The sequence below is a fragment of the Danio aesculapii genome, chromosome 6 (assembly GCF_903798145.1).
Source record: "Danio aesculapii chromosome 6, fDanAes4.1, whole genome shotgun sequence".
Classification (NCBI taxonomy): domain Eukaryota; kingdom Metazoa; phylum Chordata; class Actinopteri; order Cypriniformes; family Danionidae; genus Danio; species Danio aesculapii.
Window position 1 is genome coordinate 20,426,244 of NC_079440.1, and position 72,089 is coordinate 20,498,332.

The 72,089-nt window shown below is 37.6% G+C and overlaps 2 protein-coding genes across 5 annotated transcripts in view; both read right to left on the reverse strand.

The window, feature by feature from the left end:
* The window catches only part of ppp1r12c (protein phosphatase 1, regulatory subunit 12C), a 28,470-nt gene extending 27,127 nt beyond the window's left edge, over window positions 1-1,343 (reverse strand). For 2 of the 4 annotated variants that reach the window (XM_056459758.1, XM_056459755.1), the window contains exons 1-2: window positions 905-1,176; window positions 197-353 (exon numbers count right to left, since the gene is read on the reverse strand). In XM_056459758.1, coding sequence (XP_056315733.1) covers window positions 197-353; window positions 905-1,071 — 324 coding nt within the window. In that variant the 5' untranslated portion in view covers window positions 1,072-1,176. The other 2 variants (XM_056459757.1, XM_056459756.1) reach the window with 2 other exon arrangements.
* Window positions 1,344-33,898: 32,555 nt separating this feature from the next.
* Window positions 33,899-48,379, reverse strand: si:dkey-43k4.5 (potassium voltage-gated channel subfamily S member 2). Its single transcript, XM_056459023.1, has 2 exons — window positions 47,408-48,379; window positions 33,899-35,044 (listed from the first exon to the last, which is right to left on the reverse strand). Exons 1-2 carry the CDS (start codon window positions 48,371-48,373, stop codon window positions 34,547-34,549), a joined length of 1,464 nt encoding a protein of 487 aa, XP_056314998.1. The 5' UTR covers window positions 48,374-48,379; the 3' UTR covers window positions 33,899-34,546.
* Between the last annotated feature and the right edge of the window lie 23,710 nt (window positions 48,380-72,089).

Below are 72,089 nucleotides of genomic sequence, written 5' to 3' on the forward strand. Positions count from 1 at the left end.
ATTAAATGTAAAACACAAAAACTTGCAATTAAAATGTTTTTACAGTTACAATTAAAAGAGACCCTGCAAAATAAAATGTCCAGAAACCATTGTTGCAAAACAGCACTGCAGTCTGTGCCGTCAGACAAATTATATATTCATTTTAAAATGATTTCTTTCCTTTTTTTTAACGCATGAAATGCAGAAGAGTTCTTACCTGGTGTAAAGCTGTTATTCCATCTGCATTGGCACAGTTCACCACATCATCCTCTCCATTTAATAACACTTCTCTCAGCATCGCTTTGGCCTCCTCCGTGTCGCCGCTAGCACACACTGCTAGGAACTCTGCAGTTTTCTCAAATGTTACCCGCCACCTGAGAGAAGGGAGACAGACTATCTGGAAACTGTATTGGGCATCATTGTGTCACCTCAAACCATTCACAGTAACAGCCACTACACCTTTACTAACTCATACATGTAATAATACATCAAAAACAAGATATGAGTATATGACCAAAGGCTTACACTAGCCCCGTGGTCACAAATCAAGGACTGGGGTAATGTGAATTAAAATCAAAACCCTTCTCAAAAAATACTGTAATTCAGTTTACACAACTGCAACCATTAGCTTCAGCTTTTATGAGGCTTTATGAAGAATAATAATAGCTTCTTTGGTTTTCTAAAAAATGGACTAATAAGCAAAGGCGTTGAAGCAGATTGTAATCCAATGCATGACAGATGGTCCTTGACACCAGAAATAGCCAACTAAATCTGGGTATCTTAATTAAAGCGTTAAGCTCAGAAACACGGGGACTGGTTTATTCAGATATCCTCCAGAATGCTTGTTTACATCGAGGAATTATTATATGGCTAATTAGTTGTAAAACGTTCTTTTTGTTTTGGTGTTGGTGATGAATCTCCAAACCTGTTTTTTTTCTGCCGCTCATTGGTGTCTGGTCTGCCTCCATCAGGAGCTCTGGTGCTCGTCTCTCCTCTCCAGCGACTCCGCGGCACCGCCGGCTCTTTGTCCGTACTGGAGCCCGACCACCGCGTCAGCTGCTCCCGCCGCTTCGCTACCGCCGCGTCCCCCATAATCTAGCACTAAAGACACATGTTTTAAAGAGAAATCCCCATGATCACAGATTCAGGAACATATAAGAGAGACACGCCCTCCATGCGAGCTGTTTACACTTCCTCATCACACTCACAGGAAGTTAGCAAAAAACATCCAAGCAGTCGTTAACGCTTTACTTCTGTCCTACCAAAAAAATACCTGGCGATCGGAGATTTCGACGACCAGTAAATTCAAGAACCAAAGCGAGATTTTATGTAATTGCCATGACGTTTGAGGCTTTAGGTCAGAGATCAAAGCTACCGTTCCACCTCCAGGCTGCAGAGGGCACCGTAGAGCGCAAGCCAGCTTCCGGGGCTTCTAAAAATGAGGGATTTTTAAAACATATTTATCAAATCACTAATAGCCTATGTCATGTTTTAAAACCCCCCATTTAAATGATATTTTTCTGAATATGATGTTGTTAGGTGAGAGGTATGGGGCAGTGACATCCTGCTGTTTAAATAATAGAAACCATCGCAGAAGTTCTGATGGGTTTGTTGGTTATAATGGAAATTGTATTGATTTCAATAGAAACTCTATTAGTTCTGTGGGTCTCTAGTGGTAATTTTTTGCCTTTTATTGGTGTCATGTTAAGGATTAAAACCAATAAATCCTAATGGATTACTTCCCACAACACCTTTTATGTTATGGTTATTATGGTGGCTTGAAAAGCCAGCATATTGTTATCTATCTTAAACTTATTATGGTGGCTTGAAAAGCCAGCATACTGTTATCTATCTTAAACTTATTATTATTCTTCTTCTTCTTCTTCTTCTTCTTCTTCTTCTTCTTCTTCTGAGACTAATTTCTAAGTGTATCTCCTCCTAGGCCTTTCAAGCTACATACTTCAAACTTTCGTCAAACCTTCAAACTGGTCTGACTCGGGTTGCTATATCTTTTCTAACTGATCCGACCTTGGGTTATCCGAAAAACGACCCAGAAAAATCCCAAAAGTCCCATTGACTTAACATTGGGTCAAACTTTGTGAGCTCATAACTCTGCATCAGACTGTCCTACAGACTTCTAACTGGACTCATTTAACTCAGTCTAGCCAGCAGCCAATAACTGATGACTTTTTAACTTACTAGCCACTCCCTAGCAACCACTTACAGCACCCTAGCAACTGTCCCATAGACTTCCATTGTAAAAGACTCCCATTTACTTAACATTGGATCAACCTTTGTGAGCTCATAACTCTGCATCAGACTGTCCTACAGACTAGAGTCTGGCCTCATTCAACTCAGTCTAGCCAGCAGCCAATCACTGATTACCTTTAAACTTACTAGCCACTCCCTAGCAACCAATTTCAGCACCCTAGCAACTGTCCCAGAGACTGTGACTAGCTATTCTAACACACGCTAACAGTTTTAACATCCTACTGACATGCTAATCTTGCTAGAAAGGTGCTAGCAACACGATAGTGACATGCTAGTCATGCTAGTAACATGCTAATTCATGCTAGAATCATGCTAACAACATGCTAATTCATGCTAGAAACAAGCTGATTCATGCTAGAATCATGCTAGTAACATGCTAGTTACATGCTAATAAATGCTAGAATCATGCTAGTTACATGCTAATTCATGCTAGAAACATGCTAATTCATGCTAGAATCATGCTAACAATATGCTAATTCATGCTAGAAACATGCTAGTAACATGCTAATTCATGTTAGAATCATGCTAGTAACATGTTAATCCATGCTAGAATCATGCTAGTAACATGCTAATTCATGCTAGACTCATGCTAGTAACATGCTAATTCATGCTAGAATCATGCTAGTAACATGCTAATTCATGCTAGAATCATGCTAGTAACATGCTAATTCATGCTAGAATCATGCTAGTAACATGCTAATTCATGCTAGAAACATGCTAGTAACATGCTAATTCATGCTAGAATCATGCTAATAACATGCTAATTCATGCTAGAAACATGCTAATTCATGCTAGTAACATGCTAGTAACATGCTAATTCATGCTAGAATCATGCTAGTAACATGCTAATTCATGCTAGAAACATGCTAGTAACATGCTAATTCATGCTAGAATCATGCTAGTAACATGCTAATTCATGCTAGAAACATGCTAGTAACATGCTAATTCATGCTAGAATCATGCTAGTAACATGCTAATTCATGCTAGAATCATGCTAATAACATGCTAATTTATGCTAGAATCATGCTAGTAACATGCTAATTCATGCTAGAATCATGCTAGTAACATGCTAATTCATGCTAGAAACATGCTAGTAACATGCTAATTCATGCTAGAATCATGCTAGTAACATGCTAATTCATGCTAGAATCATGCTAATTCATGCTAGAATCATGCTAGTAACATGCTAATTCATGCTAGAATCATGCTAATAACATGCTAATTCATGCTAGTAACATGCTAATTCATGCTAGAATCATGCTAATAACATGCTAATTCATGCTAATAACATGCTAATTCATGCTAGAAACATGCTAATTCATGCTAGAAACATGCTAGTAACATGCTAATTCATGCTAGAATCATGCTAATTCATGCTAAAAACATGCTAGTAACATGCTAATTCATGCTAGAATCATGCTAGTTACATGCTAATTCATGCTAGAATCATGCTAGTAACATGCTAATTCATGCTAGAAACATGCTAGTAACATGCTAGTAACATGCTAGAATCATGCTAGAAACATGCTAATTCATGCTAACAACATGCTAATTCATGCTAGAAACATGCTAGTAACATGCTAATTCATGCTAGAATCATGCTAGTTACATGCTGATTCCTGCTAGAATCATGCTAATAACATGCTAATTCATGCTAGAATCATGCTAGTAACATGCTAATTCATGTTATAATCATGCCAGTAACATGTTAATTCATGCTAGAATCATGCTAATAACATGCTAATTCATGCTAGAACTATGCTAGAAACATGCTAATTCATGCTAGAATCATGCTAATATCATGCTAATTCATGCTAGAACTATGCTAGAAACATGCTAATTCATGCAAGAATCATGCTAACAACATGCTAATACATGCTAATCCATGCTATAATCATGCTAGTTACATGCAAATTCATGCTAGGATCATGCTAATTCATCCTAGAATCATGCTAGTTACATGCTAATTCATGCTAGAATCATGCTAATTCATGCTAGAATCATGCTAGTTTACACTTTAAAACGACTTCAAACTTTTAGACTCGGCTTTTCAAGCCACCATAAAGTTTGTCCTCAAACTTTAATATCTAGTTATTATTCTTCTTCTTCTTCTTCTGAGACTAATTTCTAAGTGTATCTCCTCCTAGGCCTTTCAAGCTACATACTTCAAACTTTCGTCAAACCTTCGAACTGGTCTGACTCGGGTTGCTATATCTTTTCTAACTGATCCGACCTTGGGTTTTCCGAAAAACGACCCAGAAAAATCCCAAAAGTCCCATTGACTTAACATTGGGTCAAACTTTGTGAGCTCATAACTCTGCATCAGACTGTCCTACAGACTTCTAACTGGACTCATTTAACTCAGTCTAGCCAGCAGCCAATAACTGATGACTTTTTAACTTACTAGCCACTCCCTAGCAACCACTTACAGCACCCTAGCAACTGTCCCATAGACTTCCATTGTAAAAGACTCCCATTTACTTAACATTGGATCAACCTTTGTGAGCTCATAACTCTGCATCAGACTGTCCTACAGACTAGAGTCTGGCCTCATTCAACTCAGTCTAGCCAGCAGCCAATCACTGATTACCTTTAAACTTACTAGCCACTCCCTAGCAACCAATTTCAGCACCCTAGCAACTGTCCCAGAGACTGTGACTAGCTTTTTTAACACATGCTAACAGTTTAAACTTCCTACTGACATGCTAATCTTGCTAGAAAGGTGCTAGCAACACGATAGTGACATGCTAGTCATGCTAGTAACATGCTAATTCATGCTAGAATCATGCTAACAACATGCTAATTCATGCTAGAAACAAGCTGATTCATGCTAGAATCATGCTAGTAACATGCTAGTTACATGCTAATTAATGCTAGAATCATGCTAGTTACATGCTAATTCATGCTAGAAACATGCTAGTAACATGCTAATTCATGCTAGAATCATGCTAGTAACATGCTAATCCATGCTAGAATCATGCTAGTAACATGCTAATTCATGCTAGAATCATGGTAGTAACATGCTAATCCATGCTAGAATCATGCTAGTAACATGCTAATTCATGCTAGAATGATGCTAAAAACATGCTAATTCATGCTAGAATCATGCTAACAACATAATAATTCATGCTAGAAACATGCTAGTAACATGCTAATTCATGCTAGAAACATGCTAGTTACATGCTAATTCATGCTAGAATCATGCTAGTAACATGCTAATTCATGCTAGAAACATGCTAGTAACATGCTAATTCATGCTAGAATCATGCTAGTTACATGCTAATCCATGCTAGAATCATGCTAGTAACATGCTAATTCATGCTAGAATCATGCTAGTAACATGCTAATTCATGCTAGAATCATGCTAGTAACATGCTAATTCATGCTAGAATCATGCTAATAACATGCTAATTCATGCTAGAATCATGCTAGTAACATGCTAATTCATGCTAGAAACATGCTAGTAACATGCTAGAATCATGCTAGTAACATGCTAGATCATGCTAGAAACATGCTAGTAACATGCTAATTCATGCTAGAATCATGCTAGTAATATGCTAATTCATGCTAGAATCATGCTAGTAACATGCTAATTCATGCTAGAAACATGCTAGTAACATGCTAATTCATGCTAGAATCATGCTAGTTACATGCTAATCCATGCTAGAATCATGCTAGTAACATGCTAATTCATGCTAGAATCATGCTAGTAACATGCTAATTCATGCTAGAATCATGCTAGTAACATGCTAGAATCATGCTAATAACATGCTAATTCATGCTAGAATCATGCTAGTAACATGCTAATTCATGCTAATTTATGCTAGAATCATGCTAGTAACATGCTAATTCATGCTAGAAACATGCTAGTAACATGCTAATTCATGCTAGAATCATGCTAGTAACATGCTAATTCATGCTAGAATCATGCTAATAACATGCTAATTCATGCTAGAAACATGCTAATTCATGCTAGAAGCATGCTAATAACATGCTAAATCATGCTAGAAACATGCTAGTAACATGCTAATTCATGCTAGAAACATGCTAGTAACATGCTAATTCATGCTAGAATCATGCTAGTAACATGCTAATTCATGCTAGAAACATGCTAGTAACATGCTAACTCATGCTAGAAACATGCTAGTAACATGCTAATTCATGCTAGAATCATGCTAATTCATGCTAGAAACATGCTAATTCATGCTAGAATCATGCTAGTTACATGCTAATTTATGTTAGAATCATGCTAGTTACTTGCTAATTCAGGCTAGTAACATGCTAATTCAGACTCGGCTTTTCAAGCCACCATAAAGTTTGTCCTCAAACTTTAATATCTAGTTGCATATTTTTATCAGAAACGTTCAGTTTACATCCACATTTCAGTTGCCCTAATTATGGCATTCATTCATTTTCTTGTCGGCTAAGTCCCTTATTAATCTGGGGTCGCCACAGTGGAATGAACCGCCAACTTATACAGCATATGTTTTTTACGGAGCAGATGCCCTTCCAGCTGCAACCCATCACTTGGAAACATCCATACAAACTCATTCACACACATTCCCTATGGTCAATTTTAGCATACCCAATTCACCTATAGCATGTCTTTGGACTTGCGGGGGATACCGGAGCACCTGGAGGAAACCCACACGAACACAGGGAGAACAAGCAAACTCCACACAGAAATGCCAACTGACCCAGCCGAGGCTCGACCAGCGATCTTCTTGCTGTGAGGCGATTGTGCTACCCACTGCGCCACCCTATGGAGACACAACTTAACAATTAAGAGAAAAGCCAGTCCTGTCCAGTCTAGTAAACTTAAGAGGCTCTCAAAATATAAATCTAAATGCTCTATCACTTGATATTTCCTGTAACTGATAATGAGTTAAAGGTATATGGTGTTCTATTCCACAGTAAAGCTACTTTCATTCCTCTGACTCAAATTATAAAGCAATACTGCACTCGCTATAATGCTGTTATCAGCCCACTGTCCTGATTAGAAAACCGTTCACTACTGTGATTACCTATACCTGCAGTCAGGGACAGACTTAGTGATTTGGGGGCCCAAAGCAATTCCAGGTATGGGGCCCCAGCATTGAAAGTCAAAACCCTCTGCATGTTAAAAATATATTAAGTGGAACCTTCTTAATGTAAAACTAAATACAATAAATTCACAAATAAAAAATAAGCTCACAAACTATGTACAGTTAATGAGCCATACTTGTGAGTTGTGTGGCTAAGAAAAAAAAACAGAAATGGTAACTGACCCAGCCGAGGCTCGATCCAGCGACCTTCTTGCATGCCGATTTGATTTATTTATTTTTTTTTGTCATGGACATCACAGTTACACTGGACAACCAAATGCATTTGTTTAAGTGTTTTAGCAGACTTGCTCATTCTCAACACCTGTCCACAGGAGGCTTGACAAAATGAAAATATAATAATTACATATTCACAACATATAATTCTTCACATAAAATTACTGAAGGCAAAAGCAAAGGCGACATGACCCAACAAAATAATAGTAGACTATTTGTGCAAACACTGCTGTTTTGTTTTTAACCACTTTTCAAGAACACTACTAAAAATATTTATATTACTTAACAGGTAAATCATTCCACAGTTTGGCTCCCTTTACAGAGAAAACCAATTGACCAAATGAGGTCTTACACTTTGGCACTAGACAGTCACCATTAGCAGTTGCCCGTGTGACTCTGTACGAGGTTTGATGTCTACTGATTAGATCAGAAAACAGCATTGGAACATGATTATTTAAACATTTAAAAACCAATTTAAGATGATTAAATTTAATAAAACTATCTAAACTAAAAAGGTTATGTTTACATAAAACTTCACAATGATGCCATTTCATAGGCTTTAAGTCCATAATTTTAACTGCTTTTTCATATATTGAGTCAACAGGCTTCAATGTATAGGCTTGTGACCATGATGTAATGCAATACGTCAAGTTAGAGAATATCATTGTGTGCATGTCTAATTTTGAAGTTTGATATGTTAAAAACCTACTAATAAAACGAAAACTGTTTAGTCTTGGCTTAACTTTCTTACTTATATTTTTAACATGACAATAAAATTTTAAATTAATGTCTAGAGTTATGCCAAGATAATTAGATCCATTCACTTCTATGATGTATGCAGAAATAAAGGTACAAGAGCTGTCACTGGGGTGGTACCTTTTCAAAAGATACACATTTACACTAAAAGGGCCCATAATGATACCTCAAAAGTTTTATTTGTACATAAACATTTTAAGAGGTACACTTTTGAACTTCTTGGGTACTAATATGTACCTTGATGTATTAATAGGGACCCTTTAAGTACCAATGTGTAGCTTTTAAAAAGATACCACCCCAGTGTCAGCTCTCGAACCTTTATTTCTGAGAGTGTAGTAGCCTACAGTAGTATTGCAATTATGTTTTTTTTTTTGTAATACGTTATTTAAAATGTATATATGAAGTGTGTTCTGTTGTTTGAGTTTCACAAAACCTTTTTTTTAGTCTTTTGCCATCAAATATGTCAATTTCTAATAAAATATTATTTAAAACTCACAAATAAAACAGCTGGTTGCTTATAAAGGAATTTATCCAGGTGAGATTTGTTTTTATGTACTTTTAATTCATCCTCAGTCATTTCTCTTTAAAAAAAAAACCTTTCAGAGAAGTGTCCTGTTACCATAGTTACAGTAGACCGTTTAGAATCACAATTTAGAACGCGTTCTAAGCTGTATGTAAAGCCTTGGAACACTGTAAAGCCTCAGTGGGTTTGCAGTAGTGGTTTGTAGAGGTTGTAGCAGTGTTTTTGATTGGTACTGACCAAAGATCTCCAGCTATTCACGACTTTTCAAATTAGCGGATTTTCAAGTTATTAGTGGTTTGTGGATGTCCGAGTGGCTACATACCTCGAAGTTTTTTGGCAATCCACGGTGTAAGACCGAGATTGCCACCACTATGATTGTTGACCATACATTTCCCAGTAACACACCCTCAACAATGAGTGTCCAACTGGAGGAAGACAAATCGAGGATGAAAACAATGGTGGAGAAGCCAAGCAAAAAGAGCTTCTTCAAACTGCCCTCTTTCCTCAGAGCTGACCAGAAAAATAAGCAGCTCAATCAAACACCTGAAAACTGCAATGGTGAGTGGTATAGGCCAACACTGTTAAGTGGTTTCCCTGATTTAAGATTATTTAAACCCCATTCTGCCCAGTTTGAGGATTAGTTCAGGCAAAAATTTAAATTCTGTTATTAATTACTCACCCTCATGTAGTTCCAATCCTCTGAGACCATCTTGTGGACACAAATGAATATATCTTAGATTAAATTTGAGAGGTCCTACATTCACCGTAGACCAAAAAAACGGCCAAAATATTTCATGTGTCTTTTCAACTGTAATCATACCAAGCTCAAAGAACACATTTATGCATAAAAAATTTAAACTACTTTGCTCGTTTGGATGAATAAAGGTCATACAAAGTGGTAAAGTTAGTTTGAGATTCAACATTCATTAGAAATTTGGTTTCAAACCAATTAAATTCTTTGCTTCTGTTATAGTTTGAGTCAAAACTACGTCAGATAGACATAAATATGTGCCCTTTATGGTGCACAATGCTTAATTTCTCAGTTAATAATAGTAATAATAATAATAATAATAATATGAATGAATTAAACAATTTGACCATATGAAATTATACAACAAAACCAGTACCCAAGTGTTCAAAAACACCCTGGTTATTGCACAATGCTCCAATGTTTTTGGAATTAGCACTTTATTTATTAAATATACATAAAAAAAACTTTAATACAAAAAATAGTAACCATTTGAGATAAAGAAATCTAGCCATCTGTAAAATTTTAAACAAAAATAAAATTTCAAAATAATTTTTACTGTTGATTTGATTTCTTTATCTCGAATGTTGTCAGAGTTTAAATTATTATTATTTTTAATTCAAGAAATTAAGCCTTGTGTAACATAAAGGGCACAAAATTATGTTTATTTGACATAGCATTGACTCAGTGTATGTATGTATGTATGTGTGTGTGCACGTGTGTGTAGGATTTATATATATATATATATATATATATATATATATATATATATATATATATATATATATATATATATATATATATATATATATATATATATATAATATTTAAAAGTAATAATTGTATTCGTTCATTCGTTGTTTGTTATCCACATGTCGCTGAAACGGTGCTGGTTCTCGTACCGGTGTGTCTGTGAGTGCTGAACCGGTGAAAGGCTGCTGTTCAGTGGGGAGTTGCGTGTCTCACTCCGCCCCGCACTTGTTACATATTATTATGTTACTATTACATATTATTATATTACTATTACATATTCAGGTATATGTATCTTAATAAAACAATTCAGTAAAATGAACTTGTAACTCATTTTCAGCTTTCTGGATACGGATTTAGCCTCCAATCCCTTAATAAAGTAGTACACTGAAAAAAAAAAAGTCTGCAGAAGTGTTGCAAACAATTTATATGTTTTAAATTTAAACAAACAAATAAAATTTAGTAATGTTCAACTTAATTTGTTTCTTAAAATTCACCCCATATAAATAGTTTACAACCACTTAACTTAAAATTTTTTATTAAATCCAGGGAATCGTCTTTGAATCCTCTTTTATCAGTGTATTTCCTCTCAAATGACTGTGGAAAAGTGTCAACTATCGTTTTTCTTTTAACAGATGAGGTGAAAGAGAAGAGGAAGAAAAAAAGCCGGCTGGCATCGTTTCTCAAAGCGTGCAGGAAACACCTGAAAATCTCATGCCTCACCCCCAATAAAGAGAAGATGGAGGATGAAGAGGAGGAACAAAAAGAGCTCCCAAACTCACCAGACAAAGGCACTGAAGGTAAATAAACATATTTACATCAACATATCAGTCTATAATAATATTAATAAAATGTATTCTTCACACAGACATGTTGAAAATGACAGTGTAAAATGTGTAACCACTTCATTTCTCTTCTAACAGATGACTTTCTGTGCCGCTCCAATCTTGAGAAATGTCTGGAAGTGGATTCTGCCATCATACACGAAGAATGCTGTGTGGAGGACGAGATGCATGTCAGTAAAATAGAAATCATACTGACACAAATTGATTTATCCTGCAGAGAACAAGAGGAGGAGAAGGAGGACAGGATTATGGAGGAGGAGATGAAAGACAAGAAGAAGAGAAAGAGGGGGAGAAGGAATAAAGAGGAGAAGAAGATGGAAGAGACAGAAATGGAGAAGGAGGAGGAAAAGATTAAAGAGGAGGATGGAAGGAAAGAGAGAAAGATAAAAGAGGAGAAAATAAATGAGACAATGATGGAGAAGGTGGTGGACAAGATTAAGGAGGAGGAGGAGAAAGAAGGAAGGAAAAGGAGGAGAAGGATGAAAGAGGAGAAGAAGGAGCGAAGGAGCAGGAGGAAAGAGGAGAAGGAGAGGAGCAGGATGAAAGAGGAGAAGGAAAGTGAGGAGAATGAGGAGGAGGACATTGAGATGATGGATTTGAAAGTGGAGATAAAGGAGGAAGGGGTGAAGAAGAGAAACAGAAAGAAGAAAATCAGCAGTAGGATGAGCAGAAGGATGATGAGGAGGAGAAGTAAGAGGAGGAGGATGAGAGGATGATGGAGGAAGGAGAAGGAGAAAAACAATAAAAAATGCAATAAAATTATTTTGTCTCTGTTTTGTTTGTTTAAATATCTGTTTAAAAATGAATTCTTGTGTCCGGTAGGAGTCCAGCTAGAAGAGCACTACAGTAATCCAGTCTTTAAATGACAAGATCTTGGACTAAAAGCTGTGCAGCATGATTTATTTAGGAGGGCCTGTTTTTCTGATGTTGAAAAGTGCAAACCTGCATGACAGAGCTATTTATTTATTTGCCTCATAATATTTATGTTAGTATTAATGTAATCTGTATGTCAGTGTGATCCAAAACAATTCCAAAATCCATTAAAAGATATGTGCAAAACATATGACTACATTACAGCATTTTTTCATCAGATGTTTTGTCCAATTATATCACCTCTACAGTCTCAAGCATCCTGCCCCCTGCATGATCAAAGGACACTAAAGCTCTGAATTTGGCCATTTGTTTACATCTAAAAAATGTTTTCAAAATATATTTCTTTGGACTTGTGGGGGAAACCAGTTCACCCGGGAGGAAACCCACATGAACACGGGGAGAACATGTAAACTCCACACAGAAATGTGCCAACTGACCCAGCCGAGACTCGAACCAGCGACCTTCTTGCTATAAGGCAAAAGTGCTACCCACTGCGCCACCACGCCGCCCAAGACCTCTAATAATGTCTATAGTTTTGTAAATAATTTTAATGTGCTAAGAAAATAAAACATCATAAAGGTTAGACAAGAAATTGATCCTGGTTTGATTTTGGGATTTTCTATTCATACAGTTTTGAATCGAATCCGAGCTACTTTTTTAAACAACAGATGGCGCTTTAGGCTAGTTTTTAGCAGTAGATAGCGCTTTATGCAAGTTTTTAACAGCAGATGGCACTCTAGGTATTAACCCTACACTTATAATGCTCATGAGCAATGCGTTCTGTTAAGCCATGTAAAATCACAAGATTAATGTAAACACGTACAGCTCTTGTGTTTAGCTTAAACCTTTGCTAACTTTATTAATGATTTTGGTAGGTTCAAGTGATATTTTTAAATAAGTGTATGCACGCAGAGTACAGCTGTTTGTAAAGTATATAAAGTATATATACAATCTCAGAATTTAGGCATACTCTGCTACAGCTCTAAAAAGAAATAACACTGGTATGATACATAATCAGTGTTGGGGAGGTTACTTGGAAATAGATTACAGATTACAAATTACCCTATTTAAAATGTAATAAGTAGTGTACCTGTTCAAATAACTTTACAAAAGTAAAGTAACTGATTACATCTGATTACTTTTTGATAACTTTTAAGTTTCTAATAGATATTTTCAACTAAAACATGTTCAAGCTGTGTGACCTTACCATAGCTGTTTACTGTTAGAATTTCAAAATCTTTCATCTCTTGAATTGAGATGATATTAATTTAACTTTAAAGTACAACCACCACAAAACCAGACCTTATAACAAAAAAAAAATGTTTACTGTTGTTACAAAATCTAAATTTTAGTTAGTTGTGCAGGGTGATTTTTGTGTCATTTGCAATAAAAAACATGTAAGTTATTTTTGCAATTTTCATTTTTAAATCAAAGCAACTTAAATCCAAGTCAATCACATCTTAGTGATCAATAAAACTTTCAAAGAAACATATGAGGGATAATCAGTTATTTACTGTAAATGTTATGCTGTACTACACAGAAACAAATTATAGTATATAACAGCAAAAACAAAAAATCATTTAAAATACTATATCTCTTTGGCCAGAGGAGTCTGTTGGTGCTCACAAATTTCACATATCGATAACTTTGTGAGTCATAATATATCATTCTAAATGAAGAGGTCTGTTTTTATTTCTGTACACTCATGATAACGACAAAAACATTTGCTTTTCTAAAATAAAGGAAGGCTAGGCATACCTGCAGATGCTTCCTCAGGTTCGACATTGAAATCTTTGATGTCGAAAGTATTTTAACAGTTGGCAAACTAATTTTGCACTGAACTGTTATATTTTTGCTCTTAATTTTAGGGTGAAATGATTTTTAAATTTCCAGCATCGAAATGCATTTTTATCACTCGCCATGGTGACAGCTCTCAGACTGGTTGTTGAAGTAATGCTTTCAGTGGCAGAGAGGATTAATGTAACTGTAGATGTGGTGCGTCGCAATTAAACCGGAAAACCATTAAAAAGCATCAGCATAGCACCGCTTTAATAAATGGCCTTAGCAGAAGGTAATGTGCACATCAAAAACAGGCAAAGCAACAGATTAATATTATTCAACATATTTAGATGTAACCCCATTTGTAATCTTTAACATTTTCATAAGTAACTGTAATTCAATTACACATTTTTCCTCGCTAAGAAATGACTGTTACTTTTAATTTGGAATTAAATGATGTAACGCTGCTACATGTAACTAGTTACTCCCCAACACTGAGCATAATTTACATGTTTTTCAAACTCCAAAGTAACAGGATTTTTAAAAACACTCACTTTTTTCTGTAGATGGTATTCATTTCATATTAAATCTAAAGGGATAATAAAAATGCACTCACACATTGTTATATATGGCCGCACAGGCTGACATCAGTGCATACTGCCTATTTCTGTGCTATTTAAGTTAATTTAGAAACAACCCACTTTGTGTAAATTAAGTAAGTTATCCTGTTCTGGCTTAGTGTAGAGTGTGTGCTGATGTTAACGTTGCTCAGTCCTCTAAAAAATGTTATGTTATGCTGTTATGTTAAAGGTGAGAATTGATGCAATGAAACACTAGAAGGTTTGTAGAAATGATTGATGAGCCAGTACCTCCCAAAGTTTTTGAGGGAATTAGGAACACTAATGGCATTTGGTAAATCTTTTCACCCTTTAGTTCGAATGTCATTGATCGATGGTGATTCCCAGATATTTCTATTCTTGCACTATCTTTATGAGCTGACTGCTGAAATCCGATGCCTTGATGGTAGATGGAAGATCTTTCCCTATGGCAATCAATAAGCATCTCCTTCCTCTTTGAGGAATTCAGTTTCTGGTAATTCACCCTGCACCACTCAGAGAACTTATCCAATTTAGAAGCTTTCTAAGTTTGTAAAATCAATGATGACTAGGTCATCCGCATATTTGATAGCTCACTACAGTATAGCATTTTTGGTATTCAGATTACCAGGTGAACAAGTTTATGTGGTTGCATTTTATTGCATTTTATGTTGTTGTCAGAATTTTTCTCCTAAAATTTTATCTTTTCTCAGTCTGTTATGTTTATGTTCAGCTATCTCACATAAAAAGCTATGAAAATAACATATACTTTGCCATAAAAGTGAAATGACTAAATTTGGTATATAGGAGCCTGATAAAAAATAAAAATGATAGGAGACAATTTTAGATAGCACTTGCAGGATTTTGCATCTGAATTTTTCATCTAATTAAAGCAGCAGCAAGATGTATCTTTAAAGAGCTGAAAAGAGCATGTACTATATCTTCTCATCAAATAAAGGGATGGTGTAAAACTGAATATTGTCAGTTATTCAACCTTCACTTGTCTTAAGCCAGTTTCAGTTAGTTTTTTGTTGTTGGACATACTGCATAACAAGTTGTTTTGAAAAAATGTGTTTGTTTTTCCTACTATGGAAGTCAACGATTACAGGTTTGTAACATTTATCAAAATATCTTCTTTTCTGTTCAAAAGAAAGAGCTAGTTTCTGTGGCCGAGGATCGGGTCATGGTGGCCCCTTACGGCTCCTTGTGCAAGTGGTGAGCCTGCAGGAGCATGGTGCAATACCAGGCGACATCGCAGCCCTTGATTTTACTTTGCTCATAAAGCGGCTTTGAACTGCCATTAGTCTGAGCTATGATCTTTTTGGCTTAGGAGACTCTACCAAGGGCATTTACAGCTGAGAGTTGATAGTGAAGCTGGAGGAAGTGTCTGGAAGGAGGTACAGTTGATGTCAGAATTATCAGCCCACCTTTGAATTTTTTATTTTTTTATTTTTTAAATATTCGTCTAGAATAAAAGCAGTTTTTAATTTTTAATAACCATTTTTAGGTCAAAATTATTAGCCCATTTAAGCTATATTTTTTTAGTCTACAAAACAAACCATCATTATACAATAACTCGCTAACCTGCCTAGTTAACCTAATTAACCTAGTTAAGCCTTTAAATGTCACTTTAAGCTGTATAGAAGTGTCTTGAAAAATATCTAGTCAAATATTATTTACTGTCATCATGGCAAAGATAAAATCAATCAGTTATTAGAAATGAGTTATTAAAACTTTTATGTTCAGAAAAATATTCTCTTCGTTAAACAGAAATTAGGGGAAAAATAAACAGAAGGGCTAATAAATAAGGGGGGCTAATAATTCTGACTTTAACTGAAAGTCTGGGATTATCTCCAGAGACTGCTGCCATGCAAAAATGCTTTTCTTACTTAAATTATTTTTGTCATGTTTCTTGCCTAAATATCTAAAAAGAAATTAAATCAACAAGCATTTTCTAGACAGAAAAATATATTATCTTGTTTTAGGAAATAATATGTCAACTCAGTGAGTTTTTCTTTATAACAAGCTAAATAATCTGCCAATGGGGTAAGCATAATCATCTTGTTTTTCCTTTTAATGTAAAGAAATAAGAAAAGCCTTTTTGCCCAGGCCCTGAATAACTGGCAGACATTAGATGGACATTTTTCTTTTACTTTTCCAAGCTGGCGGAATGATCTACCCACTACAACTAGTTGAGCCTATAGCCATTTTTAAGAAACATTTTTTTTTTAATTATTAACACGCTAACTGCCTAACAATAATAAATGCAGCCTTTGTGAGGAGAAGAGGCATAACTAAAAGAAATCCTAATGTCATACTGTATATCAAAGTACAGAAAAAACATAAATAAGAAAGTTTTAGTTCTAGAAGCCCATTTTATTTAAATTGATTGTTAATTAATTGTACATAAATACACTATTAAATTAAATGGAGAGTGTTAGTGGTGAGAAAAAAAATATAAACACTGTAAAACCCAACAGTCAACTTTAGCAAATGAAATGAGTGTAGTTAACTCAAAATTTACTGAAAGTTAATTCTACAAATTTGAAAAGAGTTTTGAACTTTTGTGTTGAAGGTAATAAGTTAATTAAATACCTCATTACTTCAACTTAAATGGAGTAAGTTCACAGTACTCATATAGTTTAGTTTTTTTTAACTTAAATGGTTTGAATCGGTTTCCTCAAACGGTTCGAGTTGAATTAACTTATTGAGATTTACAGTACTCAGTTTGAGTTCTCTTTATTTATTGGGTTTGACTGTGCTCAGATTGCTTCATTTAGATTAGATTCAATTTATTGTCATCACACATGTACAAGTACAAGGCTCAAATGGATTAAGTTCACAGTACTCATTAGAATCAGTTTTTGAACTTAAATGGTTTGTTGCAATCGGTTTCCTCAAATGGTTTGAGTTCCGTTAACTTTTTGGGTTTTACAGTGTATAAATAATATTTAGATCATAAAAAACAAAAAAAAAGTTAATAATATAATATTAATAAAAACAATGAAAAATAAATTTGATCATATTACTCCAGTTTGTTCATCCTTGCATTGGCTCCCTATTAAGTATTGTATAAATTAGAATTTTTTATTGACAACCTACAAAGCCCTGAACCCTCCTCAGTATTTAAGAGAGCTCCTGGGGTATTCAGCTGGGTTTCTGTTTGACTTTTATCTGTTGAAAAAAAGAAGATATTTTGAAGGAAGCTAACAACCTGCAACCATTGACTTCCATCGTATTTGTTTTTTTTCTACTATGGAAGTCAATAGTTATAGGATTTTAGCTTTCCTCAAAAATCTTCTTTAATGTTCAAAAAAATAAACAAACTCATAATGTTTTGGAACCCCTTGAGTGTGAGTCAATTTGAATTTACCTTAATGAATTAGTTCTAACAGCAAGTGGAAGGCCATGAACTCACTGCTATCCCAGAAAAATAAGAAAGAAAAAACAAGAAAGATAAAGCATTAAAAGCAATGTAGATCAACAGTAAACAGCACAGACAACAGCAATTATTGGTATTTTAAACTATTATTTGTAAAGACTACACTCAAAAAATAATGTTTGTTTAAACTACTTCAAAAATGAGCTGAAACAACACAATTCTTTTTTTAGAACAACTTGATTGTTTTATGTTCAACCCACTGAAATTTGTAAAAACTAATAAGTTAACCTAATTCTGTCATGTTATCCCAAGACAAATAGATTGTGGAATTTTTTACAGTGTAGTTTTTACTATAAAATACATTCTATGTTAGCATTTTAATTTAATAAAATAATTCAACCCAAGCATAGTTTTACTTACATATCACATCATACTGTAATTAGGTTAATTAGTCAAACCTTTTAGAAAAAAAAATCCATTTATTTTGTAGTCATGGCTCCATAACTGAAACAAATTATTCAAACAATGAGTGACCATAGAAACAAATATAAACTTAGCATACAGAATGTCACAATCACCACGAGAACATTCACTTTCACTCGGACTACAATTTTCAGGCACCACACACACAGTTGAGAGCTACTCGAGACTGATTACATGTACTATATAAACAGCACACACACTCACATTGCTGAGTCTTATTTGGTTGATACCCAGTAACATTTCAAAGGGTTCCATTGTCTTGCCTTGCCATGTTTTGCCTTGCCAACTGGACTCGAACAAACCATACATACTTGCTAGCCATGAGCTTTACTTTCATCATCTTAAATACCTATGAAATATCTAGGGTAGAAAATATCTACCCTAATTAAATAAAGACACCAGGATCCTCTCTTCCCTATATTTCTTAGCAAGAGTTTTGTTTAGAACCGTTTTTTGTAATGTCTTTCATGGAATTAGATTCAAAACTTACCACCGGTATCTTGATGGATTCTGCGAATGAAGCCAATGTTCACACCAGGAAGAAAATTTATAAAAATACACTTTATTAATAAATTAAATCCACTGAAAAAGAAGAATAAAACAAATACAAAACAAATTAAATTCCTTTACTTTATTGTCCGCTGAGAATACAGGGCCTAAGACTTATAGTATACAGAAGTCTGTTTAAGCACGTTGCTGGTTTGTATGTCCCAGCCTTTTATACAGTATTCAAGCCTTTGAATACAGGTAAGCCTTTAATGTTTTAGGTTGTATAAGTTGTTACTGCTAGGTATATCTATATCAGGATAGTTTATACAGTGCTCAGCATGTATAAGTACACCCTTTTAAATTCATATTTTTAATAGGAAGCTATACAATATTACATTTGTGCATATACATCAGTCTGTACTGAAGCCAAATCTGGAGCAAAATAACTTACGATAACGGTCCAAAAGCTAGTGCACCCAAATTTATATGTTATAGAAAAATTTTAAATACAAATTTTAAAAAGAGGATTGAAAATTCATTCATTTTCTTTTTGGCCATTATTAATCTGGTGTCCCCACAGCGTAATTAACCGCCAACATATCCAGCGGATGCCCGTTTTACACAGCGGATGCCCTTCCAGCTGCAACCCATCACTGGGAAACACCCATACACACTCATTCACACACATACACTACAGACAATTTTAGCTTACCCAATTCACCTGTACCGCATGTCTTTGGACTTGTGGGGGAAACCAGAGCACCAGGAGGAAACCCACGCGAACGCAGGGAGAACATGCACACAGAAATGCCAACTGTCCCAGCTGAGGCTCCAACCAGCGGCCTTCTTGCTGTGAGGCAACAGCCGTACTGCACCACCGCGTTGCCCCTGAGAATTGAAAAATTTAGTTGAAATTTTGTAGATTGTAATTTATTCTTTGCTATACACTGTATTTAGCTTGAAGTTAATTGTATTATCTTTTAATTTCTAAATATGTTTGGTGACTAAAATATTATTTTAATAAATATATCTGTTTAACAAATCTGTTTCATTTAAATGGACCAAAATACATTGCCTATATTCACTGAGAAATGCATGAAAATATTCATATTCAAAATGGGTTGTACTGAGTTATGCTGAGCACTGTATCTTCAAATATATAAATCAACATTTGGGCAGTTCATCAGGCTCCAAAACCATATTTTTTAGCTGGTGTAGGATATCTTCTTTTAAAGATAACTTTCCCATACTTCCAGGTTGCAATTGTAACAATTAGTTAGAACTGTCATCTGGACCATGCTGGGTTGTCTTGATTGTCCCAATGTCAGCTCGAATGTGAGTAAATTTTTTAAATTAAATTTAAATGACACTTTTTAACACAATGATTGGATTTTTCCATAGTTGAAAACAAGTAACAGCCTTAGAATACAACAAAATTCTGAGTGTTTTTAATGAAGTTTATATTGCAACTTACCTTGTTTTGACGGTTGTGTATGCTGCCACAATGCTGGTGTCATTTTGAATTTTGAGTTTTCTAAAATAAGTTTAGTTAAATCAAAAATAAGGTGACACAGTGGTGCAGTAGGTAGTGCTATCGTCTCAAAGCAAGAAGGTTGCTGGCTCGAGCCTCGGCTGGGTCACTTGGTTTCTGTGTGGAGGTTGCATGTTCTCCCTACATTTACGTGGGTTTCCTCAGGGTGCGCCGGTTTCCTCCAAAGACATGTGGTACAGGTTAATTGTGTAGGCTAAATTGTCTGTGGTGTATGTGTGTGAAGGAGTGTGTATGAATGTTTTCCAAAGATGGGTTGTAGCTGGAAAGGCATCCGCTGCATAAAACATGTGCTGGATAAGTTGGTGGTTCATTCTGCTGTGGTGACCCTGGATTAATAAAGGGTCTAAGCTGAAAAGAAAATGAATGAATGATATTAAAAATAAATGTCATAAAATATTTTGTTCCTGACACTTCTAAATGTTTAATTGAATTTTTATGATACTGCATGTCCTTAAATGGCAAAAAGCAAACATTCTTATGTTTCAGACACTAAATAAAACAAATGATCAGTCATTTCAGTAATTTTCACTGCGTAATAAGCTTTGACATTCTCATCTCTCCACACACTAGACCTTTCTCATGGATGGAACATTTGGTTTTTACATTAAGAAGAGATAACTTAAATAGTTTTAATTAGTTTTGCAGTCAATGCATTCCACATTCGAGATATATCCAGCTGCAGACCCACAGACCCACACACGTTTCAGGCACACACAATCTAGCACACATGATCTAGGCCAGGGGTTTTCAAATTGTGGGGCGCGCCAGCACCTATTAAGGGGGGCGCGAGACATTGAGGCATTGATGATTTTTATGCGTTCACTAGAGGGAATGATATGATTAACGTTAGCCCCACAGCTAACTATCAGACATCTGTAGAGTTAATGCGTTCCAGTAAAATATATACAAATAAAATGGACCGGGTGCTTTTTAAAACGAATAACGGTGAATGACAGTCAAACCAGTGAGCCGTCTGAGAAAAAAGTGCCCTTCTGAATCAAATCAGCAGGATGCCCATCTGGATCTTTCACTTACTTTGAAGACTACTGACTACGTTTACATGGACATCAGTAATAGTTATTTGTCTTAATCTAAATAAGACAATAATATAATTACGTGAAGTGCTTTTTGAATGTTGCGTCACCAGGCTATTCATGTTTCCTGTGTGAATTCACGATCGCATGTCATTTTGGGTGTTTCATCTTCAATTTCTCGACTTTAACTGCACTTCGGCAGTTTAACTTTCACTCATGAACATTTCATTCATGCCCCCGTGACAAACTGGGGTATTTGACGATAATATGAAAGACTGGTGGAAGAGTGTTCTTTGTGTGTGTGTCTGTGTGTGTGTGTGTGCATGTGCGGTCCTTTACTGACAGCCGCGTGTGTGGATCTCATCACAAAATACTGCGAAAAGTCCTACATGACAGTAATACTTTGATTGTTGTGTTTACTTCAATAATGATACTAATATATGCACATCATAATTCCATTTCTGTTTAGTTCCATTGTGACTTTAGTCAGAGTTAAGGTAATCAAAAATCACTGTTTACATGGTAGACTCTTAATCAGAGTATTGTCTTAATCAAATTAAAATCGTATTAAAGTATTGTTGCCCATGTAAACATACTCAATATTCGACTCAACCACACTGTCAGGGCTCTGTGAACTTTGCTTTGCGAAGCAGCATATTCTGTACATCAAAAGTAAATATGCTATGGCTCATGCTTGTTAAGAGTGGAAGATGATTTACGGTTAGTCGTGTTAGGAATCCGACCACAGATCAGCATGTTGTCCTCACAGAAACAATCTCAGCCATCACACTGAATCAGGTAAACTATATTTTTATGTTTCAATGTAATTACTTCTACGCACTTTAAGCGCAGCAAGTAACATGTGGATGATGTTTGCGCATGCATCATAATTTTGGCTTGAGGGAGGAGTGCCTGGGGGGTGCGAGTAAAATTGGACAAACTTGGGGGTGGGGGGTTGGTTAGGTAGGCAGTAGGCAGGGTTGACGGTGAACCGACGGATCAGTCTTCTTCTTTTTTTTTTTTTAGGAGCAGTTATCGCCACCTACTGAATTTGACAAATATGGTGATCGAGACCGTGCTACGATTGCCATTCATTGCAGCTGGATACTATTGTAGCCACATTCACTTAAATTCAACATACTGTAACAATCACTCAAATAATATGTAACAGAACTTACACTTTCGTCATTAGTCTTCTCCATGTATCTCCATTTTTTCTTTACCTTCCTAATTTAGTTAATTGTAGTGATCTTCATCACTGTCAAACATGATCATTTCAGATTGCTCAAAAAGTAATCACCAGAAATGTTTTGAGTAAATTAACCAAGTTAGTAACCAAGTTAGTCTTCATTAAATTAATCAATTCAATAAACCTAATTGCTGCAAGTTGTCAAAGCTGAGGCAATTGCTGATGAGAAATGAGCTTGACACAACCACACCATTATATCAAGCTAAATATATTTTAAAATCCTGTGTAAGGGGTGACATAGTGGCTTAGCGGTTAGCACTGTTACCTCACAGCAAGAAGGTCACTGGTTTGAGTCCCGCTTGGGTCACATTTAAAATCTTAGTTCATGCACACAGAAGATGTGGAATTTAAAAATAATTTAATTATAACAAATTAAACCGTGATTTCTCTTTTTTAGCCAAAAAGCATGATAGACTATTGTTGTGCAATGAAATATAACTTTACTAACTGACGAGGAAACACGCATGGACAGTATTTCTACATAATTCATTCATAGAAAGAACAGCCAGAAAGGGGAAATTGATTAATTTGTGCCAAATATTGGCATCACTGACCCATAACAATGTACAGTATAACTGTCAGTATGTTTGTGTGCTTTTATACAGTTTCTATTCTAATTTGCAGTTTAGTGGAAAAAATTTAATAAATTGAAAAACAAATCAAAATATAAATAGCAGAAATTTCCCTACCAGCAAATATTGATATTAATTAATTAATTAATTAATTAATTAATATTAATCTGGCACCAAATATAAAAGGTGTCTATAACACCATCACCAATGACTAAATCTCTAAAAGGCCGACGTAAACATCGGTGAATTGTAGCTCTGAAATGGACATGAGGGTTATAAATTACTGAAAAACAGCTGCGGGTGAAGTATATTGATCACAAGTGCTCAGTTTGTGATCATATCTCTGTTATGTTCTGTTGATTTATAATCCAAATATTCGTAGCTTGAAACAGATGGAAATATGACTGGATTGTGCTGCTTTTATGGCTCCTCACAGAGCTTAATCCAAGCTGGCATTTCTCCCCTTGGGTTTTAGGTTTTGGAAAGGGAAAAAAATTCCACCACCCAGTCCAAACTTTTAGGATACCAGGTATCAGATTTGCACAAACCATACAGTATGCACAACGCTTTGGCTTGTTTCCCTTACTCGATAGCTTGTCAGACCTCCTGCACATAGCTACGGTTGCTTATGGTTAGGCTTAGCGAAGGGTCAATTGGCCCAAAAGTGTATGTGTGTGAATGAGTCTGTATGGGTGTTTCCCAGTACTGGGGTGCAGCTGGAAGGGCATCCGCTGTGTAAAACATATGCTGGATAAGTTGGCGGTTCATTCCGTTGTGGCAACCCCTGATGAATAAAGTCGAAAACGAATGAATGAATCCTGTCTAAGGGTTACTAAGGGTTACTAATAAAATGCTAATTAAAAAGGGTTTATGGTTTCTTTCATCTGTTGAACACTAAAGAAAATACTATGGAAGTCAATGTTACAGGTTTCAGCTTTCTTCTTTTGTGTTAAACAGATTTGGAATATTGAAAGGGTTCTCCCAAAAAACAAATGTATTCATGACAGAATTTTGTTAACCTTTGAATTATATTCACTATTAATTCTATAAACTCACTGATTAATTTCACTGATCAGTTTTACAGTTTTTCTATTATATATTTGGTTAAAAGTCTTACTATAACCATATGTTAATCACTGAGCTCTGTTCAGGTGGTTCAGTAACACTGTTTTAAGGGTCTATCAGCCTAACCATTAAAGGGATTGTTCACCCAAAAATGAAAATTTGCTCATATTTCCACTTGTTCCAAATGTGTTTGGATTCCTATTTTCTGTTGTCTACAAAAAAACATATTTAGAAAGATATCTACAACAAAAAAAAAATACTAATAGCTACTGGTTTTCAACAATCTTCAAAATATCTTCATTTGTGTGCAACAGTGGAAAAATCTAACAGATTTGGATCAAGGTTTGGTGAAGGTTATTTTTGTAAACAAAAAAACAAAAAAAAATCACAATAAATGTAAAACTAAGCAAAACTAACAACTGAAACAAAATAAATATTTAAAAAAATAATTATGGTTTTCAGAATTTATAAGCACTCATTCTGTGATGCACAGTCAGAATTGCTGCTCTTAAAAAAGACTTGTAGATAGTGCTTTCACAGCCAAATGCATCAGTTAATTAAGCATGATTCATTCATTTATTCATTCATTCACTTTTCGGCTTAGTCCCTTTGTTAATCCAGGGTCGCCACAGCGGAATGAACCACCAACTTATCCAGCACATTTTATGCAGCGGATGCCCTTCCAGCTGCAACCCATCTCTGGGAAACATCCATTGACACTCATACATACAGACAGACAATTTAGCCTACCCAATTCACCTGTACCGCATGTCTTTGGAATGTGGGGGAAACCGGAGCACCCGAAGGAAACCCACACGAACGTAGGGAGAACATGCAAACTCCACACAGAAACACCAACCTAGGCTCGAACCAGCAACCTTCTTGCTGTGAGACGACAGTGCTACCTACTGCACCACTGCGTCACCTTAAGCATGAAAATATACAAAAATGTCTTTTCCAGAAAACTTTTCTTGATTTGCCAAAAGGTCATTCGTACAATTTAGTACAATTTGCTCATCCCCCAATGACAATTTGGTTTAGGGGTGGAGTTGGGTGCCACGCCTCTTTTTAAAATAAAAATTTCTTAAAACTGAACTCGTAGGAATTCGTAAGAATTAGCTACTTAACTGACAAAACGTACTGTAAAATAGTTATGTTTCCTCGTGTGATCAGGCTGGTTGAAACTGTTCAGTTAAATTTGCTGAACTTGAATTACTAAAACTGAAACTAAATATAAACAAACTAAATAGAATTGTTTTTACAAAATAAACAAAAATAAAATGTACAGCAAATTTAAAATAGTTTTGAAAAAAAAAAATTAAAAATGCAAAACTATAATAAACTTGGTTTGGTGAAGGCTGAGTACAGTAAATGATGACTGATTGATATTCATTTGAGGCTATTTGTTGTTTTGTCACTAGTTATCGTGGCATCAAATATTTAAAGAAAAGAATAATGCATTAATGACTTTTCTTTTACATTCACATTCTGCACATAACACATATATAAATCAGTACTATAAACAATCAAAACATGTTTGCTCTAACAAATTCGAAGGTGAAGGTCATTCCTACTGATCTAAGCCTCCTTGAAAATTTCCAGCAGCTTTTGAGAAGCATTTACGAGCATTGCTATTCATTGCAGCAGTCAATAAGGTAAAAATAGCTCCAGTTCCTTTTCTTGCTTAGGTAAAGAACCCTTTATTTAAGGAGACAGGAACAGTGATATGAGATTGTAAGATAAGTATGAGGTTGTAAGATATAGAAAGGTTTTTACAAATAGTAATATACACAATTATAAAGTACACAGTCCTTTGTTGCATCAGAGAAGCAGAATTATGTTTCATGAATATTTTTGCTCTCTAGACTGCAGCGGTTTCTACCAGTATCATTAATAATTCAAATAGTGTTTAGATTTAGCTTTTGTTTTTTTTCACAGGGGTTATATTTCTCATCTGTCTGCACCTTAGCTGTTCAAGGTCACAGCAATAATTCTTTTTTACTTCAAGAAGAATAAACTGCAAATTAGAATATAAGAGATAAACTGAGTACCATTTTCACAGCATACATTTATGCACCATATTTATATTTTACTTTGCTATATCCATATTTAAAAATGCTTGAAAGTTTCATTGTTTAAAGTCAACATGGAATCAAAATGTACTTTTCATATTTTTATATGTACACTGTAAAAAATGCTAGGTTCTAATTCCTTTGTGTCGTCCCAACACAAATTAAGTTAAATTAATTGTTTTACAAATTAATAAGGGGATTAACATTAAACAATTAAGTTGTCCACCTAAAAACCTCAAGAATTGTGTTTTTTCGGCTCATTTTAAATATATAGTTTGAACAAGCAGCAAAAATCATTTTTGAGTGTATATAGTAGTTCTTGTTATGAAGGATGTATCTATGCACTTTCAACAATCCAGTCAGTTCTCAGAGAACAAAATCATGCACCACCCTACATATTTTTCTCCTTTCAGAAAGCATTTCAATTGAATGCATGTTACAATAGTGGAAAAAGGAACAAACTTAATGTCTAGGGCAGCACTGTGGCTAAGTGGTTAGCATGATTGCCTCACAGCTAGAGTGTCACTGGGGCAAGTCCTGGCTAGACCAAGAGACCATTCTGTGTGAAGTTTGCATGTTTGCACCAAGTCTGTGTGGGTTTCCTTTGGGTGCTCCAGTTTCCCCCACTGGCCAAACACTGGCAACATCTGATAAAGCAGGGAATAAGCTGAATGAAATCGAGTGTGTGACTTAACTTTTGTTTCATGCTGACTTTAATGGTGCACTAAGTGTAACCCCGCTGGTTGTATACCACCCAAACTGCTTCGAGCTGGGATCAAACTAACTGCCTTCCGGCATGGGAGTCGGTTGCTCTACCAATGAGGCTAAAGACCATGGCCTCTAGCGTCTGTCGCTAGAGCACCTTTTAGAGGTCAGAGGAGTGAGCTTTACCTGCACAGCACTAGCTGGCCTCTGTGCTCTAGTGAAAGACACCATGGTCTTTAGCCTCTTTGTTAGAGTGACCGACTCCCATGTAGAAAGTTGGCAGTTTGATCCTAGCTCGGAACAGGTTTGGGGGTGTAGGACTGGCGGGGTTACACCAGGCTGGGTACCAAAACACGAGTTCAGCCAATCAGCAGTGAAGGGCATGTCTAGTAATAATAATAATTCCTTACATTTATATAGGACTTTTCTGGACACTCAAAGTGTTTTATGCATTTTTGGGGGGAATCTCCTCATTCACCACCAGTATGCAGCATCCACCTGGATGAAGCAAAGAAAACCATATTACGCCAGACCACACACCAGCTGATTGGTGGAGAGGAGACAGAGTGATGATTATGATATGGGGATGGTTAGGAGGCCATGATGGAGAGAGGCCAGTGGGCAAATTTGGCCAGGGTTAACCCTTCTGTCATGTTCACCTCCTACCTGTTACTTTAGTGTTCCCGGTCATAATTGTCCGGTCTTTTTTAACTGCTTTTAAATTAGCACAAAAAACATTTTTCACCACCAATTTTTTTTCAACATTCTTTAGCCGTGAGCACTGTCTCAAAGTAGTGTTTAACATGAATTTATAGAATTAGACATAAAATAACTGGAGTGAAAATACAAATAGCCACTGAAAGTGTTTACAAAATGAACATGTAATGTAATGGAGGTAATCACGTGGGAGGATCGGCACATAAGCGTGTTGCAAGAAATGTGTGCCCGCAAAAGACATTGCTCAGTCTGAAATGTGTGAGTGAGAGAGTTGGGGTGGTGTGTATGGGGATGTTGTCTGTCTAATAGATGAATATAGTCTGGATACCCATTCATTTCCTAAGGCGGTCCCTTTTGACAGGGAACACCACAGGCGTAACAAGGTTGACGAAAACACTTTCTCTTCTGGAAGCAACCTAGCATTGGCATGGGGTCTCCCATTCAGGTACTGACCAGGCGCAGCCCTACTTAGCTTGAGTGGGCGACCATGTGAGAGTTGAAGAGAGCTAGCTGCCAGCTCAACAACTGTAATGGTAATGAAAATATCAAAATGGCCTGAGGTCCTGTTAAGGTCTGGGCTTACTTGTTTTGGTGCTTATAAATATACATTTTTTTGGCAAAATTCATTTGGCAAAACTCATTTTGTGTAACATATAGAGTAAAATGTGCACTGCTATACAAATACCACTGAGAAAAGATCCATTTCTTTAGTATGATTCAGAGCAATATTGGTGGAAAATAAGCCAAGTTTATCCATTGAATTACTAACCCACAACATTGAGCTGCACTATATATGGCGGATGGGCAAGCTTAGTCCAGGATGGTCAGTGTTCTGCAGAGTTTAGCTCCAACTCTAATCAAACACATCTGCCTATAGCATTCTGGTGAATGAAGAAACTATTTGGCATGCTCACATGTGTTTGATTAGTGTTGGAGAAAAACTCTGCAGGACACTGGCCCTCCATGCATGCTAAATATCATCTCTCATAGACCTCCGCACATTTTAAGGGACCCATATAACTTCTGATTCATTCCTCAACTTCCTCACACATACCAATTTTAAGTGGTATATACCAACAGATTTGCTTGATTCCACTAGTTGACCCCTGACTCTAAGGTAAGATAATAACAATATGGACAATCAGCCAGGAAAATATCGATATTATTAGGTTTGCCCTCCAATTCCAAACATTTGATAGTAGGCTATACTGTTACCGGAGGTTAACCTTGTGAACTATGGGTGGCATTCAGTGACTGAAACTGTACCTTAGGTCTGCAGCTATATGGTATGTTCTCTGCTGGATCAGTTGCACAATTACTACCATTTTCAAAGCATCCCAAGAATCAATGATATTGAAGACAACATACAAGCCTGAAGTGATCTTATTCACAACACAATGAGTGAAACAACTGTATTGCTTTATGATTCTGCTAAGGGAAGTACGGGAGCACGGGGCACAAAGTAACGCGGGGTAAAATGTAACAGAGTTTTAAGGTATTTGCTCAGGGTTAACCATGGCATGCTTCCAAGGTTTTCACCACAGTGTCGGCAGACGTCTTCCTGCCAATTATTAAAAAAGTTTGGCGAAATTTGTATGAGAAACACAGGAGAAAACATTTTTGCAGCATAAAAGTATTTTTTATTATAGTTGATATTTTTTTATTTAAAAAAAAATTTGTGAAAGAATGTATGTAAAATATTATATTGTTGTGATCATCGTCTTCTAGGCTAAACGATGGAACAATTTTGAAAGGTGTAAAAAACACACAGTGACTGCTAGTCAGTTTTGAGGAAAACACGACAACGGGGTTAGTTGTAACAAGGTGTTACAAATAAGCCACACACTGTTGTACACCAACTAAATTAAAAAAATTATTTTAGAATTTTGAGTGCAATGTTAAAAATTTTTAAATAAAATATTTTTTAATAGACAAAAAAAACATTTATTGCCAATACTACAAAAAATGCATTGTATAATAATGTATAATAATGCAAATAAATCCAAATGTGTTTATTCAATAAATAAATAAACATACTGTGCTATGTAGAATAAAAAATAAGTTGAGCTTAACACTGAGGAAATATAGCTACTATTTAAAGTAAACTGAATTTAAATTAATTGTGTAAAATCTGCCACAATCTTCTAGTTACAACTTACCCTCTGTCTGTTACAACGTGCCCCGCAGGTGGGGTAAATAGTAACATTTATACTCCTGGCATTTTTGGCAATACTGCACTTAAACCAGAAGTCCAGGATAATTGAGGGACAGAAACTCAACTAACGAAAAAGGATTTAACCCTCACTGATGCTCCATAACGAAAGAAGATGCATTAAGAACTATAAGCAAATATAATTTTATCCCCAAATTCAGTACTGGCCATCAGAAGCAACAGAAGATACCCAATGTTTACCCAATTCCACTCAATTGGTGCACTTTACAGCCATAGCAACAGCCATATCACCTTGCAGCCCAAGACTGGTTACACACTGAAGCTAAGCAGGGCTGGATGGGACACCACATGGGAAAACTAGGTTGCTGTTGGAAGTAGTGTTAGAGAAGCCAGCAGTGGGTGCTCAACCTGTGGTCTGTGTGAGTCCTAATACCCCAGTAAAAGTGAAGTGGACACTTTACAGTCAGTGAGCGCTGTCTTTTAGATGAGACGTTAAACCGAGGTCCTGGCTGTCTGTGGGCATTACAAATTCCATGGCACTTCTCGTAAAGAGTAGGGGTATAACCACGGTGTCCTGGCTAAATTCCCTCTCGGCCCTTAACCATTATGGCCTCCCAATCATCCCCATCCACTGCATTGGCTCTATCAATGTCTTTTCACTCCATGCGGGGTAAAATGTAACACGGAGTTTCAAGGTATTTGCTCAGGGTTAACCATGGCATGCTTCCGAGGTTTTCACCACAGTGTCGGCAGACGTCTTCCTGCCAATTATTGAAAAAGTTTGGTGAAATTTGGATAAAAAACACAGGAGAAATCATTTTTGCAGCATAAAAGTCCTGTGGCTGCCGTTGCATCATCCAAGTGGATGGTGTGGTGGTGTGGAGAGACCCCCCTCATGATTGTGAAGCACTTTGAGTGTATTGCTATACACAATAAATGTGCTATATAAATACCCATTACATTACATTACACTTCAATTAATAATGATGTCTTTTGTTATTTTTTTTTTATAAATATAAAAACAGATGAATAAAATCATAGAATACAACAAGCGGAATTAATATTGATTTTTATTGCAGAACAATAATACATTTTATATGCAGTCAAACTGTTTGGCTGAATCAGGAATGTTCAGTCCTTGTGGGTCCTGACAAATCCGTGCCAACCTCTATGCAAACTATCAATAAAATGATGTCTAGGTATAGAATGATGTATTGATGTTCAGTTGGGTAGAGACCTGGTTACTACAAAGGCCATAGCATACTGTATAATTACAAGTTACCATATGAATAAAAATCTTTCATAATAATAGACCCTTTTCACAAGACGGTTATGGTGCATTTAACAATCATAAGCATCATAATTCCTTGAAAGTAATTCCTTTTAATATCTAGATTTTATTTTTAATGTACAATTTAAAGCTATACTTTATATTATTTGCATAAAAAAAACATAATTATCACTTATGTGATGTGTTTTTAATGCAGCATCTATGAGCGGGACAGTAATTTTAATGTTATTCTCTCTTCTGGCTGCCGGTATCAGTCTCACACAAGGTTTTTTCTTTTTTGAAAGTTGTGAAAACGCTATTTTAACAATGTTTTTCTTTTATTATTTGAGCAAATAGGCATACAAAAAAATATTTGTAGTACTCTCCTATTGACTACACTCCGCTGCACAACTTCCACTCCGGAGAAATGTGAAAAGGGTCCTTAAGCCAGTGTTTTACCAATCCACCTATGGAGGGCCACTGCTGCTTACAATTAAACTCCAGCCTTAATCAAATACACCTGAGCAAGCTACAGTAACCATTAGGTGCATCCCAAATCACATACTTATGAACTATTCTACACCATTTTGTAGTATAAATAGTGCATTCACACTGAAAACTCTAAAAAGAATAAGTGCACTTTAAATACCTGTATGATCAACCGCTAAAATTAAGTGTGGAGTGTCGGACACTTCATACACTCAACGGTCGCTGCTTTGCTCATGTAGCAGAAGGGGCGAAGCTTTTAAGCACTGATGTTGGATTACTTTATTTATTTTAGATTGTGAAAGCAGAATTCTCCTACGAGAGTGATTACTACAACTTCCCGGTGGTGAATGCAGCTCTAATCATGGCAGGTATTATTTAATAGTTTGGACATTTATTTTACTAATTTGGCAACGGACCAACGTCATCTGGGAAACGGTTTGAATTTCCACTTAATAAAAAAACCATTAGTGTTCCATTTGGGACAACACTATATTCATATACTAAGTTGAGTGTGTAAGTGCATAAATACATAGTGGATAAGAGCATGATCAGGATGTGAGCTGAACTCTGCAGTGTAATAGCCCTCCAGTGGCAGATTTGAGAACCTGTAAAAGCATAAAGATTATTACACAGACCAACTCTTGATGTTCCTCAGACAAAAGGCTGTATAAAGGATATCACAGTACACTTTTCACCCCACTTATTTCAATATATACTGTACACTTAGAGGAAATGGGTCATACCCACATGTACAAGAAAATGTAAAAGCACTCTATGACATACTGTCAGGAGCCGATGGTCGGCTGTTAGGCTTTCGATCCATTGGTCAGGCTAGTTGGTTTGCTGTGATCCACACGTCGGGATAATGTCTGAGCTCCTTGGCCTGATTCAACATGTCGAATCGATGTCAGCCATTGGCTGAAGAGAGCTGGTTATTCAGCAACAAATCAGAGCAGGAGTGTGACATATTGAAGTGACGTAGCAAATAAACAATTCAACACAAGAATAATCACAAAGAAGCATACTGTAATTTCATTACATTTCTCAAATACTATTTGAGAAATACTAATACGATTATTAAATTATCAGACATATTTGCACAAGCGAATCCATCCATGGTGAACGAAATTACTGTGATAAGGGTACTGAATGCTGCTTTATGCTTTGCACTTGTAAACAAAGACAGAACTAGATACGAGCTGACACAAGGCCAAAACACAGTTGGGTTTTGTCTGCGTTTGTTGTTTGAAGCCGACTTGTTGTGTACCAGTCTTAAGCATTAAAAGGACATAGTGATAATCACTCCATATCTCTATAAAACATTGTGCATTTCTGTGTGTGCTTCACACAGGTGAGTGGGATTGACAAACCACCTGTAGAAAGACTCTTCGCTCTAAATGTATCAGACACATTACTTAAGCTCCATCTTTCAATAACATAAAAAGGATAACTTAAATAAAAAGGATGTTTGTGAATGTACCACAAATCATGTAGCACTACTTGTTTTCTTCAACCTTAATTACCTCTTTTGCACAATATCTTGCACAATATTTGTTTGTCTTATGTAAAAGTATTTGTATAGTCAGTCTTAGGTTATGTGTATAGTTGCTGTAAGTATTTATAGTATAGTTAGTAGTTAGTATAGTGAGATTACCTCTCCGGTATGTTAGTTATGTAAAGGTTTAAAATAGCTCTCAACATTAAAGATTGATTAGTAAACATTAATGCATTTCCATCAACAGTGAGAGATAGCATTACAGTTTTATTTATTGCAGTATGTTAACGTTAGTCAAAAAACAACAGAATTTTACTAGTTATTAACAATAAAATTACTAAATGTTTATTTTAATACATTATTAGACATTAGCTAAGAAATTAAATAGTTCAAAAATGAAAGATACCTCATCATTTATTCGCCCTCATTTGGTTTTAAACCATTACGAGTTTCTTTTTTCTTGTTCAACACAAAATACTGGCTAAAAAACTACAACAACAAAAAATAGAGCATATTGCCACTGGAATTGTCAGTTCATCTCATATAAGTTTTGCTTTAAGGAATTTGAACACTTTAAAGCTCAATATCTCAAAACCATGCAGGTAGGTAGGTAGAGCCTTATAATTTAAAGTATAATTAATTTTTTTTTTTTTTTTCAAAAAAGTTTTTTGTTGTAAGTTAATAAGAAAATGCAAAATGTCTAAACTCCATTTTGGGGACCCATATTTTGTCGATTTTTAATTTCTTCCTAAGTTACCCACTTGATTGTCTGTAAGTCTTACGCTAGATAGAGAGCTGAGTTTGGGAGAAGCCTAATCATTCAGTCCTGTCAAACATTATCAACATTAAGAAGAACAAATATAATGTAAGCAGCAGCCACTGAGCTGTACCAGCATAAGATATTATCCTTAACTGCCTACAGCCCTACAGCCTGGGGTCGAGCCTTCTTCAAGGACAGCAATCCAATTTTGGTTATCATAATGAGCAGATGAATTTGTGAAATTTCAAGTTGTGCATGGGTATCTGGGTCCCCAAAACTGGAGCTGTAAACAAATGGAATACCACAGACAGTTTTTATTTATTGTATTACATTAACAGAAATTCAAATAATAGAATGATATCTTAGTGTTTACGGGTGACTTACGGATCTCGTTGTTTAATGCAGCCTAGAAGACTCGTAAGGACTTGTCTAGGAAGGACATAATATCATCAGAATGCAGCATTCTGTTTGAGAAACATCTGTTGTATTGACTTGCCATCTGGATTTTCAGTCAGAATATGATGTTTGATATAGGATAATGACTTTGTTAATATTAAAGTTAATATTAAAGTACTATTCACTTTTCTTGGATTTTCTTAGGTTAATGGACACATCGGACTGTATATGTAAATGGATGGTCTTCATAGCAAAAGTTGACAACTCCTCTGTCAAAATCCACATCTTCATCCATCTCTTCATCCTCCAAGCAGTGGCTATGCCCGTGTACTGCACTGTCTTCGCTGTTTCTCTGTTGCCTCATTACAAACCTCTTGTTATTGTTGTTTCTCACTGATGCCTCAAGAGCTTTCTGTTTGCGGTAAAAATGTGAAAACTTGTTAAAAATGATGGTGATGGGCAGCGCCACAACTAATGTGCCACCCAGGATGCAGCCAGATGCTGCTAGCTTTCCCGCCACTGTCACTGGCACCACATCTCCATATCCCACTGTTGTCATGCTAACTGTCCCCCACCACCAGCAAGCTGGGATTGTGTCCAAACCAACATCTTCCTCATTTTCTGCAGTGTAAGCCATTCCGGAGAACACTGATACACCCACTGCCAGGTAGAGCAATAAGATTCCAACCTCTCGGTAGCTGTGCTACATAAAGAAACAAAGACAAGTGGATTTTTTACATATTAAATGACAGTAGAAAACCATTCACTTGATTTCATATTCATTTCCATTGTTGTTATACCTAGATAAAAAAAGTAATTTTACAGAATCAAAAGACAATGTACAAAAAAGTGGTTGTTCTAGTTTCTTTAGTATAATCGAGTACAGTATCTTACAGTTGTGTTAAATAAACCATAATCAAAAAAGGTACTGTTTGTCAAGTTCTATTCTATATGACAGTGGTTTTCAAGGACCCACGGCACTGCATATTTTATCTCCTGTTATTTAACTTATTCCATTTTTTTCAACCATGAGCACCAATCACAGAGTACTGTTTCTACACAAATAGGTGAACAAGGCAGTCGTCAAGTTATCCATGGGCTAACCCTGCCCCTCCCCAGAAAGTGTAAAATTTTATGAACAGATGAACATTAAACATAACATTTCTGAAGAGCAATTTTTGGAGGGACTCAAATAATTTTGCTAAAATTGTACTAACACCCATGATTCCACAACTATGCAATAAGCGAGGCGTGAACTGGAAATTTTGGTATACTAAACACTGCAGACTCCAGAAACTAAGAACCAAAGAAACCCAGAGAAAGAGCAGAGAAATCCTAAGTATAAGCTCAGAGCTGCTGTAGACATTACATCAAGCAGTTAAAGAGCCCCTATTTTACATTATAAAAGGTCATATTTTGATTTTGGGTGTCTCCAACAACAGGCTGATATGCATGCAAGGTTAAAGAACACTTTCTTGCCTTATGCATTTAGTATTACCAAATTATCCCAACGACTCTCATATGATTCGTTCAGCGATTCATTTGTTCCCAAACCCCTCCTTAGTGCAAAGCTAATCTGCGCTGATTGGACCAATGACACAGTCTGTTGTAATTGGTTGACTGCGTTCAGCGTGAGACAGAGCGCAATGCCCACCACGGCTATGAAAGAGCATGTGAGAGCCCAATGCAGGAATGCAATGCAGCAATGCAGTTAAACATCAGCATATTACTCTACTCTTAAACCTAACCCCAAGTAATAACAATGACACACATTCAGTATTAATACACACAGTGGCAACTGTTGAACTATTTTGAAAATTGTTCGTGCCACGTGTGTAGGAACAACTGATGGCCATAGCAAAGACAAACAGCAGAGGATCTCGAGTTCAGGAACGTGTTCAAGTCGGTAAAGAAAGAAGCACGTGTCGTGTTTTCAACGTGGTTTTGGACGCAAAACTTTGCTGATCATTCGTATCAGCTGTGGCTAATTATCGTGTGTGTGTGTGTGTGTGTGTGTGTGTGTGTGGTCCTTTACTGACAGCCACGTGTGTGGATCTTGTCGGAAAATATGGCGAAAAGTCCTACATGACGGTAATAGTTTGATTGTGGTGTTTACTTCAATAATGCCACCAATATATGCATACTCCACGTGTCTTAATTCCATTTCTGTTTAGTTCAGTTATGACTTTAGTCGGATTAAGGTAATCAAAAATTGCTGTTTCGAGCTTATGTAGGCCTACAATCCAAAATTCATGTTTAACTGAATAAACAGTTAGTAAACACAAGTACATCTTACTGAACATAATTTATTTTCATCACCAATTATCATAGTAGAACAGTTTCTCAAGCAGTTTGTGATGCATTTTGGAAATAGAAGATGAGCCCCTGGTCTAATGTGCCACCTGGCTTGAGAAACCCGTTCTCAAAGACTTATTATTTGGGTAGTACACATATTCTGAATCCCTTCAGCAGAATTCAAATGAGGCATTTTAATCTAGAATAATTTCGAGATTAATCTAGATTAATCTATAAAAAAAAATCTATGCCCACCTATAATTTTGATCAATTATTTTGCACTGTCTGCCTTTCACTGGTCATTAAAGACCTTGCATCTTGGATCCTTGTTGTAGTGGGGTTTTTTTTTCAAGGAACGTGACAATAATAGGGGCTTTTTAACATTATTATTGGTGACAGCAGATTCATAGAAATATACATCAACATCATCTCAAAGAGAAATGTATCACTTTATATAAATAGCCTTGCTGGAGTTCTACAAAGATTAACTTTGTTCTCATAAAGAAACATATTTGGAAGGAGGAAGTTCGAAATGTTTCTAAACTTTAAACACATTTTTTGTCCTATTTGAATTGTTCAATTACATACACGACTATTTAAAAGTATAACAGTGTTCATTTACAATATGCAGGGTGGTTATTAATCATGAGGGGGACAAGCCACAGATATCCCTGGGATTACATAGTAAAGTGTATTGTTTTGTATTATAGCATTTAAAACTTAATGGATGCTACATCATAACTGCTGTAGGTTTCTGTAATCTGTGGTGTGTGTGTATTTGTGTGTATAAATAAATAATTATTTAACAATTTATTTATTACACATTTCCAGTGCAACAATTCACATTAACTGACTCGTTCTTTAATGAGTGTGAATATGTACATGAAACCATTGATAATATTACATCTTACAGTTTTTGTGAAAGTATTTTAAGACTAAAACAATCCAAATGTACTTAAATAATAGGTTTACTAAGGATCTTAAAATATGTTTAAATAAGGAAGGGTGGCTCAGTGGTTGGCACTGTCGCCTCACAGCAAGAAAGTCGCTGGTTTGAGTCATTTCTGTTTGCATGTTTTCACAGTGTTGGCGTGGGTTTCCTCTGGATACTTGGGTTTCCAACACAGTCCAAAGACATGTGGTATAGGTGAATTGAATAAGCTAATTTGATATAGTGTTTGTGTGTGAATGCAAGAATGTATGGGTAATTCCCAGTACTGGGTTACGGCTGAAAGGGCATCCGCTGCATAAAACATATGCTGGATAATTTAATTGTGGCAACCCCTCATAAATAAAGGGACTAAGCCAAATTAAAATCAATAAATAAATGAGGAAAAGGTGCATTTATAATAGGATAAATGAATTAGTTAGAAAATGGAAGGTACTCGGGGGTTGAATAAAAAAAAAAAAGCTAAATTAGCATATAAAGACTAGACTGAGAATACATTATTTAAAGGCATTGCTAAGAAGGCATGCGAAGGAACTAATAGTGTGAATGATGGGTTAAAAGTTTGTGTGTTAAGATTGCATTTTAACTATCTAGTGCAGGGGTGTCCAAAATTTGTCCTGGAGAGTCCAACACAATCTCACAGCAATTTGTAACTTTTTGATTTAGGGGCTAATTCGTACGAATTCGTACGATCTTATTCGTACAATTTAGTACGATTTGCTCATCCCCCAATGACGGTTGGGTTTAGGGGTGGGGTTAGGTGCCACGCCTCCTTTTTAAAAGCTTACAATTTCGTACGACTGAACTCATACAAATTCGTACAAATTAGCCACTAAACTGACAAAACGTAAAATACTTACGTTTTCTCGTGAGATCAGGCTGGAGAGTCACTCAATCAGTCAGTCAGTCGACAAAGGCCTCTGGTGAACTTGTACTCGCGAGAGAAATTTGAGATCACTAAAAGTGTACACAGCAGATTTGCGAAAACAAAAACTGCAAAAATGCTTCAACCTCCAAACTTCACCATTGGTATGGTAATTTTGGGTCATAAGGGCCAAACATGACATGTGGTATTGTTGCCTAAAAGTTAGGTTAAGGTTGTTAAAAGTTAAGGTTGTCCAAATGTTTTGTAACATATTTCAAACCATCTTCAACATGCCTTTTCTTCAAAAATGGAGCTTTCCAAGGTGAGCATACATCGAGGCCATAGCGGTTAAGCACATTGCATATAGATTTCTCTGTGACGATTGTACCTGCTACCAAGTCTCTCTGTAGCTCTTTCTGAGTGGCTCTTGGATTGCTCTTTTGATTAACCTTCTGACTCTCTGATCATAAATCTTATGACGAGCTTCTTCGCATTTTAAGGTGATGGTCAAGTTTTTGTCTTTCCACTTGTATATGGTGGAGCCAATGGTGCTTACAAAAACATTTAGTAGGTGCATGTAAAAACTGTCTGTAACCGATACTATTTTTATGCAGCACTACAATCTTGTTGCAAAGGTCTTGGAACAGCTCTTTGCCTCTACCCATCATGAGATGTTTGTATTAGTATATATAGAGGTGAGTAAGGCAATCTGCAATATCCTGGCTGATACTAATTGGCACAAACAGGAGGTTGATCTAATTGGTGAAATCAGATGTTGTCTTGCTCAGCATTGGTGAATTGCTTTTTATTTGTCTGTTCAATACTTTTTTTTATTCTCCTATTTCGCATTATTATAAATAAGGTTTTAAGGATTGTAATTTTCTCCAACATCTTGTCAGAATTTCTTGTGAATTGCTGCACTGGAAATGCATTTAATCAAAATTAAGCTTCAAGCTATGAATACTTTTTATGCAAAGGTTTGGGCCCCTCTGAGGCTTTCAAACAGAAATCCGTAGGGTAGCAGTACTGAGATGTGTGAAATAAAATAAAAAATATATATAAATAAATAAATAAGCTGTTAAAAGTTTGTCCACCATCTCTTTTGTGTGGATTTTGAAAGCTGTAGTCACTTAATGCTGACCATTCTAACACAAAATTGATGTGAACCTTAATACTACTAAAGCTGCGGTCACACTGGACTTTTCTCCCCATAGACTTCCATTCATACGTATGCGAATGCAGCAGACCGGAAACGCAAGCTTGTGTGACAAGTTTCGCAGTTCGCTGCGTTGCAAAGTTCAAGCTTGGTGAACTCTGACCTGCGAAATTGCATTACTTGACTGCGCGAGACCAATCAATGATCAAAACATGACCTCTCCGGACAGAAATTTAAAATATAGACCAATTGCTCGCTTTTTAAATGTCTAATCATCTTGTTTAATCCCCGCCCCTTTTTGCAGCGCTGATTGACAGAATTTTGCATGCTCAAACTCTAGTGTGATAGCTGAGTGCTTGTTGAGCTTCTCCTTATTGTGAACCAGAAAGTAGCAACATTGAAACATCAAAAGAACTTCCTAATGATCTAAAAACTAGGATAATTCGTCAACATGAATTTTGCGAAGCATACAAAAAGCTATCACAAAGAAGATTTTATCTCCACAGTCAGAAGTATAGTACAATAGAAAAAGAAATATAGCAAATGGAAGGCCACAGAAACTGTAAAAAAAACTATATCTGAAAGGCAAAGAATGGTTAGAATGCTCACAGACAAACTACAGACCACCTTCAAAGAGCTCCTGTCAGCGCACTCTTCACAAAGAACAGCTCAATGTAAGGGTGATACGGAAAAAGCCTTTTCTGCATTGTGCCAACAAGCAATCATTTGAGGTATGCAAAGGCTCATCTGGACAAGCTTGAATCATTTTGGAATGATATACTCTGGACAGATGAAACTCAGATCAAGATATTTGATCACAACCACAAGCGCTTTGCATGGCATACAAAGAACACAGTGTTCTAGGAGAAGATCCTGCTTCCCACTGTAAAATTAGGTGGAGTTTCCATTATATTGTGGAGATGTGTGGCAAGCACAGGTACCACAAACATGGTCAGAGTTGAAGGTCGAATGGATTTCATCCAGTATGAGCAGATTCTTAAGAACAATGTTCAGGAATCAGTCGAGAGGCTGACGTTATGCCAGAGTTGGATGTTTCAGCAGGACAATGACCAAAGCATAGTTCCAGCTCTACCAAGGAATCATGTGCAGACACAGTTACAATGTTCTAGAATGGCCATCCGAGTTTCCAGACTAGAACATCATCGAAAATATATGGATTGATTTGGAAAAAGCAATCTTGAAATTTTGCAAGGAACAATGTTCCATAATATCTTGCTAATGTTCCTTCCATACAGCCAGAATAAAGGGATTTATCCTTGGCTATAAAAAACGTCTACAGGCTGTTTTTTCAGCAAAAGTTGGCTCTACAAAATATTGATGTCATTATTTTGCACCTGTGTGATTTTTTTTTAACTTAAATTGCATTGCATCTGCTGATTTTACAAATGTTAGGTCAGAATTTAAATGTCCCCTATTTTTCTGGAAAAAATGATAGTAATCTAAGTTAAGAATATTCTAGAAACAGCCCTGCTGTCTCATTTAATGACGTATGAATAGGTGCAAACTTGCACATGTGCTTGTGCTGTTTGTCTACAGCAGAGAGAGAGGATGTAAATGTTTTATTGTTCATCAAACTGGGTGGTACAGTACATGTCCTTATCTTGAATCCAGTATAAAAAGATAAAAACTCTTGATCCTCTACTGTTGTGAACATGCTTAGGACCATTTACTGGTTTTAATGCAGAGGTGCTCAACCCTTTTCCTGGAGATCTACCTTCCTGTAGAGTTCAGCCCCAACTCTGATCAGCACACCTTAACCAGTTAATTAAGACCTGAACAGCACTTGATAATTACAGGCAGGTGTGTTTGATATGGGTTGCAACTGAAATCTGCAGGAAGGTAGATCTTCAGGAACAGGGTTGAACACCCCTGTTTTAAGGTAATAATGTATGACTTTCATTATGTAATTGGTTCTTAAACACATTCCCGGATCACCTCCAACACTACGCTTTGCAAGAGTTATGTGACAGACTTTTTTTTAGATCTTAGAGGCTCTGTCTGAAAAGTAGAATATGTAACACATTCCAAAATATGTAGTCATCAAGGTACATCTGAATCCTAATTCAGCTTCTCTTCTTTTCTCCTGAGAAACCTTCATCTTATTAATTTTTGTAGACAGCATAGATGTATCTTTTACTGCCATTTATATCCAAAAATCTTAACTTTCAATTATTGTCAGTTGTACTGAATAAAGATGGCATCTAAAAGCTATAAATGGTGATCTTTATGTGTAGATGATGTGTTCTGACCAGCTTTTTAGCTAAAAATACTTTGCAGAAAGTCACCTGCATCTTGAATAACCTGAGGGTGAATAAATATTAGCAAATGTTATTTAATTTGTGGGTGACCTATACCTTTACAACAGAGTCGCGTGAATTCAACTGATGCTGTATCTTAATTTACTATCAAAAATTATGTCCTAAAGAATCACCATGTCTAAGGCTGCATTTACACTGCAGATTTTAATGGTCAATTCCAATTTTGTGACTATTATTAAATTATTATTTGTACTATTAACTTATTATTTGTGCTTAAATTATAGCTTGTAAAAAATTAATCCTACTCTAAAGAGTTAGAGGTTTTGGACAATATTAGCCTTAAAGGTGAACTATATAACGTATGTGAAGTATTGCAGTCCAAAATCAAAACAACTTTTCACTCAGATCACCTCAGGTACTGATTATGTGCATTATTCAGTGTTAAATGCCACCAATGTGAGTTTGAATACCATTTCACATGACATTTATTGCCATAATGAAAGCATATAGTTTACCTCAGATCTTAATATACAATAACTAGCAAACATTAATTTTGAAAATGAAAGTTAAAACCGTGTTAGACTTGGTGCAAGCCAAATTTATAACAGTTACTCAGCATGCACTTTTAATATAGTTAAAGAAATTTTTAATGTATTAATTAGACTATAAACTTAACCATTTTGTTGGTTAGGTCACTAGTCTTTGGTTCTGAATGGCTCTTGTATTTACATGTTTCTGTGTTATTAGGACACAGTGTTGCGTTTGTAATATTTGTATTATTTGATTAAAAAAAAAAAAAAAAAAGAGTTGCACACATCAGAATTTGGCTTAAAATCAAACCAAAAATCACACAGTGCATGCCTGGCCTAATGTGTCTGGCTTCCGTTATCTAAGCCAATTTTAGCAATATGTAATTAGAGGGTACAAAAGTAAAGGGGTATAAAGCAGACTTCTTAAATGCTTTTCACACTTTGATTACCCAGGGATATCAGCATTCTAAACACTGCTTTTGACCCCGGGTAAAGACCTGTTTAAACCTGTAATTTGAAAGCTGTGTTAGCACTGCATTTTACCTGGGGTTATAAAACCCTGCTATGAGTGGCGTTTCCGTGTTTCTGCTGTACACTTGGCAAAAGACAACTAAGCAGCAAGGCTCATGTCATGTCAAACACGGAAAGCACATGTCATGTAAACAGCAGTCAATAAGAGAACAGTATGGAAACATTAAATGGAATATGTGTAAATGCATTTATTTGTAAATTTGTATTGGTTTTCTTGCCTTTGCTCATCTTAAGAGGCTCAGCTAAATACATATATGGCAATATTTTATATAACTTACAAGACTACAAAACTGGAGGGCTAAATAAGAGCATGCTTGAGATTTGTGCACGCTTGCATATCGTGTCTCTTGAAGTGCCACACCCATAAGCGGCTGTGTTTATATACCCTCGTGCTCTACAATGTAAAAAAACATTCCTGAGTGCACATTTTCAGACACAAAGATGCATTCTGTGTGAATGAGCCCTAAGATTATGCAATATGCAAATAAGCCAGGGTTTGGGAATGTACAGTGTGAAATGTCTTTTAATGAATACCCAAGACTGTTTGTTAACCCCTGGTATAGTATAAACAGTGTGAAATGTGATTACAGATAAGCCAGTACTCCGTCTACCTGGGGTTTAGGATGACCCAAGGTTAACATTTTCACATGCGAAAAGCCATGTTATATGAATGTACTGTATAAATGTTAACACAATGGTAATTGGTCTTACTGTGGACTGTATGTTCTTGACACTATAGAGCTGTTTACACCTGGTCACAGTGCTGCAACACTCAACGCAATGCCACATGACAGTTAGGGATGTTTGTCTTTCGTTATATACACAAATTTAACCAAAAACTTTTCAGAATCTCATCCATTTAGCAGAGACACATTTATGTGGCCAAATGTAAATTTTTCAAAAATCAGATAACTATCCGGTGAGTAAGAAAACAAGCCAATAAATGCCAATAAGTTGGCACCCAGCAGCTCTCACAGCTGATGACACTTACAATCAGCTGAGTATAAAGCCATCATCTATCATCTAAGAAGCTGAACATACAGCTATCAGCTAAGGAACAACTGCTGTGGTGATGGAACACAAGCAATTTCGTTCCCTCCCTTGGGGAATGTGGGTTACATTTGTATCCATTCCGTTTCCCAGCAGGGCAATGCTGTGTGTCATCTGACACAATTGGAGGAGTGTCTGGAAGGCGCCACAGCAGTTGAGCCTTGCCATGGCCTTTCAAGAAGTTTGCCAAGCACTGCGTGGGGAACTAATCTGCACGTGATGGGTATGGGATCGCATAGGGGGGGCTGTGCATAGTGTTTTGACACTGAGCTTAGTTTCCTCCATTCGCAAACTGGAATTATCCAGTACACACATAGAAACCGGTTCCACCCGAAGATAAAATATTTATAAATACATATAAATATAAATATACATATATAAATCTCACTAATAGGTTAAGTGTCTCCCAGCCCACAGCTCTACAAATGGCTGTTATAGAGGCGCCATTTGCAAATGCCCAGGAGGAGAAAAAAAATCCCTACTGAGTGCGCTTCGGGGAACACAGCTCGCCCTGGCACTGATAAGTGAGGGTGATGGCATCACTATTCAGTGGGCCAACCTCTGCTTTGATAAGGCATTTCCGTCTGCTGATCATAACAGAAAAAGAGCTGCTTAGAGGCATATGATCTAAGTGCGCTCTCATAAGCACGGTGCGCAAACAAGACACAGCAATGAATGGGGCAATGCTTGCAGGTTTACTACCTGCTCTAAAGAGAAGCTGGGCCGGGGTCTCAAAAAAACACAATTTGCTGACTGAAAATGCCTCAAAATAGCTGAACCTCTTGACTGATTCCAACGTGACCAGCAGAGCTGTCTACATGGACAGAAAATTAAAAGATACTGAGTCAAGTGGATTGAACGGACCTCACTAGAGATCACAAAGCTACAGAGAGATCTCCAAAAGGGCATGAGAGAGCGATGGCATGGATTTAACCATCTTGCATCTCATGCCTCAGAGGAACCAAATAATGAGTGGATGCTTTCTCAGCATGGTGCCATCCCCGCATCCTCAAAGCAGAGATGGCAGCAACACAAAACCCTTCAGTGTGGAGGGGACAGACCCCACTCCAGCAGCTGAAGGAGAATAGAATCACACGGATCTGTTTAGTACTCTTCTCAGTGAGAAGTGCACCACACAGCCAATAGACTCCACTTCTGGTTGGAGTCTTGGTTCCTGGTTGACCCAAAACCCCAACAGTTAAAGGTGTCGGAGCACCAGATCCTCGTGCCCAATTGACTGACCCTCCAGATCATGCTAAAAATAAGCCAATCAAAAAAAAAGCAAAAAACACAGATGCCTGGAAGCTGAAGAGGCATAGGGCACTTTCCGTGAGCCTTCCAAAACAGGGAACAGCCTGAAGGGGAGAACCCTGTTCTGCCATCCACGGCCCCCTCTCGCACACCAGAGAAACGGTACACATGGGGGAAAACACAACATGGAAGTGACTGTTCTTCAGGTCCATAGCTGCATCCAATCCCACAGACAATGAGCATTTTGACTGGCATCACGTGGAGATAATGGTTCAAAGATAGATAGAATTGGTAATAGTGCAGATAGAATTGGTAATAACCCACCGTTGAAGTGTACGATGAAGTGTGGGCAAAATCCGCTATCCATCACGGCTTGATTGCATTCTTTGCAAGGAGGACTGCAATTTCCTTGTGCAAGTAAGGGGTGGAAGCTGTGTTGACTACAGAGAGATACACGCCCGTGAGCTTGGGAGGCTGTATGGTGAATTAAATCACATAGCCGAGTCTGACCATCTGGAAGAGCCACTGCAACAGGCTGGGCAGCACTAACCAGTCTCACAGCAAGAACAGGCGGCACCACCAGAGTGATCATGGACACACCCACTGTGGGGCAGCTTGGGGATAGGGAGTGCTCAACCACGGGAAGTGAGCGTCCTGAGGAAGAGCTGAAAATGAGAGATTAGCTCTTCCCACGAAGAAGCTAGAGGCGATAGAGAAAGGAACCCATCCACTGGCACCCTCGGAGCCTGTGGCAAAGTGCACCAAAGCTGTGAGCTTGAAGGCAGCGCGTCCCATGTGGGCAGAGTTTGGGCTCTCACGGAGAGAGGAGAAACCGCTTTTTCTTGGATACTATCTGCCTCGTGTGGCATGCTGCATTTATCTGCAGGGGGAAATCGCCTGCCTCAGGGTTGCTTCGTGGTTCTTTTACCAGACTTAACGGTGCCCTGGAGTGGGGTGTCGACTTCCTGCAGGGGGGCTCGACATGAAGGAGGCTCTCAGTGGGGTGCGGCCAACACAGATAGGCTGTTCTTTCACCGCCTAAGACTCCTAGCTACCGAATGACCACTGTGTGGCCATCATCTTTTCCATAGCACGGGTGGGCGACTTGGTTCATGAGAGCATTGTCGGCCACCGTGTGGAGTTTATGCTCAAGCCTGGGGAAGAAATATCCTCGTGCACTTGCACTGATACCGTGGTGCGGGATCTGGCCATGAGACACAGATAACCCATATGCCTTGGAAGGGGGTCTCGGCTTACCTCTCAAGACATCTCCATCCCCAGGACCGTCGCAAGCATAACTGGCACTCTAGGCAAACGATGATCATGCTGCCCTCCCTCAAATGAAGAACCGGGGGGGGGGGGGGGGGGGTGTTGGAGTTAGGGGGACAGTGTTGCAGTGGGGATGGGGTGTTGCCATCCTGGGTGATCGCCCATATTGCCCATGCCTAAATCTGCCACTGTCCAGCCCTACCACCATTGCACCCTGGAAGGTAGTACCCAGTGAAACATCCAGGGACAGGAGAATCACCCAGCTCAACTGCTGCTGTCTGTGTCATTATCCACTGGATACATGAAGCTTGATCTCTCTGGATTCAGCTTGGCAGATGTTGTTTATAGCATGAGGGTTCTGAAGCAAAAGTCTGCTGAGCTTCCCACAGATGACGGCTTTATACTTTATACTGATTGTAAGTGCCATCAGCTGCGAGAACTGCTCATAGGCATTCATTGACTCGTTTTCTTACTGTTCAAAATGATTGGCTATCTAGCAATATCATCTAAATGTCTCAGATGACACACAGCATTGGAGTTCCATTCCTGTTGGTGTACTGATGTTACTGTATACCTAACCTTGAAATTCCTCACATTATTTCCTTATATCAGCTAATGATACAGAAGTCTCACAAATATACATTTTACTTCTGAGGGCCAGAGTTGAAAACCCCTGTGCCACAATTAATAGAACATACAGATAACTTTCCGGATAAACTAACCATACAGATCACATTCCTTCTAATCTTGAATTTAGGGTAGATAGTTTGCAAATTGAGAAGCATGGGTATTTCTTCAGATAAGATAATACCCTGGGTCTCCCTAGAGGTCCACTATTGAAAACCACTGCAATATAGCTTGTGTACTTGTACAATGGCAGTGTAGTCTCACCCGTAATGTGGCACCCAGAGACCTTAAACCTGTTGAATGCCTGGCCAACTTCAGCACCCTGAAGATTCTCATTAGCCGCAACACCTGGACCAGTTTTCCCAAGTTGCCCAGCTCAGACTCGCTTCCGATGAGCATATCAAAAAAGATTGTGATGTAAATTGGCATGACTGAGATTATATCAATCACATTAAGTGGTAGCAGGAAGAATTTACGATGGTTTGGAGCAAGAAGCATACGTGTTACTACTTCAAAGGTAAACCAGCAGATGCAGAACACTTCTAAAACATGCATAGTTGGGTCTTCAATTAGATTATCGTTTTCATCAAATTTCTGGTATTCTGGAATGCTATTGATGCACATGGTAGCAATTGAAATCAACACCACACAAATGGAAAGCAAGCTGAAAAGTTTGCTTGGGATTGAATATCCAGGATTTTCCAGTGTTAGCCACAGACACTTCCGAATGTTTCCAAAACGCATTTCATGGAAGTGCTCGATGTCTTTGTTCAGATCAGAAATTTCATCAACCGATGTATCTACACTGCTAACATCACTCTCTTCATCCCAGCTTTTATGATGTCTCTCCAGTTTGCGATCAAGATAGCGGTAACTACAGCAGCTGTCTAGAAAAAAATCACTTATGCCCCAGTATTCAATTTCCTGAGAGAAGGAAAAAATGCATAGCTCTTCCATAATGTGCAGCTTGCCAGTCTGGTAAAAGTGCAGGACATAAGGGAAAAGGCCAGGGTTACGGTCAAAGTAAAACTCTTTCCGTTGAACATCAAAGTCATCACAGAGCTGTAGAATGTCATCCTCAGAGTCACAACACAGGAGTTGGCCAAGACGTGTGTCCGGAAACTTCTTCAGAATGCTTGAGCATAGAGTGTGTCTCAAGCCACCCACATTGATGTGTAAAAGATGGTCTTTAGGATCCAAAATCCACCAAGCGGTTCTTTCCTTCACCATGGTTTACCTACATGCTGTAATGAAATAAAAGACAGTTTTAGTATTGCTGTTGAATTTACAGTTTTTTTTATGTTCAAAGTAATTATTGGAATTATTTAATTGTAAATATTTCTTCACTTCTTGAGACAATGATCATGGTTAAGCCCAACTGCTGTAGAACTTTGGTGTTCATGTTATTTTCACACTATTCAGTGCTTCATTGCAAACTCTGTAATTTATTTATTTATTTATATATTTCTCACACATACATACATGCATACAAACAAAATAAAATTCCAACACAGAACGCTGAATAACATATCTAAGGGTACAGTGCAACATGTTTATGATTGAAGTAGGTCAGCTAAAGCAGCAGAAGACAAAACTGCGTGCCACTTGTTTTAGCCCAAAACAGGAAGCTGAAGCTATAATTCACATGGGCTCACCAAAATTTGAAATTTTCTGTAGCTTTCATATGGTATGGTCAGCATTGATTCATCTTGCCTTTTTTCAATGAATCAAGCTGGTAGAGGTGGTATAATATGAGAGGGATTTTCTTGGAACTATAGGACTGTTTACTGCGCTGCAACACTCACAATGCCACATGACAATTAGGAATGTTTGTTTTGTTTTGTTACACACAAATTAAGCTAAAACTTTTCAGAATCTCACCCATTTAGCAGAAACACATTTACGTGGCCAAATGTACAGCGGGGAAAATAAGGATTGAACACATAATATTTTTTTTCCTGGGAATAATCTTCCTAAAGGAGCTGTTGACATGGAATTGAACCAGATTTTGGTAAACATTAAAATAAAAACAAAACAAAACAAAAAAAATTGTTATAACAAATTAATGACAAAAGGAGCAAGTACTGAACTACTTAAATGTATTTAATACTTTATATAAAGGCTTTTTGGTGATGGCACATTAAAGACGACTCTCATATGGAGAATGAAGTCACATGAATTCACTGAAGTCAACAGAGTGTAAAAATCCTGTAGGTCTCTATCAGTTCTGATCTTTGATTTGTATTTTATATTGGATTCCAGTCAGGTGTGCCATTCTACAGCTTTATTGACTTTTTCTGAAAGCATTTGAGTTTCCTTGGCTGTGTTTTGGATCATTGTCTTGCTGAAATGTCCACTCTGGTTTCATTGTCATCATCCCGATAATGTAGAAATTGGACTGAAGCAGCTAATAATAGTTTACAATAATGAAGGGCAGAATGTAACTGAATAACTACTGAAAGGTTTCAGCTGCTCTCTGGGCATTCACTGCCTTTCTACACCTCCATTTCTTCATGTGTTTAATACTTTTTCCCGCATCATTTCATATTATTACGCATAAACTAATTAGATATTACGCGTAAACTAATTTGATTTGTTTTCTTTGCATATATGGATTTCTTTTTTTGTTACCAACATCCGGGAAAATTTCAAGTCAACAGCACCTTTGGAAATATGTTTTTTGAAAAAAAATTGTGACGTGTTGAATACTTATTTTCCCAGGTGTAAATGGAACCATTTTCAGATATACATCCGGTCGGAGACAATGCATGAAGTGACTAGGTGTAAAAACCAATATGAACTTTACTATTAACTGAGCATTGTTTTGACCAGTGGATCTCAATCTCAGTCCTCATGCCCAGCCACTCTCTATATTTTGCATGTCTTTCTTATTGGAAACATCTGATTCACATAACCAAATCTTTAAAAGAGAGCTCCATGCATGAACTGTGTTCAGACTGACAGAGTTTCTACAGAGTGTGAAAAGGTACCTTTACTTCACTTTGGATCTGCCTGCAGTATCTTTACACACAACACTTCACTGGTGTAAAATGTGAATTCAATTACTCTTTATTCCTGTACAGCTTTTTACAATGTAGATTGTGTCAAAGCACTTTAACATAAATGATGGGATGGATAATAAAAAGGCATAATATTTCAAGTTGTGGAACATTCTAGCAATTCAGACAAGGTTAAGAGTAGCGTAGAACGCTGGTGTAGATCTAGTTTAATTGAAACTGTTTCAGTTTAGTTTAGTTTAGTTCAAATGTCACTGCTTAAGTTAATTTCTCTTAGAGCAACTCCACCAACAATCCTCTTTAAATGTATACATTTTAAATAGGCATTTCACACAGTAAAATGCAATTTGAATTAAATATTACTCCATTCAAACTTAAGTCATGGTGGAATATTCGATTGATTCCACTTACAGTCAAATTAGAACAAATGTCTGATGTTTTAGGAGATACACACAAAACTTGCAGAGCAGTGCAGCACAAGGACAAGAATTAAGAACCATTGGTTTAAACACTACAGCCTACCTAAGTATTGTTACTGACCATGTACATCCCCAGTCTACCCATCCTGTGATGACAACCTCTTAGGTTACAATCCCTGCTCTATATTATGTAGGGGATAAAATACATCTAGGCAGTTGTTAACGCTAGGCACAAATTGGCTAATTGGGATTCCCGGTTGGCCAGTCTGTGTTTTTTGGTCTTGTCATGTCACTGGGTTAAAATACGGTTGCTGTGCTAGGCTGACTGTACTGAACACTACAGAATACACTGTACTTATAGCAGCCCCCCTTTTTTGTTGATTATTTTACTGCAGCCTTTTCTCGTACCCCTGCTCTCTTTTTATTCATTATTTTGTTGCAGAATCTCTGGCAGAGTGCAGCAAAAATTCTTGATGACGTAGATAATGGCGTAATAACCTTTTGATCTGACAGTGGCAAATTGCTCAAAAAAGCAAGTTGTTGTCGGTGATATCACCCTGCAGCCCAAGACTGGTTGTTCAAGCAGGGCTAAGCAGGGCTGAGACTGGTTATTAGGCAAGGCAAGGCAAGTTTATTTATATAGCACATTTCATACCCAGTGGCAATTCAAAGTGCTTTACATAAACAGGAATAAAAGAAACAAGTATAAGAGAAATAAAAACAAATAATAGAAATGGTAAAAATAAAAATAAAAGCTGATAAAATGTGTTATAAAAGAATTAAAAAGAAGAGAAAAACATAGTACATCTGTCGGACGTAGCACAGTGCTCATTTAGTAAAGGCACAGCTAAACAGATGTGTTTTCAGTCTTGATTTGAACGTGCCTAATGTTGGAGCACATCTGATAATTTCTAGAAGCTGATTTCAGCAGCGAGGGGCGTAGTAGCTGAAAGCCGATTCACCCTGCTTTGACTGAACTCTTGGGATTTCTAATCTATTTGATCCTAAAGATCTGAGTGATCTGTTAGGTTTGTATTCAGTGAGCATATCTATAATGTATTGAGGTCCTAGGCCATTTAGTGATTTATAGACCAGTAATAATACTTTAAAATCTATTCTGAATGTAACTGGGAGCCAGTGTAAAGACCTGAGGACAGGTGTGATGTGCTCTGATTTCCTGGTTCTGGTCAGAATTCTGGCCGCAGCGTTCTGGATGAGCTGCAACTGTCTGACTGTCTTTTTGGGAAGGCCAGTGAGGAGGCCATTACAGTAATCCACCCTGCTGCTGATAAAAGCATGAACAAGTTTCTCTAAGTCTTCACTGGAAACAAAGCATCTAATTCTTGCAATGTTTTTGAGATGATAGTATGCTGATTTACTAACTGCTTTGATATGACTATTAAAACTCAGATCTGACTCCAGAGTCACACCAAGATTCTTGACCTTATTTTTTGTTGTTTGACCCTTAGAGCCAAGGTACGCATTCACCTTGAGAACCTCATCTCTGTTCCCAAACGCAATCACTTCAGTTTTCTCTTTGTTTAACTGAAGAAAGTTTTGGCACATCCAATTGTTAATTTCATCAATGCATTGGCAGAGGGTGTCAATGGGGCTGTAGTCATTAGGCAGTAAGGCTAGGTAGATCTGAGTGTCATCAGCATAGCTGTGGTAGATTTGGTTTTTTCTCATTATTTGGCTCAGAGGGAGCATATAAAGGTTGAACAGGAGTGGTGCCAGAATCGAGCCTTGTGGGACTCCACATGTCATGGGTGTCCACCTCGACCTATGGTCACCTATACTGACATAGTAACCTCTTCCTTCAAGGTAAGATCTGAACCATTTGAGGACCGTCCCAGACAGCCCAACCCAGTTTTCCAGCCTATCCAGAAGTATGCTGTGATCGACAGTGTCAAATGCGGCACTGAGATCGAGCAGTACCAGCACTGTTAGTTTGCCTGAATCTGTGTTTAGGCGGATGTCATTGATTATCTTTATAAGGGCGCTCTCTGTACTGTGATGTGGTCTGAAACCAGATTGAAAATTGTCCAAACACCCCTTAAAGTTTAAGAACTTGTTAACCTGGTTAAAAACAGCTTTTTCAATGATTTTGCCAATGAAAGGGAGATTTGAGATGGGCCTGTAATTGCTCAATATGGTGTTATCCAGGTTGCTCTTCTTCAAGAGGGGTTTAACAACTGCAGTTTTAAGTGAGTTAGGAAAATCCCTGAGAGAAGTGAAGCATTTACCACTTTTAGAAGATCCATTTCTAAGCAGGTAAACACCGTTTTAAAGATGTAGGGAGCGTGTCAAGACTGCAGGTTGATGTTTTCATAATTTGCACAATCTCTTCTAAGATTTTGCCATTAATTGCCATGAAATCGGACATAATGTCCGATTTCTTAAGTAGTGGTTGAGCTAGTCTGACTTCGACACAACTTGGCTGATTGGATGAGCTGATTGCCTTTCTGATATTATTGATCTTGTCAGTAAAGAAATGAGCAAACTCATTACATTTGCTTTCAGAGAGTAGCTCACTGGGAATCCGACTGGGGGGGGTTGTGAGTTTTTCTATCGTTGCAAAGAGTTTACGAGCATTGTTTACGTTGCTGTTTATAAGGCTTGAAAAGAAAGTCTGCCTAGCAGTTTTTAGTTCCATATTAAAAGCACGAAGACTGTCTTTATAGATATTATAATGGACTACTAGTTTCGTCTTTCTCCACATACGCTCAGCTTTTCTGCACTGTCTTTTCGCCATTTGTATTCTTGGGGACCTAGTCCAAGATCCCCTTTGCCTGCTAGTTATATTCTTGGCTTTAACAGGAGCAATGTCATCTATGACATTCTTAACTCTAGAGTTAAACAAATCAAGGAGAGAATCAACAGAGTCTGCAGATATACTTGGTGCTAGCGATATGGCCTTCATAAACTGCTCATTAGTGTTCTCATTTATGCATCTCTTTCTGACAGAGACAGATCTGTGATCAGTAATGATCAGTAAGATACGTGGAGCACCTTTTAGTGCTATACTCAGATATTTAAAAGACAATAAGTCACCAAATGACACTTGTTTACACTCATAGACATCTTTAAACAGGGCAGCGATGCCTCCACCTCTCCTATTGGCTCTGCAAACACTCAAAAAGTCAAAGTTTAAAGGAGCTGTTTCATTCAGAACTGCTGCACTACAGCTGTCATCTAGCCAAGTTTCATTTAAAAGCATAAAATCAAGGCAACTTGAGCTGATAAAATCATTGACTAAAAGTGACTTATTGTTAAGTGATCGGATGTTTAAAAGTGCTAACTTAACAGTTTTAGCTGTTTTTGCTACAGTAGTCTCAGATTTATATTTAATAGACACAAGATTTGATTGATTTGCTATACGGCCTGAAAAAGTCTTCGGTTTTCTGTCACGTAATACAACACATATATGTGTAGAGAAAGCTACAGGCACACTGGGTTCCTGCTTGTTCTGTAAACATCTGATAAAGACACTGACATCTAAGCAGGCACCCGAGACACATCATGGAGAGCAGTTTTGTTCACCAGCTGAAGATGGTGCGTTGTTGTTTGGGCCCTGGCGGTGGGGCAAATGTCAGAGGGCTCTTCCAGGTGGGCTCAGAGGTGGTTGTGGAGCAGGCCGCTTTTTGGTTGGTAACTGGGGGCTTGCGGCAATAGAGTTTGAAAGTTTAGTTCCAGCATGCACCAGTTCCTCCATCTTTTTTGAGAAACCCAAGAGAGGCGAGCAAGGTGATAATGAGAACGTATCTGGTGACAGAGGCTGTGGCTCTGGAGATTCTGGGTGCTAAAATATGTTTTCCTGGGTGTTTTCCTGAGGATCATTTTTTAGTGACGAGACATGATGCTGTTCTGATGCGTCACAGTCTGTCTGTGTTGAGCAGAGGGCCAGCGATAGTGTCTCTATCAACAGTGGGTGTTTTGGCTGCGTAGCGTTATCACTGTCCTTGGGTGATGCGTCAGCCCCAAGTCCACTCGGGAGCTGATTTGAGGTCCTGTGGTCATCTGGACAGATGCTATGTGTGTATGTGCCATTTGGATTGAGGTCAGTGGCACACACAGCCAATGGATGATGGAGGGAGAAAAAATATATTGTCCTTTAGCACCTTTGCACCAAGTTTGTTTGGGTGAAGGCCGTCTGATGTCAACAGTTGTCTTTGGTTCCAGAAGAGATTGAAGTTGTCAATAAAATTCAGTCCTTTCCTGTTACATGCTTTCTGCAGCCATACATTTAGATTAAGAAGCCGTGAAAACATATTTGTCCCTCTTGCAGGGAGTGGTCCACTGATGAACGGCTCACTTTTAACTCTTTCAACTGTTTCCAAAAGCTCACAGAAATCTTTGTTTACATCAGAAACTGTTGCATGAGGGAAGCAGTATGTCATTGTAGATTTGCTCCTAAAATTCCTGATTATTGAGTCTCCTACAACTAGTGTTCTTATCTCAGGTGCGATCGGAGCAGAATGCCGCTGTCTAGTCGGCCTTGAGCCTCTGTTCCATGCAGAGTTAGCTGCTGAGTCATGCGATCTCTGTCTGGCTGCATTTGGGGATTCTTCACCCATATTACTCAATACTTCATATCTGTTCTCAAGCTGTATTTGAGTCCGAGCTGTATTTGGGGTAGAGGACGCTAATGCGGCAGCATATGATCTGACCTCACGAGTACCCTTTGGTCTCGCACCTTGTTTATGCCAATGCTCATTTTCAACAGTTTTATTCTGTTTTTCTGTGCTCGAAATAGTGGTAGGAATAGATTTATGGGACTCACCGGCTATTTGCCGTGAGCGTCCACAATGACGCTGCAGTTCTGGTTGGATCGCAAGTAACTTTGTTTCAAGAACTGCAATCTTTTGTAGAAGTTTGTGGCAGTTTGTACAGCAGTGAGAATCTGAATTAATCCGATCCAGAGGCATTTTCACAGCCGTGTTTTCCCGTCTCAGGAATGTGAGCAGCTGATAGCTGGTAGCGGGAGGATTGTTTAGACGATAATTCCCCTCTTGTTAGTAAAGCTATATTCCAGAAAGTTTGTAGAATCGATGCTGATCTTCAAGCTGTTTGAGCACTGTGCTGATAGGCTCAAGTTAAAATTAGGGTTTAAGATATAAAAGCAAGAGAGCAGAGAGCGGAGCAGTAGGCAAAGACGTCCGAACAATAGCGAAGCAGGAAGCATTATTACCTCGAAAGGAGATCACATGGGAAAACTAGGTTGTTGTTGGAAGTGGTGTTAGTGAGGCCAGCAAGTTGTGCTGAACCTGCAGTCTGTGTGCAGTCTTTTACAGTGTTTGGTGTGAGTATCAGGACCGACACTGGTACAATGGACTAAGGTGCTCTTATAGTGTGTGTGTGTGTGTGTGCGCAGGTGCTGGTGATTAGTAATGAGGGGATTGTGAACAAGTGTGCGTGAGTCCAGGTGAATCGGGTGAATTCAGCAACTGCCTAACATTACCCCCTCCTCCAGGGGCAGCTCCTGACACCATTAACCAGCGCTGGGGTCTTCCACGACTTCTTCTAGGGGCCGGCCGGTCTGGGTGGGCTTGATGGAATTCGGCTAGAAGAGATGGATGCAGGACATCTGTTCTGGGCACCCAGGATCATACCTTATTGATCGTCCTGGCAGTATGACCGAAGGTAGCATCCGAGGTCCTGGATCTTTCACTCAGTCTAGCCATTCATCTGGGGGTGATAGCTTGAGGAGAGACAAACTGCAGCACCCAGTAATTTGAAGAAGGCTCTCCAGACATGAGATATAAAATGGGGACCCCGGTCCAACACAATTTCCTCTGGGATGCCAAAGTTTCTGAAGATATGAAGGAATAACATTTCAGCTGTTTCAAAAGCAGTGGGTAAACCTTTGAGGGGAATTAATCTGCAGGCTTTGGAAAAACAATCTACTACAACCAGGATACATGTGTTACTTTCAGAATTGGGTAGATCAGTTACAAAGTCAACTCTGATATTGAACCAGGGTCTCCATGGGACTGGAAGTTTCCCTGAGGGCAGATGACGAGGGGTGTTAGACATGGCACAGACTGAGCAACCTCAGACGTACCTGTTGACATCCTCTGTCATAATGGGCCACCAGTAACGGGTTTGGAGGAGCGAGAGGGTCCTCCTGCTGTAGTTGATGTGTCAAACTGTCAAAGTTTTTCTGCAGGGAACATGGTACAAAGATTTTACCTTCTGGGCAACCCATCGGAGCAGGCTCATTGAGGGTGGCAGCACATATATCCACTTCCAACGTCCATCATATGGGACTGACAATGAGGGCTGGAGGGATGATGTGTTCAGGTTAGGAGGGGCTATCTGGAGTGTACAGATGGGAGTGGGCATCAGCCTTGCCATTCTTGGTATCAGGTCGATATGTGATAGAGTAGTGAAATCTGGTAAAGAACAGGGCCCATCTGGCCTGATGGGGATTTAGCCTCTTGGCTTCTCTGAGGTACTGCAAGTTCTTATGGTCAGTGATAAACAGATGCTCCATGCCCTCCAGCGAGTGCCACCACTCCTCTAGAGCGAGCTTGATGACAAGAATCTCTCTGTTCTGGATGTCATAATTCTTCTCTGCCGGGAACAACTTCTTAGAGAATTAAGTGCAAGGATGGAGGCATGGAGGCTCACCGGACAGCAAAGAGAGAACAGCCCCTACTCCGGTGGTGGAAGTGTCCACTTCCACAGTGTTTCAGGAGAGGGGCTAAACTAAGGGGCCAACATGTCCCAGACCAGACACTTGGGTTTGTTGAGAAGAAGGGAGGGAGGCGAAGTTATGGAACTGTCTCCTTTGATGAATTGTTGGTGGAAGTTAGCAAAGCTTAGGAAACATTGGAGTTCTTTAACTGTACTGGGTTGTTCCCACTCACGGATGGCTTGTACTTTCCCCTGGTCCATCTGAATGCCCTAAGGAGATAATGTATCCGAGGATCTGCACAGATGGTCGGTGAAACTCAAATTTTTTCTATCTTCAGGAACAGTTGGTGCTGTCTGGGACACTGAAGAACTTGGGTGACATGTTGGCGATGTTCAGTTAGATTCTTGGAGTATATGAGTATATCTATGTAAATCACAAAGCGGTGAAGAAAGTACTTCATTCATAAAAGTTTGAAAGACAGCTGGTGAGATGGAAAGGCCGTAGGGCATCACCCAGTAGTCATAGTGGCTTGTCAGAGTGATAAAAGCCATCTTCCATTTGTCCCCTACCCAGATACAGACCAAGTTAGAAGCACTCCTCAGATCTAATTTACTGAAAATGCGAGCTCCACAGAGTTACTCCAGAGCTGCTGGGACCAGGGGAAGTGGTTACGGCTGGGGAATGATGTGGGAGTTTACAGCACGGTAATTGATACAGGGACGTAGACGTCCATCCTTCTTACCCTCAAAGAAAAAGCTTGAAGTTGCCAGTGAGGTGGACGGTCGAATAAATCCCTGTTGGAGCATCTCCTTGCGCTCTGTGATGGACAGGGGATAGATCTTTCCTTTGGGGAGTTTAGCGCCAGGCAGCAGGTTGATTGCACAGTCCCATGGCCGATGGGGTGGTAGTTTCTGCTTACTGAAAACTTCCTGAAACGCCAAGTAATCAGGTGGGACTTTCTGTGGCCATTGAGCTGCAGGTCTTTCGATGCTGGTAGCCACTACGGGGAGACACATAGACATGGAGACAGCGGGCTTCACGGGTACAATGCAATTCTCAATACAGTTTTTACTCCACCGTAAAAATTTACTTTGTTCCTGTACTTTGTTCCTGATTTCTGGAGAATGATGAGCTAACCAGGGGCGTCCCAGGATGATATCGACGGTGGATTCCTCCAGTACCAAAAAACTCAACTACTCTTGATGAAGACAACCGATCTGAAGGGTGACCACAGGGGAGCGATATTGTACCTTTACTCTAAGTATTGTTGATGTTGACGTAGACGAGGCAGTTGAAGTTGTTCCAGACAGGATTGTGAATTAAATTACCAGAGCGGTGAGCGGTTTCAGGAGTGTGGCAAGCGGCTAAGCGTTGAGCTATGCGGTTTGCTCCTTGGAGGAGATTCTCAATACTAATAGTGTCATCGTAGATGGCCAATACAGATCGAAGAGGAGGATTTAAACCCTGTCTGAAAGCGCACATTAGTGCTGTTTCATTCCACCTGCTAGCCGCTGCCAGGGTTTGAAACTGTAGATTGTAGTCGGACATTGTAGAAGTTCCTTAACGGATGTTAAACAGCTGATCTGAGGAAGAAAGTGCTCCTGTTGCTACATTGAAAACTTCAGTAAAATGATTAGTGAACAGCAAACATGAGTTGATTAGTGTACTATTGGTGTTCCATATTGCCTTAGCCCACAGGAGAGCTTTTCCAGTTAGCAATGAAATCAGGAAGGCTACTTTGGACCGCTCAGTATGAAATTGACCAGAATGCATCTCAATATACAAATTCACTTGTAACAGAAAACCACTTCACTCAACTGCTCCATCAGAGTAATTATGAGGTAAGGTCATGGGACTTACTGAAGCAGAGGCAGTCGCTGGGGGTTGTAGTGTGGGAAGGAGTGAAGTGAAGACAGAATTAGAGATGTATTCCGGACACACAACACCCTCACCCATGGACATGAGGGTGTCCATGGGTGAGGGTGTCGTGTGTCCGGAATACATCTCTAATTCTGTCTTCGCTGAGGACTTGACACGAGACGAAGAAATCAAAGCAGTTTATTGAAAACAATAATGTATCCAAAGTCTTAACTGTTGGATGAGAGTTAATGGAAGAGATGGGGAAATCTGGTGCAGACACAAGACACACACATGTATTGAATTCAGGAGTATGAGGAGCCAGGAGGAAACACAGAGACACTGGAGCAGGATAAATGCTGGAGCAGGTAAAACGCTGGAACAGGTGAAACGTTGGATATGGGTTCAGGTGATGTTCAGGGTGTGAGTATCAGGACCGACACTGGTGCAATGGACTAAGGTGCTCTTATAGTGTGTGTGTGTGCGTGTGTGTGTGTGTTTGTGTGTTGGTGATTTGTAATCAGTGGATTGTAAACAGGTGTGCGTTAGTCCAGGTGAATTGGATGAATCCAAAGACTGCCTGACAATGGGACTGGCAGAGGCAGATGTTGAAAGAGTTGTGGCCTTTATTTGCAGTAACTGATTAAGCTACAATACCAATTTGGCAAACAGGTCAGTAGATGAATTTTAGTGATTACTTGGGCCATGTTTGTGATCAGTCAGGTCTTCTGTCACAGAATGAAGAGGAAGACCAACTTTAACTGAAGCAAACAAACAAGATCCAGAAATTCAACTCAGCAATAACTTTCCTTAAGAACAAAAGACAACAGAAGGGATGGGCAACTTTGTTCCTGGGGGGGCCATTGTGCTGCAAAGTTCACACCTGCTATCAATTCTCTAATTGTCTCGTTCCCATCACTCACCTGTTCTCTCTCTTCTCTGATAGTTGGCTATTTAGTCTCCCCTTTTCCCTCGTTCTGTGCATGATAATAGTTTTGTGTCAGAAAGCTACACAACTCTCATGTCTTACCTGTTTGAGGATCACCAGTTTGTCTTTTCCTGTGGATGACTGTTGTGTCTCGTTTCGTCACGCCTCATCTCACCCTGTGTTCTGTGTGTATCCAACTATGCATTGGCTCACCTCTGCTCTGCCCACAGTCCGGTTTGAGAGACTTTGGAAGCCTAACCATTTGCTCACCAGCCTGAGGTCTGTTCCATTCTTATTATTCATGTTTTTGCCGCAGAGGATCTTTTTCTCTTTTTGACCCGTCCTGCATCGCCCAGAAGAAGGCTGAGCAATCTGACTGCTTCTTTTCTACTTTTGTCAAATAAACCCTGTGTTAATTGTTCTCTTGAGTCTGGGTCTCCTTTTGAATTGTGACAGAATTATCAAACCAAACATGGACTCGGCGAGGGAAACACCAATTCACTCCACCGTGGAACATCAGCGAGCGATGTCCGACTTAAGTTACCATCCTATTTACTGTATCCGCCCGGTTTTTCATGTATCTTGTATCAAACCGATTTTCCGCTCCTCCATTCGTTTCTCTTCCACCCCTTCTCCCCCTATTCTTGTTGATAAGTCTCCCATTTATAGAGACAAGAAATTGCTTGATGTTAGGCACCACGTTTGCGGTCAACAACTTCTGGTCGACTGGGAGGGTTATGGTCCTGAGAGGAGGAGCTGGGTACCGTCCTGAGACATCCTGGACCGCTCGCTCGTTGATGACTGACTTCGCTCTCGCCAGTCCCTCACCTCACCTTTTGTCATGTTTTTTTCTGTGCTATCTCTGTCCCTCTTGTTCCTGTCTATTCGTGCGCACTTGTTTCGTCACGCCTCATCTCACTCTGTGTTCCATGTATATCCAACAGTGTATCGGCTCACCTCCGATCTGCCCACAGTCTGTGTTTGAGTGACTTTGGAAGCCTAACCATTTGCTTGCCAGCCTGAGATCTGTTCCGCTCTTATCATTCATGTTTTTGCCATGGAGGATCTTTTTCTCTTTTTGACCAGTCCTGCATTGCCCAGGAGAAGGCTGAGCAATCTGACTGCTTCTTTTCTATTTTTGTCAAATAAACCCTGTGTTAATTGTTCTCTTGAGTCTGGGTCTCCTTTTGAATTGTGACAGAATTATCAAACCAAACATGGACTCGGCGAGGGGAAACACCAATTTGCTCCACCGTGGAACATCAGCGAGCGATGTCCGACTTAAGTTACCATCCTATTTACTGTATCCGCCCGGTTTTTCATGTATCTTGTATCAAACCGATTTTCCGCTCCTCCATTCGTTTCTCTTCCACCCCTTCTCCCCCTATTCTTGTTGATAGGTCTCCTATTTATAGAGACAAGAAATTGCTTGATGTTAGGCACCACGTTTGCGGTCAACAATTTCTGGTCGACTGGGAGGGTTATGGTCCTGAGAGGAGGAGCTGGGTACCGTCCTGAGACATCCTGGACCGCTCGCTCGTTGATGACTGACTTCGCTCTCGCCAGTCCCTCACCTCACCTTTTGTCATGTTTTTTTCTGTGCTATCTCTGTCCCTCTTGTTCCTGTCTATTCGTGCGCACTTGTTTCGTCACGCCTCATCTCACTCTGTGTTCCATGTATATCCAACAGTGCATCGGCTCACCTCCGATCTGCCCACAGTCTGTGTTTGAATGACTTTGGAAGCCTAACCATTTGCTTGCCAGCCTGAGATCTGTTCCGTTCTTATCATTCATGTTTTTGCCATGGAGGATCTTTTTCTCTTCTTGACCAGTCCTGCATTGCCCAGGAGAAGGCTGAGCAATCTGACTGCTTCTTTTCTATTTTTGTCAAATAAACATATTTTGACATGTTTATTAGGCCTATATAATTAGTTTTTACTCCTGCCAGACTGAAATAAACAGCCTAAGACTTTCTCCAGAATAAAAACTATTAGACTGTAGGAAATACTGTCCTTGGTCTATTAAACATGACTTTTGACTTCAAATACATGTGTGTGTGTGCGTTTTGTTTACTACACCTCTTTCACTTCTCATATGAAACCACACAAAGATGAGGCATAATGACAACGCAGTCTGATTACCTTTGTATGTATGTATGTATGCATATATGTATGTATTTTGACTTTCATGGAATAATGTTGCATAAGAATTACAATACAAAATTCACACAAACATACAAAAAAGTGAAAATGACAACAAACAGGACTTTAAACTAAGAGAAATAAAATATAACACATGCACATCCTAATGATTTATTAGTAACATTTAGTTATATTAGATAGGTCATGTTATGTTTTTACAGAGATGTGTTTTGTTTTTGTTTGCGTGTAAATCCAAATAAATAACCATATGTAATGCTCTTTATGACTTTTTTTAATCATCAACGAATATACAAAAAATGTATTTAACAAAGCCAGGTATAAACGTTTGTAAAAACAAGATAGAGAATAAAGTGTAGTTTGTCAGTTTCATCCAATAAAGTATTCAGCTATGTCATCAGCCAGTCATTTCCCATCATGCTTTTGATGAGCGCAGTCTTTGGAGATCAACTGCTGCCGACTGCTCAATCCGAGGTACCCGCCTAGCCGTCGCAAGGGTTTTTTGGCGCACGTCAGTGTGACATCAGAGCGAGGCGAACTCGGACACATTTCTAACCGGCACACATCTTGCGGTGATCACCGGTGATCGATTCTGCGCATATTTTGGCCATCTCAAATGAGCCTAACGTCTTCAGGATCACTAGAAATTAGAAGGCAGGTGTGTTTTATCAGGATTGTAAATAAACTCAGCAGGGTAGTATATGGGCAGGTGTAAATGGACTCCAAAGCTGAACAGGTCTAAATGCATCTGGTTGTTGAAATCACATGTAAATCACAAGTAAATTTTACTCCCATAATGTTAAAAAAATGTGAGAGTGCTTATGGGCTATATGACATAGTCGGATATAACAGTGCTAATTCAATTTTAATAAAATTTGTTGACCAGTCATCAATCATTAAATGATAAAATTAGAATGTTAAATCATTTGAAATGGCAGCATTAAACACAAAGATGCATTACACACCAGTATACAATTGCATTTGTTTAGAAAGGCACCTTTGCCTCAGCTGTAAACACTTTACAGTTTTAAATCATGTCTTGCATGTATCTGTATGACAAAACTAGATGTTTTTTATGGCCTGTAATGACAGTCATTTATAAATAATATAAATAAAATCAAAGTTTTAATTTTGGTATTAAGATTGATGGCAGTAATATTGGTTTAATTAAAAATGTAATTAAAATAGAATATTTAATCAAATAGACCACTGCATGATATATTTTAAAGTCAATTCTAAAAATCAGTATTTACCTGGAAATATCCCAGTACAGTAATAATGAATAGAAGTACTAAAAAAATGTAAATAATTTCATTTTAAGGCACTTCTGTGAAGACTTGGTAAATGAACTGAAGATTCTTTGTGCATTTCAGTGAATTATTAAATTGGAGTATTAGTACAGAAATAGTATTAAATCAGGATGTTGTATCAATATATTGTTACAGTGAAATGCAAAGGACAATTTTAAATAATCAGGAAGTAATTAATTAACCACATAGAGTAAATGCTTTCAATATGACTTTTATATTAAAATGGGGCATTGTGAGGGGATATTTTCCCTTAACTGCCAAAAGAATGCCAAAAGAATAATTTTTTAACAGACATTCATAATACTTTATGAAGATGAGATAGATCGGAGGATGAGTTTGACAAAGAATGAACAATAAAAACAGATATGAGAGGTAATCGCAATCTCTGAGTATATGTGTTTCACTCTTTAGCATAATACAATAGTGTCAAATAACTTTGTAATTTAATGTCTGCTTTGCTTTGATGAGAGAAAATTACAGCCATTATGTATATTGTCCATTATGTTCAAAAAATTCTGGCCAATTGATTATAGAGCAGGGGTGTCAAATTCAGTTCCTGCATAGTTTAATTACAACCCTGCTTTAACACACTTAAGCTGCGGTCACACTGAACTTTTCACCCCATAGACTTACATTCATATGCATGTGAATGTGGCAGACCAGAAACATAAGCTCATGTGATAAGTTTCACATGTCTTTACAAGCTGTTATAATATTCTGAAAGCAATATGTAAATAATATATATATATTATGTAATCAATAAAACTTATTCTAAGACAACAACAAACTCTGTACCGCATCGGATGTCATTCCCTCGCTGTAAATGCTAGTGCTCCCAGTTTTTTTTTTCAGCAACCTCGCTGCGCACGCATCCTGAATGTTTACCAGTGTTTCCCCTACCATTATATTAGGAATGAATGATGCTCTCTTTGTTGCAAGTGCAACCATTGTATTTCCAGTGTTTTGAGCTGCTGTGACGTGTTCACCCCTATCTAGCGTCTCATCCATCCTGACCTCTCCCGGAAGCTCCGCGAGTCTCCCGCAAATTTATATCGGCCCCGTGATCCTCAAAATTGAGTTAAAATACTAAGAAATCATGGCGACTAGAGTAAATGAGTAAGAAAACAGATCGCGAGAGGGACAGTGATGGTCTAAGCATTACATTTCTTTGGTTACATGAATAGAGTAGTAAAGATATCACGAGTGCAAATCCACCCCTTTCTCTCATTGAGGGATCTGCTGTCAATAGTTGGAGACCAGCAAATTTTTTTAATGGTCTTGCATGTTTTTTGGCCTTTTTATATATAACAACTGAAAGTTCTGTTTTGACAAATTCACTAAAAGCTGGCTGGAATTATTAGATAAATAAAACTTTATTTTTTTAACATGAATATTTAGTAATATAAATTCTTGTAATACACTCATTGCTATAAACAGTAGTTTATAGGCCTGTTTCCTTTTTTGTATAGAGGCATTATATTTATAGGTGTGCATTTTAATTCTTACGCATCAAACATACGCTTCAGACTTGTTCTTGATTGAGACATTTTGAATTCTTCTTTCCTCATTTGCAGTGTTTCCAAATTGCATTGTTTGTAATTTTTATATAACTGTGTTTCATTTTTATATCTGTGTTATATTATTTTCTGTGGCAGTTCATTCCGCTGTGGTGACCCCTGATAAATAAGGGACTAAGCCAGAGTAAAATGAATGGATGAATAATTTCAGTAAAGCAGCTTCTGGCCATGACACGTTCACAACTAAATGGTTTTAAGAGACGTGTTTAAGGGATTATATGCAGCATCCTTGATTTATTCTCTTAGGTAAGGCTAGCTCTTCTCTTAAGGTTCATACCTTGAGGGAAAATGTGCTCAATGCATTATAAAGCTTGAAGCATTAGATTCGGTGCTCAGTATCAGCAGATAACCATGACAAGCAATCGGTCCTCGGTATCAGCTGCAAATATCCTGATCTGAGTATCCCTAGCTTTGACTGAATTTGGCAGTTAGAGCCGCAATACTCCCCCTGGCTGTACAAGACTGATCTTGATAAGTCAGTAAATGCACTCTTTGGAAAAAGAAGTATACTTAAGAAAAGGTCAAGTATAGAATGTAATAACGCTCGCCAAACGTAAAGAAAAAAACTTCTGCATTTCGCGGTGTGTGTGTGCGTGTATGTGCGTGTTTTGTGTGTGTTTTGTGTGTGGTCCATGAATGACAGCCGCCTGTGTCTTGGATCTTGTCGGAAAATATGACGAAAAGTCCTACATGACGGTATCAGTTTGATTGCAGTGTTTACTTCAGTAATGCCACTAAGGTAATCAAAAATCGCTGTTTACATGGTAGACTCTTAATAAGTACGTATAAAAGTATTGTTGCCCATGTAAACATACTCAATGTTTGACACACCATCAGGGCTCTGTGAACTTGCCATTGAGAAGCAGCATTTCTGTATGTACATCAAAAGCAAGTATGAAATCGCTGTTTGGAGCTTATGTAGGCCTACAGTTCAACATTTATGTTTAACTAAATAAACAATTAGTAAACACAAGTACATCTTATTGAACATCATTTATTTTCATCACCAATTATCATAATAGAACAGTTTCTCAAGCAGTTTGTGATGCATTTTGGAAATAGGAGATGAGCTCCTGGCCTAATGCGCCGCCTGGCTCGAGAAACCCGTTCTCAAAGACTTATTATTTGGGTAGCACACATATTCTGAATGCCTTCGGCAGAATTCAAATGAGCCATTTTAATCTAGATTAATTTTTGAATTAATCCAGATTAAAAAAATTATCTATGCCCAACTATATTATATATATATATATATATATATATATATACATATATATATATATACATATATATATATATACATATATATATATATATATATATATATATATATATACATATATATATATATATATATATATATATATATATACATACATATATATATATATATATATATATATATATACATACATATATATATATATATATACATACATATATATATATATATATACATACATATATATATATATATATATATATATATATATATATATATATATATATATATATATATATATATACATATATATGTATACATATATATACATATATATATACACTATTTTTTTTTTCTTATGTACATTTAATATGTATTTATGTATGCATTATATCATCTTTCCATCAAATATATATATATATATATATATATATATATATATATATATATATATATATATATATATATATATATATATATATATATAAAACCATTATTTCTATTTTTTCTATTTTGTAATTTTCTGTTTGTTGTATGTTGTTAAAATGTGTGTGTGTGTATGTGTGTATATACACACATATATACATACACACACACACACACACACACACACACATACACATATTATACACACACGTTAAAATGTTTTCTAACTCTTTATTTGTCCACATTTTGTTCGATATTTGTTTTATCTGAATGTAATTTGCATTGATTAAAGTAAACTATTTGATTTTAATACTTGTTGTGTGATTTACTCAGTTAAAATATGTTGTCAGCCACATGTGTGCCACATAAGGGCATAACAGAACTCAGCCTTACTAATCTTGAATACAAGGCCTATGTCTGGGCCACATAAAAATGTATTACTTGGCTCAAGCTTGAGTTGTGGCACTACTTTGGTTCAGTTCTGGCTAAAAGGATGTGGGCCAGTTCTGGGCCGGGGAACACTAACTGATCTGGGCCACATCTTAGCTTTTGATTTTGCCAGATCTGGGCCAAAGAAAATTTGTTGACTGGGAAGTGTCTCCCATGATATAAAATGCAGATTTTTAAAAACATTTTAGAAGAACATTTAGCATGGAAATTAGAGGCTTTTTCTATCTTAACTTTTCATAGCAGTGTACGGTCTGAAGAAAATATACGACCTTGGCAAACATTTGGGTCCAATGCAAGATTGCCAAGATTGATTCAAGATTGCTTACAATTCGGATGAAAATTCGAATACTTTTCTAGAATCATGCGACAACCAGTATGATATTCTTCAAGAGAACTCTCTGTCATTTGTGTATAGACTATTAAAGTTTCGCAATGTTGTTGTTATTTATTATACAGCCTGTTTTGATTTTTGTTTTTCATTAGGGTGATATCTTTATTCATTGTGGGAGCATAGCTTGAACAGCCGCGAGAATATTCTATAAAAGCTTTCCTCACACCTATTTCCTCACGTGCACACCGCAACCTTCAACAGATATATCAGTCTAAAGGACTGGTTAAGTTGTCAAAATCATGTAAATTATATACGTGCCCAATCAAAATAATTATCGTTCAAACAAGACGTCGCAGTTCGAACACACACATTCACACGCCACTCTTACTGCTCTTATGTTAACCTCCCAGCATGGTTGCACAAAATGTATATTAATTGCCTATACTTGTCCTGTGTCATTACTTATAGCCGTTGCACTTTTATTTAAACTTGTTTAAATCTTGCAGTGTAATAACTAAAACATCTGTTTAATGCATACTATGTTATTTCGTTAAATCATCTTAGAGCATGCTACAGTAGTTAAAAGCAAACTTACCGCACAGATGTCAGCGTTTGTTCTCCACTTATTTTATTCTCATGTGATAAATCGTTTGTTTTCGTCGTTTGTGTGAGATGCCATCACCAATCCACTCTTCCAACAATCCCACCTGATTTATTAATTGTTCCGATATTCTCTTTTTTATTCAGTTTCTCTTTTTGCTTCTCAACAAACTGCTCATCATCAGTCGACTGAAGCACACTTCCCTCCGCTTCTGGTGGTTGGATGTAAAATAATGCGCATTTATTCAGTCACGCGTGGAAAGTACACACCCATAGCAGTCAAACGCTGCAGCTCATTGGAACATCAACTCGTGGGTGAACGTATTTACAAACCCTGTGAGTATTATTAGTTATGAAAAGACGAAGAAAAACGTTTAAGAAACTACATTTTTTTCTCAACGTTCTCAATGTAAGAATATAGGTTAAATTTAAAATAAGTTATTTTAGTCATGCTCGGATTTCGTTTTGAGGGTAAAATAAAAGCTTGATGAAATCGGATTAGATCACAAAATCCAATGTTAAACCAATCACCTCAGACTGTTAAAATTGGCATTCTTTTGGTCCAAAAATATATTATTGATACCAGTAGAAGAGTGGAATTCAAAAACAAAATTAATTTCTATCATGTAGCATAAACATTTATATTTTTAATTTAGTGAAGTATTGGAAATGTTGCCTCTGATTTAAAATGCATTTTCTAATTTATTTTAGCATCATGTATATTTTAATCAAACAATAATATATATATATATATATATATATATATATATATATATATATATATATATATATATATATATATATATATATATATATATATTTTTTTTTTTTTTTTTTTTTTTTTTTTTAATTTATACAGTGCATCCGGAAAATATTCATAGCGCTTCACTTTTTCCGCATATTTTTATGTTACAGCCTTCTTCCAAAATGGATTAAATTCATTTATTTCCTTACAATTATACACACAATACCCCATAATGACAATGTGAAAAAAATATTTTTTTAAACTGTTACAAATTTATTAAAAATAAAAAACCTGAAAAATCTCATGTATGTAAGTATTCACAGCCTTTGCTCAATACTTTGTTGATGCACCTTTGGCAGCAAATACAGCCTCAAGTTTTTTTTTTAATATGATGCCACAATCTTGGCACACCTGTCTTTGGGAATTTTTTGCTCATTCCTCTTTGCAGTACCTCTCAAGCTTTATCTGGTTGGATGGGAAGCGACTGTGTACAGCCATTTCCAGAGATGTTTAATAGGATTTCAGGCTGGGCTCTGGCTGAGCCACTCAAGGATATTCACAGAGTTGTTATGAAGCCACTCCATTGATGTTTTGGCAATGTGCATTGGGTCATTGTCCAGCTGGAAAATTAACTAGATCGCTGGTGATTGTGACACCTACACATAAAGCTAACGATGTGCCTAATTTTCACCCTGTCAGATAATACCCTCATTCAGGCCCGTGCACAGACCGGGGGGGGGGTGTTGGCGCATAGTGAAGAGCGGGTGAGAGGTGATCGCAAAGTGAAGAGCGGGGGAGAGGTGATCGCAAAGTGAAGAGCGGGGGTGGGGGGGAGTGGCGATTGCAAAGTAAAGAGGGGGGGTGTACTCGATTGAGCAAGAGGGGCTCCTCTGCCAATGAGACCAAAGGGGCAGTGGCTCCTGTGCACGGCCCTGCCCCCATTATCAAGAATCACAAAAAAAAAAATTGCTGTTTGTTCAAACTACTTAAACTACCATTCTTGTGTTTTGAGGGTACAATAATTGTTTTACGTTCAATCCACATAAAATTTTTAAAAACAAATAAATTAACATAATCCCCTTAATGTTGTCCCAACACAAATTAATTGTGTGGAACCCAGCATTTTTAATAGTGCTGTGTTCTTATTGGTCTCTGTACACTGCAACCCTAACCTCAAAAGTTAACGTTCCTATCAGCAGGTGTGCGATCCAACTAAACAGACTTTAATCGTTAAATAGCTTAATCAGTATGCACTGACCTCTTAATTCAGATTATGCATGTTTTAGCATAACAGTGTCTATCAGTGTTTTCATACTTGTTTGTTCATAATTAAGTGTTATTGCGTTAGCTTCACCTTTAACTGTGTCTGATCTGTAACTAATATTTGTAATTGGTGGATTATCATTTGAATTCTGCCATTCTGCAACCACAGTCACACGTACCATCATCGATTGAGGGAAGACAGAGTAATGAGGAATTCTCATGGGTATAAAGTAATTGTTAAACCATACAATTCAGTCAACAATGAAGATTTTTTACATAGCCTAATTGAAAGTACAGGGCCTTTCTTCTAAGAAAGAACATTTCACTTTATGCTCTGAGCAGGCCATTAGGGGAATGCAAGGCTTAATTGAATCTTCCCATGCTGAGTGCCAAGATTTGAAACCCCTCAGTAAATGTAGGCAGACCTTTCCTGTCAGAATGCAGAGTAATGCAGGAGAGCTTTTAGTCTTATTAATATCGGTGTTTGACGAGAGGTCTGCATGTCTTGTTCAAACCATTGTGGAATTAATCATGATTAATTTTAATGCAAAGATGCGTAAAAGAAAGATAAGTAACTCATATCCCACACTTTAAAAAAGGTACTGTTGAAACAACAGTTTTTACTGCAAGGAAATAAAAAACAGCAAGCAACACATTTTAAAATACAACAATAAAAAAATTATTCTGCATAAAACATTTAAAAAATCTTTGTTTTATTAACAAGTTAAAAATGATCAAGTGGTACTATCCCTGCAAACCCAGAGGCCTGTTGCACAAAATGAGTTGAACAAACTTAGGGTTGTAGAGTAAGATTGATGTTGACAAAACCAAACAAATCCAAAGTGGTTAGGATCAGGTTAAGTGGCTTCACAAGAGATGAAATAAACCTTCTCTTTTAACATGGGCTTTAACCCAGAGTTTGTGATTAACATGGACCTTTTGCAGCCTAAAGTGACATGTAAACACCCAATAACACAACACATGAGCGAGTCAGTTTGACTCGTTTCTATGGAGAGTCACCAGTTCACTTCATGTTGAAAATTCAGAGACATTATTATCATAAATATTATGAATTTATACACAGAAAAGTAAGGCCGAAACAAACACTGCTGATGCAGTTAAATAAAAATAAATTAATAAAATATTATATCAGAGCAAATCACTTATCAGACTCAAGTAATTTATTAATAAAGTCATCTGGAATGGCAAAGAAAGAGTTCTTGCTGGACTCCCAGAGTTCATCAAGATCCTTTTGATTCATCTTCAATGCCTCCTCCTTCATCATACCACAGACATGCTCAATAATGTTCAAGTCTGGTGACTGGGCTGGTCAATCCTGGAGCACCTTGACCTTCTTTGCTTTCAAGAATTTTGAGGTGAAGGCATGAGTATGAGAAGGAGCGCTATCCTGCTGAAGAATTTCCCCTCTCCTGTGGTTTGTAATGTAATGGGCATTGCTGGTCACTCTCTCATGCGCTTTGTCCTAAAGTGACTACTATATGCTTAGTGTTTGGCCGGTGGCGTACAGGAATTACACATATTACTAAGCCATATGTACATGCTATTTCAGACTGAATATTCAAAGTAGCATGGTAAAAAATATAGGTACAGAGTCACAGGCTGTCATTGTTCAAAAATCAACCAATGTGAATCTAAAAACAACTTCACCTCAGTAAAGCAGGCTAAGTGGAATAGCGCTATTTACTTATGTTTTGCTATTAAATCTACATTATCGATGCTGTAAAAGGTCCCTTATGAAACTGAAAATTGTCACGTAAATCTTTTGCTGGGAGATTTCAGTGGTTAAACAACACTTCCTAACCCATTAGCAAAACAATACTTCAGCTTTGTGTGACTAAAAGAGTTTTAAAACATAACATGACCTGTCTAAAAGAAATACTTCAGCCATGGTGTCGTCCTTCCTCCAGTGTGCAAAAGTAACTCCAATAATGATTTGGGAATTTAAAAAGTTTTGATTGAGCATTTGATTTTATCGCTGTGC

Bases quoted from the DNA above. Each gene is read 5' to 3' on its own strand.
- si:dkey-43k4.5 (XM_056459023.1), bottom strand. From the start codon at position 48,373: ATGGTGAAGGAAAGAACCGCTTGGTGGATTTTGGATCCTAAAGACCAT. The intron at 35,045-47,407 runs GTGAGACTACAC...TTCTTTATGTAG, and splicing joins CTCTGGGTGCCACATTACGG to CACAGCTACCGAGAGGTTGG.